Below are 72,089 nucleotides of genomic sequence, written 5' to 3'. Positions count from 1 at the left end.
TGAAACCAGGACAAGGTTGGATATTAGGAAAAACTTCTTCACCGAAAGGGTAGTCAGGCATTGGAACAGGCTGCCCAGGGAAGTGCTTGAGTCTCCATCCCCGGAGGTATTTAAAAGATGGGTAGACGTGGTGCTTGAGGACATGGTTTAGTGGTGGACTTGGCAGTGCTAGGTTAACGGTTGGACTCGATGATCTTAAGGGTCTTTTCCAACCTTAACGATTCTATGATTCTATGATTCTATGATTCTATGATTCTATGATTCTATGATTCTTTTCCAGGCCAAGTTGGGCTGGGCCCTACCGAGCCAGAACATGCCAGGAAGTTCCATGCAGTGCCAGGGAGTTCTGTGCTGGACTGTGCTGAGGTGGGCCATGCCAAGCCGATCCAAGCTGAGGTCACAGCCTGACCATGGGGGGTGCAGACACATACTGGTGTGGGTGCAGTGGCAGGCAGTGCCTGCGGTTCCCCATAAAGGCAGCAGACCAGCACGGTGACACTATGGAGAACTTGTGCCTGATGACTCTGTGTGCTTCTGCTAGGCACCCACGGGCAGGGGCCAACCGATCCTCCATGCTGCGCCTCCTGTGAGAATGAGGTGGTGGGGCTGGGGGGGAGCCAGGGAGAGCAGGGTTTAAACCCACTGCCCCAGGGTGCACACCCTAACAGGGGTCTCAGCATCTCTTGGCAGATCGAGGTGCTGCAGGAAGTGCTGGAGAAGCTCAGGAAAAAGTGGATGCCTGTATTGGGTTTGCATGGCAAGGTTTTGGTAGCAGGGGGGCTACAGGGGTGGCTTCTGTGAGAAGCTGCTAGAAGCTTTCCCTATGTTCGATAGAGCCAATGCCAGATGGCTCCAAGACAAACCCACCACTGGCCAAAGCTGAACCAATATCAGTGATGGTGGTGGTGCCTCTGTGATAACATATTTAAGTGGGAAAAAAACCCCAAAACCTGCGCAACAGCAGCCAGAGACAGGAGTGAGAATATGTGAGAGAAACAGCCCTGAAGACACCAAGGTCAGCGAAGAAGGAGGGGAAGGAGGTGATCCAGGCACCAGAGCAGAGATTCCCCTGCAGCCCATGGTGAAGACCATGGTGAGGCAGGTTGTCCCCCTGTAGCCCATGGAGGTTAATGGTGCAGCAGATATCAACCCTGCAGCCCGTGGAGGATCCCACGCCGGAGCAGGTGGATGCACCCGAAGGAGGCCGTGACCCTGTGGAGAGTCTGCGCTGGAGCAGACTCCTGGCAGGACCTGTGGACGTGTGGAAAGAGGAGCCCATGATGGAGCACGTTTTCTGGCAGGATTTGTGACCCTGTGGGGGACCCATGCTGGAGCAGTCCGTTCCTGAAGGACTGCACCCCGTGGAAAGAACATGTGGAAAGGACCCACACTGGAGTAGTTCGTGAAGAACTGCAGCCCGTGGGAAGGACCCACGTTGGAGAAGTTCATGGAGGACTGTCTCCTGTCGGAGGGACCCCATGCTGGAGCAGGGGAAGAGTGTGAGGAGTCCTTCCCCTGAGGAGGAAGGAGCAGCAGAGACAACGTGTAATGAACTGACTGCAATCCCCATTCCCCATCCCCCTGTGCTGCTTGGGGGGAGGAGGTAGAGAAATCGGGTGTAAAGTTGAGCCCAGGAAGAAGGGAGGGGTGGGGGGAAGCTGTTTTAAGATTTGTTCTAATTTCTCATTATCCTACTCTGATTTGATTTGCAATAAATCAAATTAATTTCCCCAAGTCAAGTCTGTTTTGCCCGTGACGGTAATTGGTAAGTGATCTCCCTGTCCTTATCTCAACCCAAAAGCCATTTGTCATATTTTTTCTCCCCCTCTCCAGCTTAGGAGGAGGAGTGACAGAGCAGCTTGGTAAGCACCTAGCATTCAGCCAGGGTCAACCCACCACAGTCCCACATTAAGAGGTTTGGGCTGGTCTCCACAGTGCGTGTCTCGCTGTGGCCCTAGGAGCATCTCTGCCCAGTGTGGGCCCTGTCGGGGCCGTGGCAGTCCCCGACGCCAGCCCCGAGGTGGTCTCACTGTCTCTTGTTCCCCACAGTGTGACACTGGGGAGCAGTTTACCATGAGTGTGACTGGTACTCCCTGCTCCTGACCCCTGGTAATTGTAACTACGACTTACAATCAAAGAATCGTTTGGATTGGAAGGGACCTTTAAAGGTCATCTAGTCCAACCCCCCTGCTATGAGCAGGGACATCTTCAACTAGATCAGGTTGCTCAAAGCCCCATCCAGCCTGACCTTGAACGTTTCCAAGGATGGGGCATCTGCCACCTCTCTGGGCAACCCATTCCAGTGTTTCACCACCCTCATCGTGAAAAATTTCTTACTCATATCTAGTCTGAATCTACCCTCTTTTAGTTTGCCCCTTGTCCTATCGCTATTGGCGCTGCTAAAGAGTTTGTCCCCATCTTTCTTATAAGCCCCCTTTAAGTATTGAAAGGCCGCAAGAAGGTCTCCCCGCAGCCGTCTCTTCTCCAGGCTGAACAACCCCAGCTCTTTCAGCCTTTCCTCATAGGAAAGGTGTTCCAGCCCTCTGATCATTTTTGTGGCCCTCCTCTGGACCTGCTCCAACAGGTCCATGTCTTTCCTGTGATGAGGACTCCAGAGCTGGATGCAGGACTCCAGGTGGGGTCTCACGAGAGCAGAGGAGAGGGGCAGAATCACCTCCCTTGACCTGCTGGCCACGCTTCCTTTGATGCAGCCCAGGATACAGTTGGCTTTCTGGGCTGTGAGAGCACATTGCTGGCTCATGTCCAGCTTTTCATCTACCAGTACCCCCAAGTCCTTCTCCTCAGGGCTGCACTCAATCCCTTCATCCCCCAGCCTGTATTAAATGCCGGGGATTGCCCTGACCCAGGTGCAGGGCCTTGCACTTGGCCTTGTTGAACCTCATGAGGTTCATACAGGCCCACTTCTCCAGCTTGTCCAGGTCCCTCTGGATGGCATCCCGTCCTTCAGGTGTGTCGACTGCACCACTCAGCTTGGTGTCATCTGCAAACTTGCTGAGGGTGCACTCGATCCCAATGTCTATGTTGTTGAAGATGTTAAACAGTACTGGTTCCAGTACGGACCCCTGAGGGACACCACTCATCAGTGATCTCCATCTGGACATTGAACCATTGACCACTACCCTCTGGATGTGACCATCCAACCAATTCCTTATCCACCGAACAGTCCACCCATCAAAACCATATCTCTCCAATTTAGGGAGAAGGATATTATGGGTGACCGTGTCAAAGGCCTTACAGAAGTCCAGATGGATGACATCCATAGCTCTTCCCTCGTCCACTGATGCAGTCACTCCATCATAGAAGGCCACTAGGTTGGTCAGGCAGGACTTTCCCTTGGTGAAGCCGTGCTGGCTGTCTCGAATCACCTCCCTGTCCTCCATGTGCCTTAGCATAGCTTCTAGGAGGATCTGTTTCATGATCTTCCCAGGCACAGAGGTGAGGCTGCCAGGTCGGTAGTTCCCAGGGTCCTCCTTTTTACCCTTTTTAAAAATGGGTGCAATGCTTCCCTTTTTCCAGTCCCCAGGGACTTCACCTGACTGCCATGACTTTTCAAATATCATGGAGAGTGGCTTTATCAAGTACATCAGCCAGTTCCCTCAGGACTCTGGGATGCATCTCGTCAGGTTCCATAGAGTTATGTACGTTCAGGTTTCTCAGGTGGTCTCAAATCTGATATTCTCTTGCAGTGGGAGGGACTTTGCTCCCCCAGTCCCTGCCTTGCGGTCCATTGACTCGGGAGGTGTGAGGAGAGAGGTTGCCAGTGAAGACTGAGGCAAAAAAGTTGTTGAGTACCTCAGCCTTCTTCTCGTCTGTTGTTACCAGTTTGTCAGTCGTGTTCATCGGGGGGGGTACACTTTCTTTGACCTTCCTTTTCTGGCTGACATACCTATAGGAGCCCTTCTTATTATTTTTTGTGTCCCTTGCCAGGTTCAGCTCCAACTGCACCTTGGCCTTCCTGACCCCATTCCTACACATCCGGGCAACGTCCCTATACTCTTCCCAGGATACCTGTCCCTGCTTCCACTGCCTGTGCATTTCCTTCTTGCCCTTTAGTTTCGACTCATCCATGCTGGTCTCTTGCCTTCCTTTCCTGATTTCCTGTACCTGGGGATCGAGAGCTCTTGCGCTCTATGGAAAGCATCCTTGAAGACCTGACAGCTCTGTTCTGCTCCCTTGTCCCTGAGGGCAGTTTCCCAGGGGTTCCTATTGACTAACTCCTTGAAGAGCTGAAAGTTTGCTTTCCTAAAATTCAGGGTCCTGACTTTACTCTTTGCCTGTCCCATATCCCTCAGGACTGCGTACTCCGCTTAGTGCCATCGTCATTCTGCCAAGGATCCCTAAAAGAACCTGTCTGTCCCCTTAATGTCAGATGACAATTAGGAATGGGGCCTGCATTAATGCACCTTCCTCCTGTCCCTGAACAGCAGCATGGCCAGACAGGGCAAGGCATGAGGGACCTCCTTGCCCTGATGCTACTCCTTGGACAGGTGCTCCCAGCTGCAGAATGTGGCTGGGGCAGGGGTGCTTTGCCTGGAAACCTGCTGACCAGTGTGCCCAGGAGGCATTTGAAGATGGCCAAGTGCAGATGCAGGTAGTATCCATATTGCTGAGCATGCTTTTGGGCAGCAGTTTTGTGCCCCGGCACTCTCTTTGGCAGCTGTGCACAGGTAGGCTCTCACTTGCAGGTCCTACAGTAACACCATGCTGAAGTGCAGAGAACTGATCATGGCAAACTCAGAGGCCCATTTGCCCTGCCACTGCAGGTCTGTGGGGCAGCTCTTCCAGTCAGAAACTCTCTGTGAAGGTGGCACAGGGCTGTTTTTAAGGTGTTTGTTTTTTTTTTTTTTAAATACAAAGTTTAAACTTCAAAGCCTTCTCTCCCTTTCACAGGGAAACTTCAATTCATAGCTGTTGATTTCTACAGAAAAGCATGCTGAAAACAGTCAGAGCTTTACTGTTACTGAGCAGAAATATCCTTAAGGTGTTTGAGTGTGTACTGGGAAAGAGATGGTCTTCATGTTTCAGGATGTGGCAGGACAGGGGGATATTAACCTGCTGGAGATGCCTGGCCAGTCCTTCCTGGGCCCTGATGGACAAGCCTAGATTCATGCACAAGTTCTCTTTCAGCATCTCTCAGCCAAGGATGAGTCAGATGACACATGGGGAATGATCAACAACAGCGGACAATGTGGGAATTAGGGAGTTGTGGAAACCTGGAAAGGCAGCCTGGAAAGTCTGATCTCTAAAAATTCCCACTACATAAATCCACAAGAATGAAGTGCAGTTCCTGCCAATATAAATAAGGTGTTGAGTTAGAGCATCCATCCAACACAGATGTGTTCTCTATCCCCTTCCCCCTGCAGCTGTGCAGATTTGTCCCATGGTGCTCAAGCACCAGAAATAGACACTGCAGTGACAGACACCCCGAGAAAAAGATACCTTTAACTGCATCTCATCATCTTGCAGCAGTGAGAGAAAGCAGGCTGCACCTGGCAATAGCTGGTACTTCACCTCCCCACCACTGCACATTTCCTCTCAGACTGATAAGTTTGGTTCAGAGTCAGTTATTTGAAAGCCAAAGTATCAACATCATTCCTCCCTTCCACCACCTCCCTCCCAGGAAGCTTGCTGGGTTGCAAGCAAACATGGAGGAAAAATGTCTGTTCTCCTTCTTAAACTGGACCCTGATGTAAGCAAAGAGCAGCACAAGGTAGCCCCTTCAGCCTTAGTGATATTTAGTTTGGGGAGAGAAGCAAGGTGAAATTTCTAAGAGAAAGCACAGAATGTAATAAGCTGCAGCAAGCCACTTCTAAGAAATTCAAACCATACAGTGTGTAGCAAAAATTATACTATAAATCCCTTAATCTTGATATTTTTTCCCAGTTTCCAAGATGTTGTCTCAGATAACCCAGACTTTTTTGACATATTAATTACAATGCAAGTCTTGTGTGCCAGCAAATCAAGTGAGATGAAAAGGTGGTGTAGTGGGTTGACCCTGGCCAGCAGCCAAGCACCCACACAGCTGCTTGCTCACTTCCCTCCCCCAGCAGCATGGAGGAGAGAATAGAAAGAGCAAAAGAGAAAACTCGTGGATTGAGATAAAGACAGTTTAATAAGTGAAGGAAAGAGGGGAAAAAAAACAACAAGTGATGCAAAGGCAATCAATCACCACCTCCCACAAGCAGCCTGGTGCCCAGACAGTCTCCGAGCAACAGCCACCATGGAAGACAACCCCCCACACCCCCCTTATTCTTTCTCTGCCCCAGTTTTATTGCTGATCATGACGTTATATGATATGGAATATCCCTTTGCCCAATTTGGGTCAGCTGTCCCAGCTGTGTCCCCTCCCAACCTCTTGCCCACTCCCAGCCTACTCGCTGGGGGGACAGAGTGAGAAACAGAGAAAGCCTTGAGACTACAACAGCCAAAACAGGGCTGTGTTATCAACGCTGTTTTAGTCACAAATCCAAAACACAGCACTATATGGACTGCTATGAAGAAAGTTAACTCCATCCTAGCCAGACCCAGTACAGGTGGAAAAACCTTTGAGTATTTTTTCCCTTTACTGCATGAACTAGTGTGGGCATTGATCCATCCCTGAGTCCTGCCATGCCAAGGGAAGGCTGCCCAGCCCCACACATGCCTCAGAGCCACAGGGGGGAGCAGCGGGCCGGGGATAGGTACAAGCGAGTGCACTCCGAGCTGGGAATGGTGCACTGGCTGTCGGCTGCGGGCTTGGTGGGGGGAAACTTGGGAGCAGTGAGCCTGCAGAGCAGGGTAGCAGGAGTCTGTGTTGGAGTCATGGTGCAGGGGGAACCCAGCAGAAAACATCTCCTTTTACATCTCCTCCTGAATCTTTGGGAAAACCCTCTCAGGAAAGAAGGAGCTGAGGGAAATCTACCCCATCATCCCCAGAGAGCCTTAAGACCATGCCCTGGCACCCAAGTGAGGCTAGGGCAGGCTGACTCCTTCACAAGGTGGGGAACATCCCCCTGCTGCCAGCCAGAGGGCCTGGGATAAGGCTGGGTCCTGCCCACAGGGTGGATGTGAGGAGGAGAGGGAGAGGAATGTGTGAAAAGCACTCTGACCCCCTTTTTTTATCCTGCAGCTGAGAACACACAACTCGGCACATCCCAGAGGGGACTGTATGTGGCAGGGTTTCACCCACACTGCAGGTTTCAGGCCAAGTCTAACCTTGCTCATGGTGCATTGGAGAAAATCCAGCATGAGATACCAGTAGGATTCAGTGGTCTGGTATTAGCCTGGTTGGGGTGGGGTTAGGGGGAAATTGGTTGCTTTACCAGAGCCATCACAGAGAGAAATATATCTGGATTCATTTCAAACTAATGAAGGATGTTCCAGTCACCTAAAATGAATTGCTCACATTTCTATAATGAACTGATGTACATAAATATGTATGTTCTCCACAGGTACACCATGTGTTTCAATGAACTCAGAATGTGTTTTAATCCTTTGATCGTCACTATTAATAAAATCATTGTTCTGACAACAGTGTTGTGGAAGAAGTTTTAATTTCATGCACAGGTATCACAAGGTACTTCTTCAAGCAAAAGAAGTACCTTGAATTGCAAGTCCAAAGACTTGTGCTGTGGCTACTGGGTGATATGTGTGCTGTCAGCACTGTGCAGGGAACACTGCCTTTCCTTGGAAGTGCTGGTCAGTTACTGATCAGGTGCCCAAAGCATGGATTCGAGGGCTTAGGGTTATTCCTGAATTACCGCAACTTCCTGCAGAGCTGTGCGCTTTAGTCAGGCTGTCACCTAGGTCAGGAAAGGGCTAGAAGGTGAGATTCATGTCTTCTGGCTCAGCCTGGGTCCTGTACTGCTCACCAGGAAGGCCGAGGTCAGCCGAGTGCTGCTCTCTGCTCCTGTGGGCCCATGGAGGGACCATGAAAAATACAGCTACTTCGGACCTCAGGTTTTCCCTTGGGAGAGGGTGAGGTTTGTCCCAGATTGTGGGGACAGGAGACACAGTCCAGTGCAAACCACCTTCTGGTGGAGTCTCTTTGCCACTTTGTGCCAAGAGGGTCCACTGAAGTAATTTCTTGCCTTTCCCCAGATGGCATTTCATCCCCGGGGAGCTGTGCCAGAGTCAGCTCTTATTTCTACCAGCAGGGAGATGAGGGTCATAGCTTACTGCCACTCCAAGGGAGATTTGCAGCAAAAGCATCTCTCCAAATAGACTTGATATTTGGTGCTGAAGAGAGCACAAATTTGGGTGAGAAACCCAGAGACTTGTGAGAAAAAAAGAGATTTCTGCAAGGCACCTGTCTTACTACTGAAAAGCTAGAGAACATGACAGAGCACAGGAAAAGTGACTGCAAAAAAAGAGACATGCCTCTGGGGGTGCTTTGGGGCCAGGGAAGAACTCTTCTTAGCCCAGTAATCTTGAAGAAGAAAATAATTAGTGGCTGGAAACATCTACAAACAATGTGAAGGCGGGTGGAACAGCATGGGATCCTGGAGACACAGGCCTGGGGGATGTTGTGCATGGCCAGGGTAGTACCTCACACTGCCTGGGCTGGCTGGAGGTCTCTGTGACTGGTGCTGTGCCTGTGCCTGGTCTGGTGCACCAGAGGGGTGCAGGTGCCCCCTGTGCAGCCCTCTGGCACTGCCAGCTGAGGCCCCTGCTGCACACCCCAATGGCCCCATGCCGTGGCAGCCTGCAGCAATGCGCACAGGCTGCATGTGCCATGTGCTAGGGCTGGGAAGCCTGAGGACAGACCAGGAGATGAGGTGGGACCACAAAATGGGAGCAGAGACCCTTGGGTTGGAGGGGTCTTGGATGGGCCAGGGATGGCCAAAGGGACAGGGCAAAGGACAAGTATGATTAGAGGAGCCAGTGGGTTTTGAGGCCTGGCGGGAGGTCAGGAGAGTGATCCAGGGGGCTGTGCGCACTGTGCATGTTGCAGGGTGGAGGGTGTTAAAGTAGAAGAGGAGCCAGGGTGCAAATGGTGGGAACTCAGTTTGGGGAGGACTTTACAAAGAGAAAGGGCTAGGAAGTGAGCAGGCAGGGACAGAGCTGTAGGATTTTCCAGGCAGAGATGGAGGTTAGCTGCCAGTAGTATAGGTACCACCGATATACAAGCTAAGCAGCCTGTCAGAGTTCAAGGAGCATCTGGACGACGCTCTTAGTCATATGATTTAGTTTTAGGTAGTCCTGCAAGGAGCAGGGAGTTGGACTCAGTGATCCCTATGGGTCCCTTCAACTTCAGATATTCTATCATAGAACCATAGAATCATAGAATTGTTAAGGTTGGGAAAGACCCTTAAGATCATCGAGTCCAACCATTAACATATCACTACCAAGTCCACCACTAAAACATGTGCTCAAGCACCACGTCTACCCTTCTTTTAAATACCTCCAGGGATGGGGACTCAACCACTTCCCTGGGCAGCCTGTTCCAATGCCCAACTACCCTTTCGGTGAAGAAGTTTTTCCTAATATCTAACCGAAACTTCCCCTGGCACAGCTTGAGGCCTTTTCCTCTCGTCCTATCGCTTGTTACTTGGGAGAAGAGACCGACCCCCACCTCGCTACAACCTCCTTTCAGGTAGTTGTAGAGAGCAATAAGGTCTCCCCTCACCCTCCTCTTCTCCAGACTAAACAACCCCAGTTCCCTCAGACGCTCCTCATAAGACTTGTTCTCTAGACCCTTCACCAGCTTCATTGCCCTTCTTTGGACATGCTCCAGCACCTCGATGTATTTCTTGTAGTGAGGGGCCCAAAAATGAACACAGTATTCAAGGTGCGGCCTCACCAGTGCCGAGTACAGGGGCACTATCACCTCCCTGGGCCTGCTGGCCACACTGATACAAGCCAGGATGCCATTGGCCCTTTTGGCCACCTGAGCACGCTGCTGGCTCATGTTCAGGTGGCTGTCAACCAACACCCCCAGGTCCTTTTCCGCCAGGCAGCTCTCCAGCCACTCCTCCCCCAGCCTGTAGCGTTGCCTGGGGTTGTTGTGACCCAAGTGCAGGACCCGGCACTTAGCCTTGTTGAATCTCATACAGTTGGTCTCGGCCCATCGATCCAGCCTGTCCAGGTCCCTCTGCAGGGCCTTCCTGCCCTCCAGCAGATCGACACTCCCACCCAACTTGGTGTCATCTGCAAACTTTTACTGAGGGTGCACTCAATCCCCTCATCCAGAACATTGATAAAGATATTGAACAGGACCAGCCCCAACACTGAGCCCTGGGGAACACCACTCGTGACCGGCCGCCAACTGGAGTTGACTCCATTCACCACCACTCTCCGGGCTTGGCTGTCCAGCCAGTTTTTAACCCAGCGTAGAGTGCACTTATCCAAGCCATGAGCAGCCAGCTTCTCCAGGAGAATGCTGCGGAGGACAGTGTCAAAGGCCTTACTAAGGTCCAAGTAGACAACATCCACAGCCTTCCCTTCATCCACTAAGCGGGTCACCTTTTCATAGAAGGAGACCAGGTTAGTGAAGCAGGACCTGCCTTTCATAAACCCATGCTGGCTGGGCCTGATCCCCCGGTTGTCCCGCACGTGCCGTGTGATGGCACTTAAGATGATCTGCTCCACGACCTTTCCCGGCACCGAGGTCAGGCTGACAGGCCTGTAGTTCCCCAGATCCTCCTTCCGACCCTTCTTGTAGATGGGTGTCACATTTGCTAGCTTCCAGTCATCTGGGGCCTCCCCGGTTGACCAGGCTGCTGTTAAATGATGGAGAGTGGCTTGGCAAGCTCCTCTGCCAGCTCCCTCAGTATCCTCAGGTGGATCCCATCTGGCCCCATGGACTTGTGAGCATCCAGGTGGAGGAGCAGGTCGGTGACTGCCACCTCTTTGACAACCGGGGCTTCATTCTGCATCCTATCTCCATCTCCCAGCTCAGGGGCCTGAAAAACCTGAGAATGACTAGCTTGACTATTAAAGACTGAGGCAAAGAAGGCATTAAGTACCTCTGCCTTCTCCTCATCCTTTGTGGCAATGTTTCCCTCCGCATCCAACAAAGCAGGGAGATTCTCCCTGGCCCTCCTTTTGTCGCTGATATATTTGTAAAAACATTTTTTGTTATCTTTAATGGCGGTGGCCAGTTTAAGTTCTAGCTGGGCCTTCGCCTTTCTGATCTTCTCCCTGCATAACCTGACAACATCCTTGTAGTCCTCCTGAGTCGCCTGCCCCTTCTTCCAAAGGTGGTAAACTCTCCTTTTATTCCTGAGTTCCAGCCAAAGCTCTCTGTTCAGCCAGGCTGGTCTTCTTCACCGCCTGCTCATCCTTTGGCACATAGGGACAGCCTGCTCCTGCGCCTTTAAGATTTCCTTCTTGAAAAACGCCCAGCCTTCCTGGACTCCTTTGCCCTTCAGGACTGCCTCCCAAGGGACTCTGTCAATGAGACTCCTAAACAATCCAAAGTCTGCCCTACTAAAGTAGTGGTTTTGCTGACCCTCCTCCTTACTTCTCCAAGAATTGAAAACTCTATCATTTCATGGTCGCTGAGCCCAAGACAGCCTCCGACCACCACATCACCCACCAGGCCCTCTCTGTTTGTAAACAGCAGGTCCAGCGGGGCACCTCCCCTGGTTGGGTTGCTTACCAGCTGTGTCAGGAAGTTATATCTCCCACACACTCCAGGAACCTCCGAGACTGCTTCCTCTCTGCTGTGTTGTATTACCAGCAGATATCTGGTAAATTGAAGTCTCCCACGAGAACAAGGTCTAGAGATTGTGAGACTTCAGCCAACCGCTTGTAGAATACTTCATCTGTTTCCTCATCCTGGTTGGGTGGTCTATAACAGACTCCCACCAGGATATCTGCCTTATTAGCCTTCCCCCTGATCTTTACCCATAAGCACTCAACCTTATCATTACCGTCGTTGAGCTCGAGACAATCAAAACACTCTCTAACGTACAAGGCTACCCCACCACCTCTCCTTCCTTGCCTATCCCTTCTAAAGAGCTTGTAGCCATCCATTGCAGCACTCCAGTTATGTGAGTCATCCCACCAGGTTTCCATGATGGCAACCACATCATAGTTTTCCTGCCGCGCAATGGCTTCCAGCTCCTCCTGTTTATTGCCCATGCTGCGTGCATTGGTGTAAATGCACTTCAGTTGGGCTATAGATCTCGTCTCCAACACAGGCATGCCACCCCTAGGCTCATGCCCAGCAAGCCTGGTTTTATCTCCTTCCCCCTTCGCATGTAATTTAAAGCTCTCTCAATGAGGCCTGCTAACTCCTGAGCCAGAATCCTTTTGAGGTGAACCCCATCTGTCTCCAGCAGGCCTGGTGCCATGTAAACTGCCCCATGACTGCAAAACCCAAAATTCCACTGCTGGCACCAGCCTCTGAGCCACGTGTTAATGAGATGGGTCTTCCTGTTCCTTTCCGTATGCCTCCTGGCTACTGAAGGGATGGAGGAAAACACTACCTGCGCTCCTGATCCTTCAAGTAATCGCCCCAGTTCTCTAAAGTCCCTTTTGATCGTCTTTGTGCCTCTATCAGCTACCTCATCACTGCCAACCTGAACAACCAATAGTGGATAATAATCAGATGATTTTACCAGCCTAGGGAGCTTCCTGGTAATGTCTCTTATCCTTGCCCCAGGGAGGCAGCAGACTTCCCTATGGCATATCGGGCCCTCTGTTCCCCTCAGAAGGGAGTCGCCTATGACAATTACCCTTCTTTTTTTCTTACCAGCGGCCGTTGTAATGCGTGGGGCTGACTGGTTCCCCCTAGTCAACCCCTTGGATGGATCACTGTCCGTATCTTCATCCTCCTGGCCCTCGAGTTCCAGAGCTTCATACCTATTGTGTAAGGGCACCTGGGGGGGGGGAGGTCGGCCGGGAGAGGATTCGCCTGCTGCGCCGAGCAGGGATCTGCATCCATCCTCCTCCGTTTCTTGGGTCCCCTCCTTCTGCCTGGTGGCACGAGGGTAGGGGAGCCTCTCCTTCTCTTGATGTTTCCGTCTGGTGTGCTCGTCTCAGGGATGGTAGGGAGTGGCTCCACCAGTCTATCTCCCTCTCGCACTCCCTGATACTCCTGAGTTTTGCTACTTCTTTCAGCTCTGCCACCATGCTGAGCAGATCCTCCACCTGCTCGCACATCACGCAGGTGTTGTCTCGGCACCCCTCCATCACCAGAGCAAGGCTCTGGCACTCCCTGCAGCCAGAGACCTGGGTGGCTGCATATTTTAGTGGGAGCTCCATCTGTGTCGCCACATCCCTTCTAGCGATGGCTTTTGTCTGAGTGGAAACCATGGCTAAGCCTCTTCCGGGAGGGCGTAGACCACAAGGAGAGCTCACCAGCTGCCTGCTCACTCTGCCTGCGCGAACTGCCGCGCGAACTGCCACGCCACGCCCTTTCTGCCGCGCCACGTCTTGTTTGCCCATCCTGTTCGCCGCGCTCCTTAGGGGCCCGTTTAAATCTCCTGCGGTTGCCCCAGCAACATCCAAGCCCAGTCTGCCTCGCTCGCGAGAGCAGCCGGTTTTTCTTTGGCGCAAGGGCCCCACCAGGCTCTTTATCCGATTCCCTGGCACAGGAAACCCCCTTTTCCACCCCAGTCTAGCTTTTTTCCCTGCTTCTGATGAAAATCTGGTCTTAAACCTTTTAATTAATGAACATAATTACCCCTGTCTAATACATACAGGGGCAACTTTTTCTACCTTAAATCAGTATATCAGCATATATTTGGGTTTTTCAACAATGGGATGGCCTACAGGGTACCAGGCTTGCTGGCATCTGATGGGGTTCACCTTTCTCAAAGCGGGAAGAGAGTCTTTGCTCAGGAGCTTGCAGGGCTCATTGACAGGGCTTTAAACTAGATTTGAAGGGGGAGGGGGTCGATATCAGGTTTGCCTGTGACAAGGGGTGGGATGGCACACCATGGTTAGAGGCACAGGGTACTAGCGGGGGATGGGATGCTAGCAGGGGCCCTCAGCCTGTTGATCTGAGGCATGCTGGAGACACTGCAGCACAGTCGAAGTCTTACGGGGATGAGCGGGGCGCTCTTGAAGTAATAGGAGCCAACAGGGAAATATCAGAGAAATTCCTCAAGGGAACCATGGGTGTTCCTCCAAGAAGGTAACAAGGACAACAGCCCAGCTGAAGTGCCTCTATACCAATGCACGCAGCATGGGCAACAAACAGGAGGAGCTGGAAGCTACCGTGCTGCTAGAAAGCTATGACCTAGCTGCCATCACTGAAACTTGGTTGGACGAATCCCATGACTGGAGTGCAGCTATCGAAGGCTACAGGCTGTTCAGAAGCGACAGGCGAGGTAGGAGGGGTGGAGGCGTTGCCCTCTACCTCAAGAAATGGATAGAGTGTGAAGAAGTGTCCCTGAAGAATGGCCACGAGCAGGTTGAAAGTTTATGGGTAAGAATTAGAGACCTAGGCAACAAAGGGAACCTCGTGGTTGGGGTCAACTACAGGCCGCCTGATCAAGGGGAGCCTACTGATGAAGCCTTTTTTCTTCAACTACAGGAAGCTTTGCACTCACAGGCTCTTGTCCTGCTGGGGGATTTCAGCCACCCTGACATCTGCTGGGAAAGTAACACGGCAGGCGGTAGGCAATCTAGGAGACTCCTGGAGTGCATGGAGGACAACTTCCTAAGCCAGATAATAGATAGCCCTACCAGAGGGGATGCAGTACCAGACCTGGTGGTCACCAATGCAAGTGAGCTCATTGGTGATGTCAGGATTGGAGGCAGCCTCGGCTGCAGTGATCACACACTGGTAGAGTTCACAGTCCAGAGAGGTAAGGGTCAGGTGAAGAGTATAGTCAGGACCCTGAATTGTAGGAAAGCAAACTTCCAGCTCTTTAGGGAGTTAATCAACAGGACCCCCTGGGAAATGGCCCTCAGGGACAAGGGAGCAGAACAGAGCTGGCAGGTCTTCAAGGATGCTTTCCATAGGGCACAAGAGCTCTCGAACCCCAGGTGCAGGAAATCAGGCAAGGAAGGGAAGAGGCCAGCATGGCTGAGCCATGACCTGTGGGTCAAACTAAAGGGCAAGAAGAGGATGCACAGGCGGTGGAAGAAGGGACTGGTATCTTGGGAAGAGTACAGGGACACTGCCCAGTTGTGTAAGGATGGGATCAGGAAGGCCAAGCCTCGGCTGCTGCTGAACCTAGCGAGGGATGCAAAGTATAATAAGAAGGACTTCTACAGGTATGTCAACCAGAAAAGGAAGGTTAAAGAAAGCATACCCCCTCTGATGAGCAAAAGTGGAGAGCTGGTAACAACAGACGAGGGGAAGGCTGAGGTACTCAACGACTTCTTTGACTCAGTCTTCACTGGCAACCTCTCTCCTCACACCTCCCGAGTCAATGGGCCATTTGATGGGGATCAGGAGGGCAAAGGTCCTCCCACTGTAAGAGAAGGTCAGTTTCGTGACCACCTGAGGAACCTGAACGTACATAAGTCTATGGGTCCTGATGAGATGCATCCCAGAGTCCTGAGGGAATTGGCTGATGTACTTGCTAAAGCCACTCTCCATGATATTTGAAAAGCCATGGCAGTCAGGTGAAGTCCCTGGGGACTGGAAAAAGGGAAGCATTGCACCCATTTTTAAAAAGGGTAGAAAGGACGACCCTGGGAACTACCGACCTGGCAGCCTCACCTCTGTGCCTGGGAAGATCATGGAACAGATCCTCCTAGAAGCTATGCTAAGGCACATGGAGGACAGGGAGGTGATTCGAGACAGCCAGCACGGCTTCACCAAGGGAAAGTCCTGCCTGACCAACCTAGTGGCCTTCTATGATGGAGTGACTGCATCAGTGGACGAGGGAAGAGCTATGGATGTCATCCATCTGGACTTCTGTAAGGCCTTTGACACGGTCACCCATAATATCCTTCTCCCTAAATTGGAGAGATATGGTTTTGATGGGTGGACTGTTCGGTGGATAAGGAATTAGTTGGATGGTCACATCCAGAGGGTAGTGGTCAATGGTTCAATGTCCAGATGGAGATCACTGATGAGTGGTGTCCCTCAGGGGTCCATTCTGGGGCCAGTGCTGTTCAATATCTTCATCAATGACATGGACAGTGGGATCGAGTGCACCCTCAGCAAGTCTGCAGATGACACCAAGCTGAGCGGTGCGGTTGACACGCCTGAGGGATGGGATGCCATCCAGAGGGACCTGGACAAGCTGGAGAGGTGGGCCTGTGTGAACCTCATGAAGTTCAACAAGGCCAAGTGCAAGGCCCTGCACCTGGGTCGGGGCAATCCCTGGTATCAATACAGGCTGGGGGATGAAGGGATTGTGTGCAGCCCTGAGGAGAAGGACTTGGGGGTACTGGTAGATGAAAAGCTGGACATAAGCCAGCAATGTGCTTTTGCAGCCCAGAAAGCCAACCATATCCTGGGCTGCATCAAAAGAAGCATGACCAGCAGGTCAAGGGAGGTGATTCTGCCCCTCTCCTCTGCTCTCGTGAGACCCCACCTGGAGTCCTGCATCCAGCTCTGGGGTCCTCATCACAGGAACCTGTTGGATTGTACAGGACCTGTTGGAGCAGGTCCAGAGGAGGGCCACAAAAATGATCAGAGGGCTGGAACACCTTTCCTATGAGGAAAGGCTGAAAGAGCTGGGGTTGTTCAGCCTGGAGAAGAGACGGCTGCGGGGAGACCTTCTTGCGGCCTTTCAATACTTAAAGGGGGCTTATAAGAAAGATGGGGACAAACTCTTTAGCAGCGCCAATAGCGATAGGACAAGGGGCAAACTAAAAGAGGGTAGATTCAGACTAGATATGAGTAAGAAATTTTTCACGATGAGGGTGGTGAAACACTGGAACGGGTTGCCCAGAGAGGTGGCAGATGCCCCATCCTTGGAAACATTCAAGGCCAGGCTGGATGGGGCTCTGAGCAACCTGATCTAGTTGTAGATGTCCCTGCCAATTGCAGGGGGGATGGACTAGATGATCTTTAAAGGTCCCTTCCATCCCAAAGCATTCTATGATTCTAAGATTCTATATCTGTTCATCTGGACTCTCAATATCTTTTTGCATTTACTTGGGGAAAGATACAACTAACATAGACAAGGCTCCCTCGGGGCTATTTTAGTAAAAGATTTGCAGGATGGTGTGTTTAAAAAATGGATCTGGTTCTGATACAATATTTTGATGATTTATTAGTAGCCAAGGAATCTTGTGTAGTTGACACCCGTACCTTACTGTTTGCCTTAGCTGAGAAGGGCCATCGGGCTTCTCCACATAAGTTACAATTTTTTTTATAAGAGAAGCGTAAAATATCTGGGTTACATTCTCCAGCAAGAGGAGTGGTGTTTACCTGAGAACCATACTAAGGCCATTCAAAATCTTCCCCGACCAATTACTAAAAAATAAATGCGAGCCTTTTTAGGAGCTGTAGGATTCTGCCAACCCTGGATAGCTGCTTTGGAGGAAATGGCAAAACCACTGATGCGGATTACTGCTCAAGATGCTGGAGAACCCATTCACTGGACAACAGACAAGGTAAAGACATTCAGGCTTTTGAAGCAAGCTGCACCTGCTCTGGGATTGTCAGACTACGGTAAACCATTTGCCTTGTTTGTACATGAAGGGAAAGGAATAGCCTTGGGGATGTTAACTCAAAGCCTTGGGAGATGACAACGTCCAATTGCACATTATTCAGCTCAGCCAGATCCAGTAGCTCAAGGATCCGTTGCCTGCATCTGTGCGATAGCTGCTGCAGCGCTGCTAGTAAAAAAAAAATCTAGTGCTCGGACACCCTCTGATGGTACAAGTACCACATGAAGTTGAAATGCTGCTGTCACAGCACGTTACACAGGCGATGTCGCCACAGCGAATACATCACTATGAGCTGATTCTCTTAACGATGGAAAGCATAACAATTAAGCGATGTAATACACTGAACCCTGCTACTCTATTCCCGTTAGCTGGGGAAGGAACTCCATATCACGATTATGTAGTAACAACCCGTGAAGCTGAAAAGACTCAAGGAGATTTAACAGATGTGCCATTTCTAGATCCCAATCTAGAACTATTTGTAAACTATAGAATCATAGAATGGTTTGGATTGGTAGGGACCTTTAAAGGTCATCTAGTCCAACCCCCCTGCTATGAGCAGGGACATCTTCAACTAGATCAGGTTGCTCAAAGCCCCATCCAGCCTGACCTTGAACGTTTCCAAGGATGGGGCATCTACAGCCTCTCTGGGCAACCTGTTCCAGTATCTCACCACCCTCATAGTAAAAAATTTCTTCCTTATATCCAGTCTGAATCTACCCTCCTTTAGTTTAAAAGCATTACGCCTTGTCCTGATTGCTCTGAGTCATCTAATCTGGGTCTGAACCTTACTGGTTTACCTAAACAACCAAATCCAGCACATGCTAACCCTTTTACAGGAAATAATTTATATGATTCAGATATATTTGAAGATTATACTACCCTGTTTACACAACTACCAGGGCAATGTTGGATAGGTGGAGAAAGGGCATTCAAGTATTTACCCTCAACCTGAGCTGAAAAGTATATTCTAAGTGCATTAATACCATCTGCACAGGTTAGAACCAGTATCTCTTCTGCCTCTGTAGCTCATAACTACTGGTATATATGGAAAAAAAGTGTTACAACCCTCTGATAGAATGTGGCACTAAGTTCCACCTGTTTGTAAGAGCTTTTATCCCATGGTTAGGGGTTGCAAAACTAGAAAGAGCTATGGTAAATGTGTCAAAAGAATTAGAAAAAGCCATTAATGAAACTGCAGATAGTATTATAGCCCTACAGGAAGAAATCAAATTATTATCACAAATGGTACTACAGAACTGATTAACCTTAGACTACCTGTTAGTAGCACAGGACAGAGTATGTACATTATTGAACAATAACTGCTGGGCTTATGTAAATCAAGACCAGAAAAATGAACCTGATATAAACAAGATAAAGACTCATTTAAAAATATTACATGAAGAAAGACAGGAATGTCCCCTAAATCTATTTGTATAGTTAACCTCATGTCTCCCAGACCTAAGTATAAGACTGTGAACTAAAAGGATTTTAGTTTTGTATTCGCTATCTTATTTTGCTTTGTAATTATATATGTGTGTTTACAGTGTTGTATTACCTTATGCTCTCAACTTGCTATTAAAATAATGAATAGCGTGGTGTGACCCAGATGGTCAAAAGAAAAGGAAGGACTGTTAGGAAAAATCTCATTCCCAAACTATTGTACCAATTAGTCTTTATAGTATGAAATTGTATGAACTTTCTTAAAATATATATAGTTTACATTGTATACTCCACAGTCATGGTTAAGTAAGCATAACTAAAGGACCCCAGCTCATTGCAAGGAGGAGGATGACAGCCCCCACCCTGAAGAATAAAGGGTACCCCTGGACTACCCAGATCACGCCAGCATCCCAGCCCCTCTGACACCTCTTTGAAACCCTCCTGTTATCTGTCATCATAAATAAGTAACTGTAGCAAGACCAACTCCAGGGACATCTAGGTCAAGAAAGAAGCAGATAGATGATGATGCCATAGTTGCTTTGCAAAACAGTAGTGTGTGTTAAGTAGCGATTGGTCAAATAATGTTGCACCTGAACACTTGAAAGGTATAAGAACCATGTGTAAAACCACATTTGGGGTGCCCCAATTTGAATGGGACCCCTCATGCACATGAATAAAGAATTACTCTTGTAATTCTATACTTTGCGTCCTAGCCTCTCTCCTCGGTCGGCACAAGCCAGTTGTGAAATTTTTGTGACAGCATGTTGTATAACTCTTTATAGGCTTTAGCATGAATAATACCTGTTTCATCCTCATACCTAATTTTGAGATGAACATCTAGCCAACATATGTTTATAACCAGTAATTCTTTGGTGACACTTTTACAAAACTGATTTGACCCCAGACATGATGAATACTTTACTAGTAGTACATGAAAATGAAGTTCCTCTCTTAATTTCTCCTTCAGGGGAGCTCTTTCAAGAAATGAAAGATCCTTTCAAAGCAGCTTGTAGAGCAGAAGAGATGGAATATTTATATGGAATAGGCAAAATATAAGAAAATACTTGTTTAATTCCATTGCTTTCTTTCGCAACCACCAAAAATAAATTTAAAACACAGAATTATGTTATTTTGTGATAATTTTATTTAGAAACATTTTTTAAAGTGACATCAAGTATCCTTCTGTGTTAAATGATAATTTAAAGTTTGCTGTTAAAAGAAAACAGCACACAAATACAAGGTCCAAACCACATTACCTGTATCTAAAGCAGAAGTAGATGATGTATGTTAACCTGCTATCATCAAACCAAACACAGATTTTTGGGCAATGGCTTTTCAGAACCTTAAACTATATTCAGAATCACATGATTAAGCTGTAAGTTGGGTTTTTTTGGGTTTTTTTGCATTTAATAGATATCACCAGATAGGTACAAACATAATGTAAGCCTCTAAAAAAAGGGGGAAACTTGGAGGAAAAGTTCATTTGATTTGTGGGGTTTGCTGTTTTTTTCTCCTTTCAATTTTGGCATGCTCATGTTGAAAAATGTGGCTGCGTTTAAACTCTAACTCAGGTGTTACCTTTTCCGATATATACATTACATCTCAAAATCTACAGGTCAAAAAGCACAACCTCAAACTTTCAGACTAGTGTGTTACTTCCTGACTTCGTTCTTTGGGTGAATTATTGCACAATTACCTAGAAGAGCAATAAAAATCAACAGTTCTGAATACACACAAACAATTTTTTATACATACTGCTCAACTCCCCATTGTGCCCATGCAGCATATGAGTGTGAGAAAGCTTGAGAAGTGGCTAATGGGAAACTAATCATGGCTTTCTGGCTCACAGCCATGCAAACATCAATGCAATTTAAAGCTGCAGCAGGAGTATAATAATTTAGTCACAGGTAAATTAAAAGCAGCAGAGGCAACTGAAAAAAAAAAAAAAAAGCATTTTAAGGTCAGAATTGAGAAGGGCTGGTGAGCTGATGAAACAGACCTTCAGGCAGGCCACAAGAAATAATATCAGATAGAAAACTAACTTCCAAACTACTATTTCAGAAAAATTAAACTGAATGAAAATCAGAGGGAGCATAGTTTCTTAACACCATTTCCTAATAAAACATCTTCTCAGATAGGGAAGATGATTCTAGCTACCACAGTGTGTTACCATAAAATTAGCAGATTTACAAATGCTGATAGTGCATTTCTGAAATGAAACAAAGGATGGAAACATCCCTCAAACAAAGTAGACTTATTACATTTTTTAAATGAAGTAAGCACTTCAGTAAAACTGCTTTTTTCCAGTCCCTTATAAATATTTTAAGAAAACTAAACTTTCAGCAGTGTCATACCAAACAAATATAACCATTTTGTTAAAAGGCAAATCCTTCCTACACTTAGTTTACTTTTTGGTTGTATGGAAGTACATAGCTATTCTACTGTGACACCATATGGTAATCCAAATAAAAAGAAATTCAGCTTTATGAAGAACTTTACAAATACATGAATGTGATTTCAAGATATTCAGGAAAATACCAACAGGACTTTAGGATTGTGACTTTCTAGCAAGGTCCTGCATAACCTCATTTATTTCATTTCTGCAAATTGGATTTACATTTTAATCTTTGACGTAACATTTAAAAATCACAATTCCTGCACCAGATAATGATTAGAGTCTTTAGTAAAAGTGAAGTTCATTAAAACTTCTTCTGAACAAATCATTTGGCACAACAGCCATGTGACTGTCTCCTTTGACAATACACTCACTTCCACAAAAAATGCTGAGACCAATTTTATTTGTACATATAAAAATGAAGTACAACCTAGACTTGTCTGTGACTCCAGGGGAAGACCAGCTCATAAATTAGCCAAGCATATAAGCTGCTTACAGTTCTTAAATGTCTTTTCTCCTAAATATTTTTGTTCCAACTAAACAGTACTTTTCATCAGGAGAACTAGCTAATCACTAGAATTCCTCCACTCTAGTTGTTGAAAAGAAAATAACTGGAGAAGCTAAACTATGACTTGCTAAAGAGATTGAATGCATTGTGGGAGTCTTCAGCCTTATATTTGTCTGGAGGCAATGGATTTCAGGATTCTTTGGAAGAGGAAATATGGCTGAAGATCTAAAGTCTAAGTGAGATGCCTCCAAAAAGCTATCAAGGTAACAAATGCAGTTGCCTCAGAAATCATAGCAAAACCAATGTCTGCTAAGTAAGGAAGAGTCAGATGGAATACTGTACCCTTTACCAGTGCATCCGCTTCACATTGCAAGGAAACATTAGCTTCCACTTTCTCCCTCTAGGCTAGAAGATTCAACCAAGCATAGCTTCTCACAGAGAATAAATAAAATTGGCTCCAGCCTAGCTGTGCCCCTGAATTACAGGTATAGGTAAGAATGAAAAAAAAAATAAAATAAAATTCGATTTTCACTTTACATTAATGAGTGCGACAGTCAAATATGTCAAAATAATATGGTGGTGAAATACTTCCATAACAGTATTTAAATGAAACAAGTTAGCTAAACCTTTACTCTGCTCGAGGTTCCAATAGCTATTTCTAAGCCTAATGTTCTAAGACAATGTTTCTCTTCAGGTGGAATATCCTGACAACTTCCTTCACCTCCTTTCATCCAGCCCATATAAAGTAATGGGCACCAAGCTGATGACTATACCCAGGAGCAGGCTCTTGGAATTAAGATAAACAATTTAATGAAAGCACTAGCTCATTGCTCAGTAGTAGCCAAAAAATGCAAAATAAATGTTAGGAATAATTGGGAAAGGAACAGAAAAGAGAATGGTGAATATTATTATGGATCTAAATTCATTATTAGTTGACATATTGAATACTGCAGGAAATTCTGTCTCCTTCATCTCAAAAAAAGATATATTAGACCTGGAAAATGGTTAGAGAAGGTAAACAAGGATGACCAAAGGTATGGAACACCTTCTGTATGAGCAACAGCTATCTAGAATGCTGCAGTTTGCAAAGGGGAATAAGAGGTAGGTATATGAGAGGGCTACACAATCATATGAAGAAGCTGGGAGTTGACTGACTAGAAAGCAGCTTTGTAGAAAGAACCTGGTGGTCTGCTTGATTTCCTGTACATCAGGATGGACCATTCCTGTGCTTGGAGGAGGTCATCCTTGAAGATCCTCCACCTTCCCTGGCAGCCACTCACAGGTCCCACCTAAGAGTTCCTCTGACAGACCAAAGACTGCTCTCCTGAAGTCCAGGGTCTTTATTCTGCTGCTTGCTGTCTTGATTCTGACTGGAAGACCACTGTACATCAAGGAGTTAGTGATCCACATAACAGTTAACCTGAGTAGGCCCAGACCTGTGTTGCGCTGCACATATCCCTTGGCCACAGGATAAACTTAACCACTCATTGTACCAGAGGTGCCTGCAGGCAGCTTTCACTTAGTACCGCTGATTACACCACCTGTGAGGCCTTGTCTTTAGCTATAAGTACAGCAAGAAGTTCTCATGCGAACATCTGTTCTGCATCGGGGCGGGGGGGGAGAGAAGAGAGAGAGAAAAGAAGAGGGCAGGGGGAGGGGGAGAGACAGAGACCGTGCAGGGTTCTTTCTGGAGCTCAGTAAGAAAGACCTGACAACAAATGGCTTAATAAAATAGTGGTTTTAAGATAGAATGAAAAGAGGAATATAGATAGTGAATAAATCTTATGTACCTTTAGATGCTGGGAATCCTGCTTTTGTGCAGCATCGGATGGACCTCAGATGGATTTTCCCCTGGCATGCTGTGCAGAGCCTGTCCATGAAGAGGTTTCCCCTCCCTCCCATGACATGGTGCCTTTTATTTTGTGTAACAGAATCATATATCTTCTCCTGACAGGTTGGTGTGTTATCTCTGTCATAACACCCATCAGCACGCAGCACAGGCCGGCATGGGGCATTCCAGCAGATTCCCTTACAGCGGCTACTCATGTTAACACACAGGCTGCTCAAGTCTTAAGTACAAGGCCCAATAGAGCAGACATGGCCTGTTCAAAATCTCTTACTCCTTGAATACAATGTCTTCCACAAGGCTGCCAATACAACATCCTTGCTGTTTGACGGTAGAAATGATGAATAGAGTTGTTACCTTGTAAGAAAAATCCTATAATAGCTCAAATGACCAAAATGGGGGAACCTTTCTATGGACGGGGTTTGCATGTCATGCTGCGCACTGATCAGAGGCCCATTCAATACTGCAGAACTCAGGGTTCCCAGCATCTGAAGGGATGTAAGATTATTTATACTATCTGCTCCTTCTGTATAGTGTTAGCTCTAATAAATAGTATTGTAAATTCTATTTACAGATTCTGAGTGCCTTTCTTACTGGGATCATAATGGACCAGCACCTCCTGGTGCAAAACATTTGGCTCAATCAGCAGGTCCCAGTGAGAAATGCCTTTCCTCATGAACATTTCTCCAGAAGAGACAGACTGGGTGCCTGGCTGGCCCCGCATGCAGCCGTGGGGGGCATTTGTAAGACATTTGGCCCAGGTGGCTTTCCCAGTAAATTGGGAAAATGAGGAGGAATTGTCTGAGTGTCCCACCCCAGCTGAAGTATTATCTTGTCTCAAGAAACATAGGGTAGGGAAAGGAAAAGGCAAGGAAAATTTGTGCTGTCTTTGGTTGTTACTAACATGCTTGAAATGGACACAGGGATGTGTAGAGCTGAAGCAAGCAGCCCCACATGAGCTGCAGGTGCAGCAGCACACAGGAGCCCTTGGGCAGCAAACCCGAGGTGGAAGAACTGTCTCAAGAAGTTTTTCTACCCTTGCAGCCAGGAGGATACCCACCTTTTACAGCTCGGGGGTGGGGTCCGAGGGTACCCCAATATATCATAGGTCATTATTTGTTATCAGGCAAGACTTTTAACACTGATGGGGGAAAATATCCCTTTGGAATTCCATCAGCTTGGGTCCGGGCATATGCAGTGGGGAGGTTTGCATCTTCCCCGTTCTGCTGGGGTCTTCCTCCAAGTCTGTAGCCTTGGAGCAGTACCGGCTGCCCGGGGCCACACTGGCACCTCTCAGACTATTATATAGTTGGTAGAAGCAGGGGTTCTCTGGCAGACACATTCACCTTTTAATAGCCCTATTTGGCCTGTAAAGGAACCAGTTAGGTCCTGGTGTGGGACGGTAGGTTACCAGCTTTTGAACATGGCTGCCTCCCAGGGCTGTGGTCGCTCCTGATAGTGTCACCCTGCCAGAGCAGCCAGAGGCCAGGGTGAATGCCCTGCTTGCTGTTACCAACTTGGTGAATGCCTCCTTCAGCATCCTTAAAGCTGGGAAGTCACAAGGCCAGTCTGCCTTTTCCTGGGAAGGCCAGCAGCGTGTGTTTCTGTGCTGCCTCAGGGATACCAGCACAGCCCCATGCCTTGTCAGGGGATTGTGGCTCAGGACTTGGAGTAATGCAGCCTGTCCCCAAAAATGAGAGCTGTCCCATTATGTTGGCAACACCCTGCTGACTGCACCTACTGAGCAGGATGTTGGGGGGGCACGGGGAAGTGTCTTGGACACTATGAGAGAGCATAGCTGGGAAGTTAATCTGCAGAGAGCACAACAATCCAGCACTGTAAAATGGGAACAGTATATTCCCATGCAGGTAAGGCCAGGTCCCCACAAAATCAGTGCCTGGCAGGAAAAAATAGTCCAAATAGGATTGACAGATGCAACTCAACCTGGAGCTGTTAACCCCTGCCCGGGCTCAGGAAGCCCCACCATATGAGCTTCTGAGCAGTGACAGTGTTCTTGGATCACAGATGGATCAGCCAAATATGTTAAGGGAGAGAGCTGGTGGAAGGCTGCCATGTTTAATCCAGCTAAGCAAGGCAGGGACGGATAGCAGTCAATATGCAGAAATAATGGCTGTATTAATGATACTAGAGGAGACCCCCCACTCCCAAGTTGTATATAAAAATAATTCCTTTGTTTTATCTCACACAGAACCACTATGTGGAACCTCACACTACTGCTTTTGCTCGCTGCTTGCTATGTATCAAGAATGAAAATCAGAGTCTGCACGGCATGCTGCATGTAGATTGGAGGGTCATTCAATGCTACACCACTCGGGGTTCCTGAGTAAGGAACATAAGATTATCTATCTATACTATTCTCTCTTTCTTTATAGTGTTAGCTCTAATAAATAGCATTGTGAATGAAACCTTACAGAGTCTGAGTGCCTTTCTTAATGGGATCATAACGGACCAGCACCTCCTGATGCAAAACACTTGCCTTCCTCATCTCCATCGGGATCTTATACTCTGCCATCCATTTGCACTGCAGCCAAGGCTGCCGTCAGCAATCACATCCCCAACCAGTCCACACTCTTTATGAGTAACAGATCCAGTAGAGCACCTTCCCTAGTTGGCCTGTCCACCACTTGTGTCAAAAAATTCTTGCCAATGAATTCCCGAAATATCCATGGCACAAAACCATTTCTAAATCCAGGAACTGTGACTAACAAATTATATGCATCATTAACACATTAGAAAATGACCTCGTTGTCAGGGCAGTTTTATCATATAGCACATTGGTGTATAAAATGGATATATAAATATACACATACCCCTCTTAGCAAAACTATGTCTCATTTACTAACCACTATCAAAGGAGTCCTCACCTTTACAGCACTGATGCAGAAAAATCAACTGTTTCAAGAGATTTCTTAATGCTTCCTCACATGGCTCTACATACCATGCTGTCAAGTCCCCTTTTCTCCTATCCAAGATAGGAGCAGGTAGGTCATGTCATTAACACTAAGGCCAAGATGGAAGACCGCTTTTTCAAAACTATAATTGCATTTTGTGGATAGTCACTGTGTTTACAGTGCCTCCAATCCCCAGACTGGTCCATTAGGTCAGCAAACTCCATGCTGTCAAAAACAAAGCATGGGTACAAGCCTTGAAACTAGACCAAAACAGTAGGCATAAAAAACTAGTTAGTATATTTAATTCTTAAGCAAAAGCAAATGACCTATGGAATTCCTTGTGAGGACATGACTGACTGATTATAGAAAATAAGACCAAAATGATCTTGGTTTGGAAATACTTCCGCTTGCCAAGGTAAATTTGCTCCTCCAGAATCAGCTAAATTGAATGAAAATATATTAACATATATCTCTGAACAGCATTATATACATAAGTTTTTGGTAAAGTAAGTGTATGTTACTTAAAATATCCAGCATTTGCTATCAGGAACACTAAATGTATTGCCATGAATCTAGATATATTAGGATATTCTGCTTGAAAAAGAAAATTAATAACCCCACATAAGCAACTAATATCCATACCAAACATTTTAATGGTAAATAAATTCAGAAGCATTTAGAGATGCAACTGTACTTCCCTACACTAACTTCTAAACTCATCTTACTGCAAACACATTTGAATTAAGAACACTTTCAATGCACAGTTTTATCTCAATTTTTCTATTGTAATTTTGTCAGGAGTTCCAAAATAGGGAAAGAGACTAAGTACTGTTAAGTAACTTTAAGATGTATAGCACGTGTATTTTCACACTCTGATTATACAAACATACTGAAGATCTTTGACCCATCCTTACAGTCTTCAAAGTAGCTTCATTTATGTGTGTCCTTGACTCATGCTGTACCTTCCACCTTATAGGTCTCCAATTTCAGCTACCTTTCCACTCTAAAATCATGGAAAGGTATCACATCAAAAGACTCCAAAGAAGAACAGAAGACCAGGAGGGAAAGTACAGGAAGGCCAAGCTGAATGAGCTCCTGATAAATAATTTCTACCTACAACAGCAAACTTGCTGAGGGTACACTCTGGCCTCTCATCTAGATCATTAATGAAGATTTTGAACAGGCCTTGACCCAGTATTGACCACTGGGGTACCCTGCTAGTTACTGGCCTCCAACTAGACTTTGTTCCCCTGAACATCACCCTCTGGGCTGGACTGTCCAGCCAGTTTTAAACCCACCCCACTGTCTGCTCATCCAGCCCATACTTCAACAGCTTATCTATGAGAATCTTATGGGAGACAGTGCCAAAAGCCTTCCTGAAGTCAAGGTAGACAATATCCACTGCTCTCCCCTCATCTTTTCATCACAGAAAGTTATCAGGTTGGTCAAACATGACTTCCCCTTGGTGAAGCCATGCTGACTACTCCTGATGACCTTCTTCTCCTTCGTATGCCTGGAAATGGTTCCCAAGACTGGCTGCTTCATCACCTTCCCAGGGATCAAGGTGAGGCTGACCAGCCTGTGTTTCCCTGGATCTTCCTTCTTACCCTTCTTTAAGATAGGGTGAGACATTTGCTTTCCTCCAGTCCCCAGGCACTCTCCCAGACACCACAATTGATCAAAGATTATCAAGAACAGCCTTGCAATGACATCTGCCAGCTCCCTAAGTACTCGTGGGTGGATCCCATCAGGGCCCACTGACTTTATGTATGTCCAGTTTGCTTAAGTATTCCCTGACCTGATCCTCTTAGACTCATAGAATAATAGAATCGTTTAGGTTGGAAAAGGCCCTTAAGATCATCAAGTCCAGCTGCTAACCTAGCACTGCCAAGTCCACCGCTAAACCATGTCCCTAAGCACCACATCTACACGTCCTTTAAATACCTCCAGGGATGGGGACTCAACCACTTCCCTGCACACCCTGTTCCAATGCTTGACTACCCTTTTGGTGAAGAAATTTTTCCTAATATCCAACCTAAGTCTCCCCTGGCACAACTTGAGTCCGTTTCCTCTCGTCCTATTGCTTTTTACTTGAGAAAAGAGACCGATCCCCCACCTTGCTACAACCTCCTTTCAGGTAGTTGTAGAGAGCGAAAAGGTCTCCCCTCAGCCTCCTCTTCTCCAGACTAAACAACCCCAGCTCCCTCAGACGCTCCTCATAAGACTTGTGCTCTAGACCCTTCACCAGCTTCATTGCCCTTCTTTGGACACGCTCCAGCACCTCGATGTCCTTCTTGTAGTGAGGGGCCCAAAAATGAACACAGTACTCGAGGTGTTGCCTCAGCAGTGCTAAGTACAAAGGGACAATCTCTTCCCTAGTCCTGCTGGCCACACTATTTCTGATGCAAGCTAGGATGCTATTGGCCTTCTTGGCCACCTGGGCACACTGCTGGCTCATATTCAGCTGGCTGTCGATCAAAACCCACAGGTCCTATTCCGCTGGGCAGCTCTCCAGCCTCTCCTCCCCAAGCCTGTAGCATTGCATGGGGGTTGTTCTGACCCAAGTGCAGGACCCGGCAATTAGCCTTGTTGAACCTCATAAAATTGGCCTTGGCCCATCGATCCAGCCTGTCCAGATCCCTCTGTAGGGCCTTCCTACCCTCCAGCAGATCAACACTCCCGCCCAACTTAGTGTCATCTGCAAACTTACTGAGGGTGCACTCGATCCCCTCGTCCAGATCATTGCTGCCATGAGCAGCCAGTTTCTCCAGGAGAATGCTGTGGGAAATGGTGTCAAAGGCTTTACGAAAGTCCAGGTAAACAACATCCACAGCCTTTCCCTCATCCACTAAGAGCGTCACATTGTTATAGAAGGAGATCAGGTTAGTCAAGCAGGACCTGCCTTTCTTAAACCCATGCTGACTGGGCCTGATCACCTGGGTGTCCTGTACGTGCCGTGTGATGGCACTCAAGATGATCTGCTCCGTAACCTTCCCTGGTACCGAGGTAAGGCTGACAGGCCTGTAATTCCTCGGATCCTCCTTCCAGCCCTTCTTGTAGATGGGCGTCACATTTGCCCATTTGAGAGACGAGGAGAAAGATTAAGAGAAAGGGAGAGAGGAAGTGAGTGAGGGAGAGCAAGTTAGGGAGGGAGGGTGAAGGAGAGAAAGCAAGGAGATGATTGAGAGAGAATGGAAGGGGGGAGAGAGAGAGAAGTGAGAGGGAGAAAGGAGATTAGAAGAGACAAAGGAAGAGGGGGGGAGTGGGGGTTAGAGAGAGCAAAGAAAGAGAGAATGTGAGAGGGAGCGAGAGAGGAAGAGAGAGGGGTTGGTAGAGATGGGGGGAGAGTGAAAGAAAGGGAAAGAAAAGGAAAGGGGAGAGAGAAAGGAGACAGATGGAGACAGAAAAATGAAGACAGGGAGATAACGGGGGGAGAAGAAGAGAGAGGGAAGAGAGATGGAGATACAAAGAAGGAGAGAGAAAAGAGGATATGAGAGAGAGAGAGATGGCACTCGTGAGAGAGAGAACAGGAGAGAGAAAGAGACAAAGGGACAGTAAGAGAGAGAGAAGGGAGGGAGGGAGAGAAAGATGGAGGGCGGCCTATGGGGGGGGGAGAAGAAGAGAGAGAGAAGGGGGGAGAGTGAGAGGAAGGGGGGAGCTTAAAGGGAGGGAGAAAGAAAGGGGGGGGGGGGAGAGGGAGAGAAAGGTAGAGGGAGAAAAATATAAATAGAGAGACCATGAGAGGAAAGAGAGAGCAAAATACAGAGCTGAATAGAAAGTAAGAGAAAGGCAGGGAGAAAGAGAAAGAAAGAGAAGTAAGAGAGTGAGAAAGATTAATAGATAGATACAGAAAGAGTGAGGAGAAGGAGATCCAAAGAGAGAGAGAGTGAGGAAGAGAGCAGGGAGAGGGGAACGAGGGAGGGAGAAATGGTAAGAGACAAGTAGAGAGAGAGAAAGGGTAGAGAGAACAAGGGAGGCAAGAGAAAGGAACTGGAGCTCCGTGCCCAGCCAGAAGGTTATGATATCATAGGAGCAACTGAGACATGGTGGGACAACTCACATGACTGGGGAATCGCGATGGACGGTTATAGGCTGTTTCGCAAAGACAGGCAGGGAAAAAGAGGTGGAGGAGTCGCACTCTATATTAAGGAAAACCTCGAATGTATCAAAGTCAACTGTGGTGATTGTGAGTGCTCTATTGAATGCCTCTGGGTTAAAATCAGAGGGGTCATCTCCAAGCAGGACCTTACAGTGGGCATCTGCTACCGGCCTCCAAACCACGATGATAAAGCCAATGAAGCAATATTTGGGACACTAAGGCAAGCTTCTGGTCAACAGAACCTGGTTCTCATGGGTGACTTCAACTACCCAGACATTTGCTGGAAGAACAATACAGCAGCTCGCATGTCATCCATCAAGTTCCTGGAATGCGTAGAGGACTGCTTCCTCTTACAAATGTTAGATGAGCCAACCAGGAAGGAGGCACTGCTGGACCTGCTATTCACAAACCAAGAAAACCTGCTTTGTAATATCTCGGTGTCGTGGTTTAACCCCAGCCAGCAACTAAGCACCACGCAGCCGCTCGCTCACTCCCCACCGGTGGGATGGGGGAGAGAATCAGAAGGGTAAAAGGGAGAAAACTCGTGGGTTGAGATAAGAAGAGTTTAATAATTGAAGTAAAATAAATTAGAACAGTTAAATAGGCAAAGCAAAAACCCTGCACGCAAGCAAAGCAAAGCAAGGAATTCATTCACTACTTCCCATAGGCAAGCAGGTGTTCAGCCATCCTCAGGAAAGCAGGGCTCCATCACGCGTAACCATTACTTGGGGAGACAAACGCCATCACTCCAAACGTCCCCCCTTCCTTCTTCTTCCCCCAGCTTTATATGCTGAGCATGATGTCATATGGTATGGAATAGCCCTTTGGCCAGTCTGGGTCAGCACCCCACCCCCACCCCCCCCCCGCTGTGCCCCCTCCCAGCTTCTTGTGCACCGGCAGAGCAGGGGAAGCTGAAAAGTCCTTGACCAGTGTGAGCACCACTTAGCACCTATTTAGCAACAGCTTAGCACTACTTAGCAAGAACCAAAGCATCAGTGTATCATCGACATTGTTCTCATCCTAAACCCAAAACACAGCCCCATACCGGCTACCAAGATGAAAATTAACTCTATCCCAGCTGAAACCAGGACACTCGGTCAGTAACAACCTTGGCTGCAGTGATCACAGTATATGTGGCTGAGCATGCTGAAGGTTAGCACCAAGACAAGGGTTCTAGATTTTAGAAGAGCAAACTTCTGCTCGCTCAGAGCTCAGTTGGGAGGGATTCTGTGGGAAGCTTCCATGGAGGATAAGGGAGCCAGTGAGTGCTGGGAGTTCTTCAAGAATGCTCTCTTGGAAGCACAAAACCAGTTTATCCCCTAATAAAAGAAAGGGAAGGAAGCGGAGCAAGAGGCCCCCTTGGCTCAACCACGAGCTCCTGGGTCTGCTTAAAGCCAAAAGAGATGCGTACCAGAGATGGAGAAGTGGAAGATTGTCCACTGAGAACTACAAGGGCATTGCCAGAGTGTGCAGAGATGCAGTTAGAAAGGCAAAAGCTCAGCTTGAATTGGAACTGGCCAGAGATGTCAAAAATAACAAGAAAGGGTTCTTCAGGTATGTAAGTTGCAAGCAGAAACAGAAGGAAAACATAGGCCCACTGTTAAACAGTAGAGGTGAATCAGTCACCAACAATGCTGAAAAGGCAGAGGTTCTCAACACCTTCTTCACCTCGGTCTTTACCAACACTGTTGGATCCCAGGCGTTGGGAACGAAAATCCAGGAGGATCCAAACGTAGACCCACCATCAGTGAAGAAGGAGTTAGTATGTGAATTATTACAGGAGCTTGACCCCTACAAAACAATGGGCCCTGACGCCATCCACCCGAGGGTGTTGAGAGAGCTGGCTGATGTCATTGCGGGGCCACTCTCCATAATCTTCGAGAAGTCGTGGAGATCGGGGGATGTCCCAGAGGACTGGAGGAAGGCAAATGTTACCCCTATCTACAAGAAGGGCTCAAGGGAGGATCCGGGTAGTTATAGGCCCATCAGTCTTTCTTCAATCCCTGGGAAAGTTATGGAACGGATCCTCCTGGGGGCCATCACGAGTCAAATGAAGCACATGATTGGGAAAAGCCAACACGGCTTCACCAAGGGCAGATCGTGCCTGACAAATCTGGTGGCCTTCTATGATAAAGTGACCTGCTCGGTTGACGTGGGGCGAGCGGTGGACGTTGTCTACCTGGACTTCTCCAAGGCTTTCGATATGGTTCCCCACGGCCTCCTCCTGGAGAAATTGATGCGTTATGGCCTAGACAAGTGGTCTGTGCAGTGGGTGAGGAATTGGCTGGCGGGCCGCACCCAAAGGGTGGTGGTAAATAGCTCTTTTTCAAACTGGCAACCCGTCACAAGTGGGGTCCCCCAGGGATTGATATTAGGCCCAACACTATTCAATATCTTCATAAGTGATCTGGATAACGGGATCAAGTGTAGCCTGATGAAGTTTGCAGATGACACCAAACTGAGTGGGGAAGTAGACACTCTGGAAGGGAGAGCCACCCTGCAGGAAGATCTGGATAGGCTGGAAGAGTGGGCTAACATGAACCTTATGAAGTTTAACAAGGACAAGTGTAAGGTCTTGCACCCGGGAAAACACAATCCAGGAGTGCAGCTCAGACTGGGATCCACCTGGCTAGAGAGCAGCTCTGTGGAAAGGGACCTGGGGGTCCTGGTGGACAGGAAGCTCAATATGAGTGAACAGTGTGCTGCTGCGGCCAAGAAGGCCAATAGGATGCTGGGTTGCATCAAAAAGGGCATCACCAGCAGAGATAAAGAAGTCGTTAGCCCACTCTACTCGGCGCTTGTCAGGCCACGCCTGGAACACTGTGTACAGTCCTGGTCCCCATTATACAAAAAAGATGTGGACAGGCTGGAGGGGGTCCAGAGAAGGGCCACCAAGATGATCAAGGGTCTGGGAAGCCTGCCGTATGAGGACAGGCTGAGAGAGCTGGGCTTGTTCAGCCTTGAGAAAAGGAGGCTTAGAGGTGATTTCATCACCATGTACCAGTACTTAAAGGGGAGCTACAAAGAAGATGGACACTCCCTTTTTACAAGGAGTCACATGGTGAGGACAAGGGGTAATGGGTACAAGTTACTCCCAGGGAGATTCCGATTGGACACGAGAGGTAAATTTTTCACAATGAGAACAGTCAACCATTGGAATAATCTCCCCAGGGAAGTGGTTGACTCCGCTACGCTGAACACGTTTAAGACTCAGCTGGACATGGTGCTGGACACGTTTAAGACTCAGCTGGACAGGGAGGCAGAGGAGGGAGGGGGAAGAGAGAGAGAGAGAGAAAGAGAAAGGGAAAGAGCGTGAGAGAACCAACCATGACCTATCCTGAGGTAAAGAACACAGTGCAGATGAAGTATTTATTTTTACAGCTGAGATTACCCCGCAACTCTGTCTGGACTGACATCAGCATGCTTATCTTGCAGTAAAACGAAAATGTAGGAGTTACTAACTACCTTTCAATAAAAATGCAGATAAAAAGCCCAAGACCATTCTGTTTACACTCCACATTTTCAATCAAAAAGCTTAAAAAAAAAAAAAAAAAAAAGAAAACCTGTTAGATATGGAGTTCAGTCCCTTGAATGTTCTCTACATCTTTAAAAATCCATTTTTGTTTGCTAAAAATCCAGAGAATAAACTGAATCTCACACTGTGATTCCCTGGCATAAAATTGAATGAGGCTTCCAACTAGGACTCTAATTTAGAGAACCTGAATCCATCCAAAGTTGTGGACTGGCCAAGATCTTTAGTGAAATGTACTGGTTTTGGTTGGGATGGGGTTAACTTTCTTCATATCAGCCCCTATGGTGCTGTGTTTTAGATTGGTGACCAAAACAGTGTTGATAACACACCAGTGTTTTGGCTATTGCTGAACAGTGTTTGCACAGCATCAAGGCTTTCTCTTTTTCTCACTCTGCCCCTGTAGCAAGTAGTCTAGGGATGGGCAAGAAATTGGGAGGGGACACGGCCTGGACATGAATAAAACTGGGGCAGAGAAAGAAGAAGGGGGTGTGGGTGTGTCTTCATCTTCCAAGGTGGCTGTCGCTTGGAGACTGGCTGGGCATCAGTCTGCTTGCGGCAGATGGTGAGTGACTGCCTTTGCATTGCTTAGGTTTTTTTCTTCTTTTCTTTGCTTATTAAACTGTCTTTATCTTGACCCATGAATTTTCTTGCTTTTACTCTTCCTATTCTCTCCCCCATTCTGCTGGGGGGGAAGGCGGTGAGGCGAGAAGACAGCTGTGTGGGTGCTTAGCTGCTGGCCAGGGTCAGTCCACCATACTAAAATAACATTGTGCTCTACTTTGCTACATTAAAATTAAATGCCGATCTCAAGAACAGCACACTGGCACTGTTACTAACCCCTAGAGCTTCTCAAAGCTGTTGCTTTAGTTCTGCATTTGACAGTTCAGAAGTAGACTCTGTAAGATTGATAAGAGATACTAAAATATGAGGTACTAAAATATTTACAAAAGAAAACATGGGAATTTGCTTTACCCTGAAAACAGGTGTGGAAGTAAAATAGTTAACACTTCCCTATTTAAGAAATATTTGCAGCATGACCTAATGGCCTCATTGAGTCAACATGATTTAATTAACAAAGAAGTGAATTATTTGTAAAAAAGAGGCACCATCTAGAGCTTCCTTATCTGACTGTTTGGAGCCTCCCTATATGAAGTAATCCACATGTTACCACTCTTCGTTGGGATTTATTATAGTCTTGCTTATCTGACACGGTTTGGTGAAGAGTCATATAACCTAAAGGTATATAAACTCTGTAACTGCCCCAGTTGGGCAGAGTTTATATCAGCAGAGGTTGTTACTTTGCTGCTTTGTGTTCTCTCCTATAGAAATAAACTGCTTCTGTTTTGACCTGATCAAAATTGTATTCTGGTTATTCTATAACACAGGGAACATGCAGAGATTAATTTTCAGTTTTGTGGGGTTTTTTTTTCTTCTTCTGGAGCTAATAAGCAGATATAATGAATACATAAATACTAACCAAACATATTGTCTCACATTTAAAGAAGCCAAGTTAGAAAACAAGATCAGTTATAAAGAGATCTAAAATAAGCAGAATTTTCAATTTAGAATTTCCTTTTTAAAATAAAAAAACCCCAAAATTTCCATTATCCATTCTATTAAATGCGGTGTAACCAAAACTAGCACTCAGTTGCCATGGCGAGCATCTCTGGTGCCAGCACAATCCGCAGCGGAGTGCTCTAGCACAGTGTACAGGGGTTTCCTGAACCAGGGAACCCTCAGGGGAGTGGAGAGACCCACTAGGAGGCTGCAGCTCTTGCAAGAGTGGCTGACAAGACCAGAGTGGGGCAAGGAGCAACTGTGGCCAAGCCCCCACACCTATAAAAGAAACCCCTAGGGAGCGCTAGCGACCAGGGCGTGGTGTGGCAGCGAGGGTGTGGTGCAGCAGTTCTCATGGAAGGGCACGCAGGAAGGGTGCTGTAACTCTGCTGGATCGACTAGGGAGCAATGGTATCCACTCGGTAGAAGGCTATGTCCTCTCTAAACTCTGCACCTGCCACGACTGACAGAGTTTCCCAGACAGAGCTCTGATGGGAACATGCTGCTACCCAGGTGTCAGGCTGCAGGGTGTGCCCTACTCTTATGCCAATATAGGATGGCAGTAGTGAGTACACCTGTGGGAGGTGTGCCCAGGTATAGGGACTCCTCACCTTAGTGACAGAGCTCCAGGAGGAGGTGAATAGGTTGAGGAGTATCAGGGAGTCCGAGAGGGACATCGACTACTGGAACCGCACCCTACCATCCCTGGGACAAACCTGTCAGGCAGACAGGACACATGATATGGAGGATTCCCTATCCTCTCTCCACCCGGCAGAACGCAATGACTTAAGGGATAGAGGGGAATGGTGACAAGTTCCTGCCCAGCGCAGCAGGTGCATCAACTCTGTGACTACCCCACCTTCCCAGGTGCCCTTGCATAATAGGTATGAGGCTCTGCAAGTGGAACCAAACAATGATGAGGACGATAGTCCATCTAGGTTGTAGGTGTTGCCAAGGTTAAGTCGGCCTACGCCTATGCTATTTTCAGAGATAAGGACATAGAGAAGTACTGATGAACATGGCAATGGAAATGTCCCTTTCAAATTAAGGGTCCATCATAGAAGACATCAGTAAAGACATACTGATAACAAAGCTATCAAGAAAAAAAAAAAAAGGCTCATGGCATTCAATTACATCAACACATACATAGCAGTAATATATTGGTATTAGCCAGTTTTGAAATTATAATAGGCATAAAACCCCTACATAGTCAGCAAAGTATATTTTGTCCCTTTTATTCCTGTTCCAAAGCAGTAAGTCAAAAATGTTTTTGCACAGCTGTCACAGGCAGAACAGATTCAACTTGGGGAACTGAACTTAATTTATTGCCAATTAACATAAACATTTAATCACTAATTTGGGTATTGAGAAACAAAGACAAACATTAGGGAAAACACCTTTCTTCCCCCTTTCTCAGGCTCAACTTCACTCTGGACAGCTCCCTCCACACACACACACACACACACACACACACACACCCACCCACCCACACCCACACACCCCCTCCCCTTCCTATCACTGCAGCTTACGCTCAAGTCCCTTCAGTGAGGTGAAGGGTGGTGCAGAAGGTTGCGGTCAGGGCATAGCAGTTTCTTTCTGCTGCTCCTTGGTTTCCCTCCCCCCTTGTTTCTTCCGCTGCTCCTTCTTCCTTCTTATGTTTCCTCTGCTCTGCTATGGGTTATCCAGGGGCCACAGTCCCCTCAGGGGCATACTTGCCCTGGCCTCGTGTCCTGTCCCATTCCCCCCCCCCCCCGGTGTTTACCACCCTTTCTTAAGTAAGTTTTAAAAAGAAACAATTTCTTTTTAAAACCAATTACAATGCAAGTATCAATGAAACTACTGCTATCTTTAGATGCAGTTCTACAGAAATAAAAGAAAGTCAGGCTTATTGACAATTTTTCTTTAAACCAATTCAGAGGATTCCCCTCCCCTCACCATCAAGCTAAATATCACATCCTCATGGCTGGAAACCAATCTGTCATTAACACCCACATCTTCAGTGCCACTTTCACTGAAGGGATACGTGTATCTTCACTCTGGTGAAGTTATCGTCAAATTCCAGCCCAGAGATTTTTTGCAGTTCATAACCATTAGGATATCAGTTCATAATCAGTAATCTTCACAAGTGCTGTTATGTGACAAGATTTGAAAATATCTGTGTCATTTGTGGGTTGGCTGTGGGGATCCCACTAATGATATAAACCAGTTATAAACGTAAGCACCAGCCATGTGCTCAGACCATGTAATATTGCAAACTCTTAAACATTTAATCTATTTAAGCACATAGCTATATTTTATATAGCAATATTACAGAGAATAATACATGGAGTTCATTGCAAGCTCTCACTCAATATTTGACTTGGTGGAATAATATACGATTTGTCCTCTTTTGGCTTTGATCGATACCTTGAAAATGACTTCTATTCCTATTTTTTTCATATATATGTTTTCTGTAATAGAATAATTTTCAGAAGTTGTTTCAAGACTTAGACCAAACTCTTACTCACTGATCAACTGGAAATAATCTTGAAAACAAAGACTTCTTTCCAGTTTGTTCCTTGTTTTCTGGGTGAGGTTTTTCTGTTTTGATCAAGGATCAAACAAGTACCATCAATAACAAGTTTTAGATATACAAGCCTGAAGTCTTTTGGTCCTAGCACTGCACAGAAGTTATCAGTTTTGACAACTTACCATGCTAACTTCTGTTGTAACTATTTGATTAAGAACCTTCATCATATTTGTAAGTGCAACAGGCTTGAAACGGTTGAATTTCATTTAAAGACAAAACAAAAAAACCCTCACACAATTAGTTTCTGACTTCTGATTTACTCCCGTCAAGTTTTTATGAGATAAAAGATCTTACCTAACATTAGATATATACAGCTCTTCTAGAATTTCTTTTGGGAATAGTAACCTCTGGTTGCTATCTCCCCTGAAGTTATCCAAGATTATAAATATAAGTGGACATCTACTTGTACGTACACATCTCCTAAATTGAAAAATAAGCGAGTATAACAAGAATCAAACTCCAGTTTGCTGCCAGTGGCTAAGGCTAATCATTAAAAATTTATTTAGAACGCACCTGAGAATTTCATGTAGACTGCTAGGGTCTCTATAGAATTGGTTGGGTATGTCCTATTCAAAACAAATTAATTGCTGTAATTCAAATGTAAATATTCTCTCCCACAGACTGATTGTTATGACATATTACATTGCTACACATTTCTTCTTAGTTAGCTTGCTTTCAACCAAATTTGAATGGGGCTAACATTGAAGATAAGCAGAAAAATAATTTTTAAAACATGGTATTTCTTTCTTCTATTAGGGAAATCGATTACCTACAAGAAGTATTTTCTTTCCATCCGCATTTCCTAAGAAACAGGTTTGGGTGATTACATCACCTGCTAGCCAGAGTTTTACTCAAATAGGAAGAGGAATAGAAGAGAAACACTCAAGGTAGGAGCCCTACTAAGGAAGAATGCAGGATATACTACTTGAGATATGAGAGGATCTACACAGGAAAGTGACTTTATGAACAGAAGTCACATGAAACTACACTTCCTAAGTTCTACAGTATAACTGCATTACTTAACTATAATTTCAATCTATTATTTTTCTTGAAATTTTACGGACAACTTGATTACCTTAGTTTATAAGATTCCTCTGTCAGGGAAAAAAAAAAAAAAAAAAAAAAGAAAAAAAAGAGAGAAAAGCACAGAAAGGAAATGCTAGTGAAACACATCCCTGAAAAAGTGAAAATAAAGTCTTCTCTTGGGCCTCCTGTTATGGCTTATGAACCCCCAGAGTTCACATCTCAGTCCTAAAAAAAAACCCGAAAAAACAGTGAACATTAAACTTCAAATACTTTGATTATTGTTGTACTCCTTCTCGGATATCTTCTAGTCTCTTGCACCCTCGAGCATCAAGAACAGTGGAATTTTTTCCCTCTTCCTGCCTCCTTAAAAATATACATATATATTTCTAAAAAGTTATTCATACAGAAATATAGGTATGATTTTTTTTCAACACTGCTTTGATCTACTTTTGTATACTCTATTACTTATTTCTGTACATGAACTACTGTCCAGTTCTGCCTAACTACCTTCTATAGTTTAACTATGGATAGAATTTGGGTTTAGTCTTCTGTGCAGAATCAGAAAGTAATACAGAACTCATCTGCAGTAAAGCAGACAAGCTTTTAGCAATATCAATCCACTAGCTGGATCTAGTTCACATGTCAATAATATAACAGGAATTTACTGTTTTCAAAACAAGATTTACGAAGTTTTCACTTATTTCAATAAGAATAAGCTGCTTATGATTTTCTGAGGACTCCCAAAGCATCTGAAGTTTGTTATAATTGCTTCCTCTTAATAGAAAGTCTTGAAAGAGAGCTGCTTGGGCCTGACTTGAAAACTTATGAGAATTTGAATCTGAAAGAAAATAACAATTTAAAAATGTATTCTATATTACACCAAGTAGTATATAAATACCCACAAAACCTAATATCCATTCTTGCTATTTTTGACAACAGGCATTGAACACAAGCAGCCAAGCCCTTTGGCAAATACATTACAAATGTAAGACAATTTTTAAGGGATAGAATACAATTGAGGACTGTCCTGGTTTCGACTGGGATAGAGGTAATTTTCTTCCTAGTAGCTGGTATAGTGCTGTGTTTCGGATTTAGTATGAGAATAATGTTGATAACACACTGATGTTTTAGTTGTTGCTAAGCAGTGTTTATACTAGTCAAGGACTTTTTCAGCTTCCCATACTCTGTCATCAAGGAGGTGCTCAAGAAGCTGGGAGGGAGCACAGCCAGAACAGCTGACCCAAACTGGCCAAAGGGATATTCCATACCATATGATGTCATGCTCAGCATATAAGCTGGGGGGAGTTGGCCAGGGGGCAGTGGTCGCTGCTCGGGGACTGGCTGGGTGTTGGTCAGCAGGTGGTGAGCAATTGCATCACTTGTTTTTCCTGGGTTTTGTTCCTCTCCCTCTCTTTTGTTTTTCTTTTCATTACAATATTATTATTATTATCATTATTTTGTTTTATTTTATTTCAATTATTAAACTGTTCTTATCTCAACCCACAAGTTTTCTCACTTTTACCCTTCTGATTCTCTTCCCCCTCCCACTGGGGAGGGAGTGAACGAGCAGCTGTGTGGTGCTTAGTTGCTGGCTGGGGTTAAACCACGACAAAAGCCAGCCAAAGACACATTTATCCTGGATATCATTTGAATCTGTTACATAAAAATGAATAAATATTACATCGCTCTCTATAGCGATGTGAGCTGCATAGTATTTTGGAGTACACACACGAAACAACCATGGTGGGTTGACCTTGGCTGGATGCCAGGTGCCCACCAAGCCCACCTCAACTGGACAGGGGAGAGAAAATACGACGAAAAGCTCTTGGGTCGAGAGTAAGGACAGGGAGATCACTTACCAATTGCCGATTGTCACAGGCAAAACAGACTCGACTCAGGGAAATTAATTTAATATATTGCCAATCAAAATCAGAGCAGGACAATGAGAAATAAGAACAAATCTAAAAGCACCTTCCTCCGACCACTCCCTTCTTCCTGGGCTCAACTTCACTCCCAACTTTTCTACCTCCCCTCCTCCCCTTCCCCCCCCGAGCAGCACAGTTTTAAGTCTTCTTTTGTAAAGTCTAAAGATATTGGATTGGTCCATTCTTGCATCTGAGAGCCATGATCTTTTATTAATATTTGTATAATTGCAGTCTTTCCACAACCAGAGGGACCAGTTAACAGTAAAACAGAGCCACCCTGTAAAACAAACAAACAAAAAATATATGAGAAATAAAGACTTGAAGTTCACCGAAGTGTTTGGTTGAATTTCTTCTATAGTTTCTACAGCAGTGATTTTCTTTCCCAATCAAAACTGATTTAGATAATTTGTGTTATTAATTCACCTGCTTTCTATCACTCAGATAGAAAGAGCTAGACCAGGATTCTGAAAGCCTTGCTCCCAGTTTTTTAATGCATTTACTTAGTTAATTGTCCATTATGTGGACTACCAACATAATATGCATTGGACTGGAGAACTGGGTCTGAAAAACACTGGTCAAGACTGGTAAGTGATGCAGTTGTACAACAATCCCCTCTTATTCAAAAAGCTAAAAACATCCTATTACATCAATTCAGTATGACTGGAAATTTGCCAAGCCACTTAAAATTAATCTGTGGTAGGTAAAATGCAGTTGTTATAAGCACACACTGAACAGGTATGAATTGATTGGACGCTAGAAAGTATTACTGCTGAGCAAAGAACAAAATCCATCTCTGCTTCTTCTTAGCAGTATAAGCCCTAAAGAAATGCAAAAGCTCTAATCTATGTTCTTAAAAGATTTCTTCTACTGCAATATAAACAGTAATTACCTATAAGTTACAGCTTTTTTCCTGAAATTAAAATAAAATTGAATCCATCTTAATGTATACTATATTTCTAGCTGCTAATTTTAGCAAGATTACCAGCTTTGGTTGCCTCCGAAACATGTGTGTTTTTAACCAGGTTTCAACCTGTGCTAGCGAGGTCCTTCAGCCTGCTCCATGATGCACCGAGTACACTGAAGCACATTTGAAATGTCTTTATGCTAATGCACGCAACATGAGGAATAAACAAGAGGAGCTAGAAGCTTTGGCTCAGTCCCAGAGCTATGACATCAGTGGCATAAGCGAAACCTGGTGGCATGAGTCCTGTGACTGGTATGTCGTGATGGACAGTTACAGGCTTTTCAGGAGGGATAGGCAGGGCAGGCAAGGCAGGGGGGTGGCACTGCATGTAAGGGAGAGGTTGGGTTGTATGGCGCTTACAGTTGGTGACGACACAGTTGAGAGCCTCTGGGTAAGGATGAAGGGGAAAGCAAATAAAGCGGATGTCGTTGTGGGAGTCTACTATCGACCACCCAGCCAGGACGACGACGACACCGATGAATTATTCTACAAGGAATTAAAGGATATCTCTAGATCAGCTGCCCTTGTCCTTATGGGTGATTTTAACTTCCCAGACGTCAACTGGGAACATCATACAGCAGACACAAACAGGCCCAGGAAATTCCTGAAGCACATCGAAGATAACTTCTTGGTGCAGGTATGTCATGGTTTAACCCCAGCCAGCAACTAAGCACCACACAGCCACTCGCTTCCTCTCCCCTCCCCGATGGGATGGGGGAGAGAATCGGAAGAATAAAAGTAAGAAAACTCGTAGGTTGAGATAAGAACAGTTTAATAATTGAAATAACGTAAAATAGTAGTAGCAATAATAATACACAAAGCAAGTGATGCACGATGCAATTGCTCACCACCCGCCAACTGATGCCCAGCCAGTCCCCAAGCAGCGATCGATTGCCCCCCGGCCAACTCCCCCAGTTTATATACTGAGCATGATGTCATATGGTATGGAATAGCCCTTTGGCCAGTCTGGGTCAGCTGTCCTGGCTGCGCCCCCTCTTGTGCTTCTTGTGCACCTGGCAGAGCATGGGAAGCTGACAAGTCCTTGACTAGTGTAAGCACTACTTAGCAACAACTGAAACATCAGTGTGTTATCAACATTATTCTCATCCTAAATCCAAAACACAGCACTATATCAGCTACTAGGAAGAAAATTAACTCTATCCCAGCCGAAACCAGGACAAGGTACTAAGTGAGCTGACTAGGAAAGGTGCCCTCCTGGATTTTTTATTTGTAAACAGAGAGGGACTCGTGGGTGAAGTGGTGATTGGTGGCTGCCTTGGTCACAGTGACCACGAAGCAGTTGAGTTTCAAATCATTGGCGACAGGAGAAAAACTGCCAGCAAAACTTTGACCCTGGATATGGGAGAACAGGCTTTAGGCAGCTGAAGGAGCTAGTTAGTAAGGTCCCCTGGGAATCTGCTTTTGAAGGTATTGGGGTCCATGAATGCTGGTCACTTTTTAAGAGCCATCTCTTAAGAGTGCAGGAGCAGGCAATTCCAAAGTGTCGGAAGTCAAGCAAGCGGGGCAGAAGGCCAGCTTCGCTGAACAGGGATCTTCTTCTAGAACTTAGGCAGAAAAGGAAAGTGTACGGACATTGGAAGCAAGGACAGGCAACACGGGAGGACTACAGAGATGCTGTTTGCCACTGTAGCGAGAAAATTTGTGCAGCCAAAGCTCGATTAGAGTTCAAGCTGGCCAGCACTGTGAAGGACAACAAAAAGGGCTTTTTAAAATATGTTAACAGCAAAAGGAGGATCAGAGAGAACATTGGTCCGTTACTTGATGAGGGTGGTCACCTCACAAATAAGGACATAGACAAAGTGGAGACGTTTAATGCCTTCTTCGCCTCTGTCTTTAACACCGATGATGGGCTCTGGGACCCCTGGAGCCCTGTTTTGGAAGACCATGACTGGGGGGATGATAAACTCCCAGCCGACTCTGAACTTGTTTGAGACTTGCTGCTCCAGCTGGATGCACATAAGGCTATGGGGCCCATTGGGATTCATCCCAGGGTACTGAAAGAGCTGGCCAATGTCATCACAGGACCTCTCTCCATTATTTTTCAGCGGTCTTGGGAGCCTAGAGAGGTCCCAGTCAACTGGAAGCTGGCAAATGTTGTCCCAGTTTCAAGAAGGGTAAGAAGGAAGACCCTGGTAATTACAGGCCTGTCAGTCTCACTTCAGTGCCTGGTAAAATTATGGAGAAGGTCATTCTGGGAGTTATTGAAAAACACTTGAGAGACAATGCAATCACTGCTCATAGCCAGCACGGGTTCACAAGGGGAAAGTCCTGCTTAACCAACTTAATTTCCTTTTATGACAAGGTCACCCATCTAGTTGACCAAGGGAAGCCAGTAGATGTGGGGTTTTTTTGGCTTTTAGCAAAGCTTTTAATACTGTCTCTCACAGTATCCTTCTGGACAAAATGTCCAGCACACAGCTAGACAAGTCCATAATACGTTGGGAGAGCAATTGGCTGACAGGTCAGGATCAAAGAGTAAACGAGGTTACATCAGGCTGGTGGCCAGTCACCAGTGCGGTTCCCCAGGGCTCAGTTTTAGGGCCAGTGCTCTTTAATGTTTTTATAAATGATCTGGATGCAGGAATTGAATGTACATTAAGTAAGTTTGACGACGATACTAAACTAGGAGGAGCTGTGGACTCCCTTGAGGGTAGAGAGGCCTTACAGAGAGATCTGGATAGACTAGAGAGCTGGGCAATCACCAACTGTATGAAACTTAACAAGAGCAAGTGCCGGATTCTGCACCTGGGATGGGGTAATCCTGGGTATACGTACAAATTGGGGGACAAGAGGCCCCGCAGAAAGAGATCTGGGGGTTTGGGTTGATGGCAAGTTGAATATGAGTGAACAGCATGCCCTGGCAGCCAAAAGGGCCAACCGTGTCCTGGGGTGCATCAAGCACAGCATAGCTAGCCAGTCGAGGGAGGTGATTGTCCCACTCTACTCTGCACTGGTGCGGCCCCGCCTCAAGTACTGCGTGCAGTTTTGGGCGCCTCAATATAAGAAGAACATCAAACTATTAGAGTATGTCCAGAGGAGGGCGACTAAGATGGTGAAAGGTCTCAAGGGCAAGACTTAAGAGGAGCGGATGAGGTCACTTGGCTTGTTCAGCTTGGAGAAGAGAAGGCTGAGGGGTGACCTCATCGCAGTCTACAACTTCCTCAAGGGGGGCAGCAGAGGGGGAGGTGCTGATCTCCTCTCTCTGGTGACCAGTGATAGGACACGAGGAAATGGAATGAAGCTGCGTCAGGGGAAGTTCAGATTGGACATTAGGAAAAGGTTCTTCACTGAGAGGGTGGTCGGTCACTGGAACAGGCTCCCCAGGGAAGTGGTCACGGCACCAAGCCTGTCAGAGTTCAAGGAGCGCCTGGATGATGCTCTTAGTCATATGGTTTAGTTTTAGGTAGTCCTGTGAGGAGCAGGGAGTTGGACTCGATGATCCTTATGGGTCCCTTCCAACTTGAGATATTCTATGATTCTTCGGGTTTTTTTCTTATGCACAGCAAGGTCATTCTAAAAGAAGATGAAAATCTATGAAATGCATATACACATCCCTTGGTTTCTAAAACTGTAACAATGAGATTCAAGAACAGAACATATGCTAAAATGTTGACAGACATATATGGGGTATATTCCGGTTACATATATTTATGGTATTTCAGGAGTAAGTGCAACAGTGAAGGATAATCATTGTAGCCCATTTCCTCAAACAACCAACTTTCTATTGTCTGCAGTAAGGAAATAATGAATGATTTATCATTCCTAAAGTAAAAACTGACCAGCTTGTAAGACTGTCATAAGTACGGTTTATAGCTATTGGTGGAGCTGGTACTTTTAGGCCGTACTGACTAATACCACAGAGATTTTTGGAGCTTCTTGAAATTTCACACAGCTTGCTCGCATTCTAGCCTTGTAATTCAGCTCCTCTCCAGAGGGGAATTATTAAAAAATGAAATATAAAATACAAGTTGCTATACTAACTTGCTCAGATCACCAAGCACCCAACTATAAGAGACACAACATATGTGTTGATACCTTTGAAACATAATGTGAAAAAGCTGTTCCATGAGCAGAACCAGTGAAGCCAGGTTTACTGCAGCTTTGAGTTCTTTCTCCTTCAAGCCCTAGGGTACCACAATAACCTCAATCCACAATGCGGTGCCTAAGATGCAGCAAGCGAGCAAAAGATAGCATGCACTGCAATTAGTCCAATACTCTGTATGTACTAATAGTCCAGGCAAGTGCTGTCAAATAACATGCAAGATAATTTCCATCATCTTTCCCATAATGAGTGCAGTAACTTAGTTCTCTCTATTTAGCTGTGGATTTTCATAGTACTTATAGCTGTCAGATTTGGCTGAAATTTGACAATGGGTTCAAAAGTTTAGGAGTGGAGGAACAGGAAGCAAGATCTCAGTAACTTTATTTCCTCATGAAGCCTGGTACAAATGCATCTCCTATAAATAAATAGCTCATTAAAAACTTTACAGACCACGGATAAATCAAACTAATATTGCACTGGCCTAATAAGATAGGATATATTTAGAAACCAAGCAAGATGGATTATAAACAGAACAACATGCTTCAGTGGAACGTTTCTACTACATTAACACTTAGAATAGCTCTCATACCTGAGTTTTGGGTTTATATTTATCTACCCATGGCTCACCTTGAGATTGGCTTTGATTTTGTCTGGACTGGTTGCAAGACAGATCTACTGAAGATGACTTTGCCCTTTTTGTGGGCAGAACTTTGGTTTTGCTACTTCCTGACACAGAAAACAAGTCTTTATTCTGGTGCTGGTTTCTTCCAGTGCTGCTTTCTAGTGACTTCACCAGGAATTGTGCTACAAGAAATATTTGTGTTTCCAAAGAAGTCATCAAATGAATGTACCAACCAATCTGTTACCTGGCAAAATACAAACATGTTGCTGTTAATGTAGCACTCTCTTCCCCTCTTTAATTGGGTACAGATGTCTCTGGAAAAAATTGAGATTTGTATCAAGTGTGCATCAAGAACATCTTGTAGATGTACAAAATTTCATTAACATTAAAAGGCTATTTAAATTGCTATATTAATAGTTAGCAAGAAGTGCTGACACTTATGCTTTTTGAATCTGTGAATTACAAGCATCTGTGTTAAAAAAAAGTTACATCTTAAGTCTTGTGATCAAGTATTTTGCAGCAAGTTTGGCAAACCAAAACAAGTCAAAAACTCTACTAAAACATATTCAAACTAAATAAGGAAAATTAAAACTGAGATAAGAATGAAAAAAAAACAAAACCAAAAATTTGAGCTTATTTATATAGCAAGTTCACATTGTCTCTGTATTGTTTTTCAGTATACTGCCTCACACACACACCCCCCCTTCAGAATGCAGACATTCATATTTTAAAAGTTGGAAACTGGTGATGGGGAAAAGATTTAGGCAGCACAGTAAAAAAATCATATAGTAGTATTTGTTTGCTATGTGAGGAACCATGGACTGATCTAGAATCAGAGACTAAAATGTTGACAGACATATATATCAAATGTCTGTCTGACCATGACAAGTAATGAAACTGCTAAGTGCCAATATTTATTTTTGGATTTTAGAAAGAATCTGCTAAGACAGGTGTACAAACTTAAACTGCAGAGCCACTTTTCAGACTATCTATGATCCCTAAATAATATTGCATTAGTCCTCTGTTTGCCCTTAACAACCACGTGATAAGCTTTTAGAATAGGAACCATAACAGGTTATATTCTGAAATGGACTTCTATGAAAATGGGAGTAACTCTGCAGCTACAGAATACACATTTATGTCATCTTCAAAAAGGTCTATGAATATTCTGTGGTTTACACATCTTCTTATAAATTAATACAAAAAATAGTTCACAGACAACAGATATTATCTGATAACAATAGGCATCATCAACTGGAAAAGATGATTTGTGTCTGCACAGTTAGTTTATTCAGACAGAAACTATTTTTAGTTTAACTTGCATATTTAGCAACACATCCAATGCCACTATGTGAGGGTTATTTCTTTTACAAATATTTTATCGGTAAGTAAAACCAAAATAAACATCTTCTATACAGAAAAGTGCAACTAAAGAATTGCCAACACAGAGACCAAGGAGTAACTATCGTGCCTAAAAGTGCTTCTAATTAGAAGCATCAGAACTGTTCTCTGAAAATATGAGACTTTAAAAAAAAAACCTCCATTAGGACAGATTTTTGGCTGCAGGCCTCCTCAATTAGCTAAGCAGAGCCTCACACTGAAGTGCACGTCAAGGGCGGGAGTGTTACAGTCCCATCAGGGACTGCAGCCTGCCCATTACCCACAATGCAGAAGAGAACCCTTCCTTCCCTACAGAGGTACTCGGTTCCTCGAGTCATGGAGGACCAAAAAGCCCCAAGTCCCTTATCCAATTTTTTATCTCATACCTACTCAGTGTGAATTTGAGTCCGAGAGGATTTACCGGTGTTTACCGGCGATGCCCCAGGAAGCCCTCATGCAGGCAGCCCCCATCCAAGCAGCACAAGCCCTAAGTCTCCCTGAGCAGCCTACCTCTGCCAACGCCACCTGCCTTTTCAAGGAGCTTCCGGACATCCTCAGCCCTTGGGGGGGGAGCGCATCCACCATACGGCATTGCCCTGCAAAGGACAGCAGGCAGGCAACGCTGGCGCCGAGATGGCCTCTCCTAGCCAGCAGCAGCCTCTCGCCTCCCCTCCCCACAAGCACCCGGGCAAGCTGAACGGCAACAACTCCCCACCATGCGAGATGCACCCCAAAAACCAAACTCAAGCCCCTCCCGTCTAGGCCACTGAGCTATCAAGAGATCCTTCCCCTCCAGCAGCTCTTAGGTGTCCACGACGCGCCTGCGCGCCCCCACGACCAATGCTGATGACGCCATTGGCGTGCGGCAGAGAGTTTAGTGCACGTCTCCTAGGTGACAGGTACTGGCCACTGTTGCTGGGGAGGGGGAGTACTGAGGTGACTCAACATCCTGATCTCTGGTGCATAGTGGTGGGGGTTGCTAGCGTGTGGGGTTACAGGGACTAAATTGCGTTCTCCGGGTTACTGAGGTGCCATGGCCTGGACCAAGCCGGAGGGAGGGGGAGTGTGTGGGCCATATCAGTAGCGGTGGGCTGGGCATTGAGCTGGCTCGGAGTGGAAGAACGCCGGAGGTGTAAGACCCCCTTGGCCACTTCCAGGCTTCAGAAGGATGCTGGGGCTGGGAAGAAGTGAGGCTGCTGGGAGTGCGTGCAGGGCGCACTGTGAGCAGCGGGAGCCACTGGGGCACAGCGGGACCTTGGGATGGCGCGGCACCCGCCCGCTCTCCCACCAAAGGGGCCTCCGTGTTGGCCTTCGGGACTCAGGCCTGAGCTCTTTTCCCAGTCTGGGTTTGGTTTGAAGCTTGAGGGTTCCTGTGAACGCAGCGCCGGGCTGCTGTACGTGAAAACTTGGGGGCTTCTCCTTCTTTGTAGAAAAGTAGGGGTTTTTAAATAATGCACGTTTTACTTTCCATTGTCTTGGTTAGAATAATGCTTCTGCATCAAGTAAGGGGGTTTCTTCATTAGTCTGCTAACATTGTTCATATTTGCTTTTCCTTGTCGTGATGCTTTTTATTCCTTTTTCTTGTGTGAACTTACTAATATTGACTGATAACAGCTTCCTTTTGACTCGTTTTTTTTTTTTTGCTAGAAAGTTATTTGAAAGGGACTTGCATACTGTTCTATTACTATTTTATCTAGGTTTTTTTCTTTAGGTACTCCGGGTGTTGGGAAAACCACACTCAGCAAAGAGCTTGCATCAAGAGCAGGGCTGACCTATATTAGCGTGGGTGATTTGGCAAAAGATGGACTAATTTGTTAATATGGCCTACCTTCAAAGCACTTAAAATATTTTCCTTTGTATAACTATGTACTTCTAGTGCATGTGTTATATAATAATGAAAATGCAATGAATCTGCTTTAATAGAAATATTTGGGGTGTGATGGGTTAACAGAATATATATGTACAGTAACTTACTTTAAGTAATAAATAACAAACTTATCTTTTTATGAATTTTTAAAGAATTCTTTGCTCTGTACAGTATCTTTAGTTTACCTCCTCTCAAAATAAACATAACAATATAAACGTTCTTAATAACTGCTGTTATTTCACAAACTTGCACAAATTATTTTTGTTTCAGGAGAACTGTATGAAGATTTTGATGAGGAATATGAATGTGCAATTTAGGATGAAAACAGGGTAAGTCCAACTTCAAAATCTAGCATTTTTGTATTTTGACTTTCTGTAACTACAAGTAAATTTGCCTGTCTCTGTTTTTCTGCAGGTAAGTGATGAACTAGAAGACAAAATGAGTGAAGGTGGAGTTATTGTTGATTATCATGGCTGTGATTTTTTTTTTTTCGAGAACAGTGGTTTCACATAGTATTTGTACATTGTACAGAAAATTCATTGCTGTATGACAGACTTGGAGAGATGGTTGTGGTGAGTTTGGGAAGGCAAGTAGGAGAGGAACTTGCAGTCAAGGGGGCAATACTAAATTTAAAAGAGAGCAATTGGAGCCTTAGCCCAAAGGCACACAACATCAACAGAGTAAGAAAATACAAGGGTCACGCTACAAAAGGGTTGACGTAGGCACATGACAAACTGGTTGTTGGTCCACCAATGGGTTGGTCTCTTAACTGATATAGAGGTGTCCCCCACTGAATCATTTGCAATCCCACAGTCAACCATGACATTTTGTCCTTTTGGTATGGAAGTATATCATCTCAAAGAGGGATCCCATATTGGGGAACTGGGGTTTTCCTCTTACCAGTATTAAAGCAGTGAGGTTCCATGAGCCAGGGTTTCCCATTTGTTCTGTAAATGTAGCGAACCAAGAGTCATAGGGAATTGGGATTTCTTTATCAGAGTAGCAGGACGCCAAAGGCGGCAATCTACAAGAAAAGAACAAAATGCATCCCACCTAGGCTACAAGCCAAGCGGCAGGTTATTTATTTGAATTCCTCCTTTCAGAATTCCTCTGTACAAATTTGGTCCTAGTACTCCTGCAATTAGAGCTGTGGTGATGGTGGTGTTAGAGGGAGTATGTGCTCCCACTGTAGTCTCTACAAGAGCTGTGAGGATGTGACTGACCAGTAAACCCCTACATGGAAGAAGGCTCAGAGGAGATATAGGCAAGTGCAATGTGCCCATGAAACTCAGGAAATAACACAGGGTGTAACTGACCACAACTGTTGCAAAGAAAGCGGACTTTGTCTCAACACAAAGGGGACTGGAGGGTGGCCTTTGTTTTAGATAAACAGCTATCAACAGTTGATTGGATCAACTGACTACATCACAGTTGAGTGGATCAACTGTTGCTGTAAACCTTTCTCCCCGAGATCATTAAAAGAGTGTGAATGTCTCCCTGAGTTAGCCAGACTGGCATGGGGGGAGAGAGAATACGTGGCTCAGCCCAACATAGAGTATAAAAACTTGACAACTAGCAAAAGAATTTCAGAGAGCAATGGGCTTCATCTTCTAGAATTTAGGTGGAAAAGGAAAGTGTATGGATGTTGGAAGCAAGGACAGGCGACATGGGATGATGTTGCAAATGGGTGAATGAGTCATTCAGATCGCTTAAGGAATCACCAACAAAGGTATCAGTAAAAGTGGTTTTAATATGATGTTGTAAAAGTGCGACTTAACAAAGTTCGATGGCAAGGTTCACTCTATTAATTACTGCATGGAAGAATCATACAAAGGAAAATTGAGTTACGCTCGAGTTAGAATGATTCACAGAGAGACCGGAGATGCAAAGAATAAGGGACACCCTCCCATTGCGTCACGAGGTTCAGAAAGGACCCCCTTGCTTTCTAAACTCCTTCTCAGAGAGGAGTCTAGGTACGAATTTATCCAATCCTAGTCCCAGACTTAGTCAATGGTTTATGTCTAAGGGATTGTACGTGCAAAATTCATATAATGTTTCATTAGCATCAATTCAGCATGCAATCAAAATTACCAAGACAAAATCAAAGTTACCATACTACAAAATTATGCGCGATATTGTTATTCAGGTGTCAACCGCATGATCAGTGTCCCAAGCTCATATGCATCGATGCTCACTGTGTCACTCTGCTCCTTTGTGGGTTTTCAGAGAACAGATTGGAACTAGAGGAGTTCACGGCCTGGCTACAGCTCGGGCCTTTACCTTTTCCAGAGCCTCCACCAAACTACTGCCAGTTTGGTCAAGGGGCTGAGCGCATCCATCACACTCCACCCCATGACTACAGTCAATCCACTTTATCAGCTCATAGAATGGTAGTACAGTTACCTCTTGCCTCTATGTTATAAATATGTGGCGTGTTGTAGATCAGTGGTAAGAGCCCAATTATTTTAAAGCGTTCTAATTAATGTTAGTTATATACCATGTTACATACAAAATCAGTTGATTGTATATGTTTTACATGCTGGATTGATGTAATTTGTTTCATTTTTTGCCAAACTCTGATATACAGAATGATTATAAGCAATAAACACAATAAGGTCAAAATCAACAAAACTGCAATTGCATGTAGCATCTAATTCAAAATTCCACTTGCTGTTGGGGACCATCCAAAAAGAGTTTCCCACCAGTGATGTTTTCCATCTTTCTTCACTCTTTCCAGGACATTATGTCTCCTCTGCATCGTGATGGACAGTAATTAGGGTTTTTTTGTCCGTTGTTCCGAATTCATTTTAGCAATTGACTCAGGTCATTGTGTTCCAGCAGTTTTCTCACAAATGTGAGATTCATTCCAATGGGGGTAGGCAATAAATCTTGATACGATGTATAGTTAGATTGTAACAATTGGTGAGTTGTGAGAGGAGCTGAATAACTGAAGTCATATCCTATGAATCTTAGAATCATAGAGTGCTTTGGGATGGAAGGGACCTTTAAAGGTCATCTAGTCCATCCCCCCTGCAATTGGCAGGGACATCTACAACTAGATCAGGTTGCTCAGAGCCCCATCCAGCCTGGCCTTGAATGTTTCCAAGGATGGGGCACCTACCACCTCTCTGGGCAACCCGTTCCAGTGTTTCACTACCCTCATTGTAAAAAATTTCTTCCTTATGTATAGTCTGAATCTACCCTCTTTTAGTTTAAAACCATTACCCCTTGTCCTATCGCTATTGGCCCTGCTAAAGAGTCTGTCCCCATCTTTCTTATAAGCCCCCTTTAAGTATTGAAAGGCTGCAAGAAGGTCTCCCTGCAGCCTTCTCTTCTCCAGGCTGAACAACCCCAGCTCTTTCAGCCTTTCCTCATAAGAGGGGTGTTCCATCCCTCTGATTATTTTTGTGGCCCTCCTCTGGACCCGCTCCAACAGGTCCATGTCCTTCCTGTGCTGAGGACTCCAGAGCTGGATGCAGGACTCCAGGTGAGGTCTCACGAGAGCAGAGAGGCAGAATCACCTCCCTCAACCTGCTGGCCACGCTTCCTTTGATGCAGCCCAGGATATGGTTGGCTTTCTGGGCTGCAAAAGCACATTGCTGGCTCATGTCCAGCTTTTCATCTACCAGTACCCCCAAGTCCTTCTCCTCAGGGCTGCACACAATCCCTTCATCCCCCAGCCTGTATTGATACCAGGGATTGCCCCAACCCAGGTGCAGGGCCTTGCACTTGGCCTTGTTGAACCTCATGAGGTTCACACAGGCCCATTTCTCCAGCCTGTCCAGGTCCCTCTGGGTGGCATCCCGTCCCTCAGGTGTGTCAACTGCACCACTCAGCTTGGTGTCATCTGCAAACTTGCTGAGGGTGCACTTGATCCTGCTACGTCATTGATGAAGATATTAAACAGCATTGTCCCCAGTACGGACCCCTGAGGGACACCACTCATCACTGATCTCCATCCGGACATTGAGCCATTGACCACTACCCTCTGGATGTGACCATCCAGCCAATTCCTTATCCACCGAACAGTCCACCCATCAAAACCATATCTTTTCAATTTAGAGAGGAGGATGTTGTGGGGGACCGTGTCAAAGGCCTTACAGAAGTCCAGATAGATGACATGCATAGCTCTTCCCTCGTCCACTGATGCAGTCACTCCATCATAGAAGGCCACTAGGTTGGTCAGGCAGGACTTTCCCTTGGTGAAGCCGTGCTGGCTGTCTCGAATCACCTCCCTGTCCTCCATGTGCCTTAGCATAGCTCCTAGGAGGATCTGTTCCATGATCTTCCCAGGCACAGAGGTGAGGCTGCCAGGTCGGTAGTTCCCAGGGTCCTCCTTTTTACCCTTTTTAAAAATGGGTGCAATGCTTCCCTTTTTCCAGTCCCCAGGGACTTCACCTGACTGCCATGACTTTTCAAATATCATGGAGAGTGGCTTTAGCAAGTACATCAGCCAATTCCCTCAGGACTCTGGGATGCATCTCATCAGGACCCATAGACTTATGTACGTTCAGGTTCCTCAGGTGGTCACGAACCTGACCTTCTCTTACAGTGGGAGGACCTTTGCCCTCCTGATCCCCATCAAATGGCCCATTGACTCGGGAGGTGTGAGGAGAGAGGTTGCCAGTGAAGACTGAGTCAAAGAAGTCGTTGAGTACCTCAGCCTTCCCCTCGTCTGTTGTTACCAGCTCTCCACTTTTGCTCATCAGAGGGGGTATGCTTTCTTTAACCTTCCTTTTCTGGTTGACATACCTGTAGAAGTCCTTCTTATTATACTTTGCATCCCTCGCTAGGTTCAGCTGCAGCCGAGCCTTGGCCTTCCTGATCCCATCCTTACACAACTGGGCAGTGTCCCTGTACTCTTCCCAAGATACCAGTCCCTTCTTCCACCGCCTGTGCATCCTCTTCTTGCCCTTTAGTTTGACCCACAGGTCATGGCTCAGCCATGCTGGCCTCTTCCCTTCCTTGCCTGATTTCCTGCACCTGGGGTTCGAGAGCTCTTGTGCCCTATGGAAAGCATCCTTGAAGACCTGCCAGCTCTGTTCTGCTCCCTTGTCCCTGAGGGCCATTTCCCAGGGGGTCCTGTTGATTAACTCCCTAAAGAGCTGGAAGTTTGCTTTCCTACAATTCAGGGTTCTGACTATACTCTTCACCTGACCCTTACCTCTCTGGACTGTGAACTCTACCAGTGTGTGATCACTGCAGCCGAGGCTGCCTCCAATCCTGACATCACCAATGAGCTCACTTGCATTGGTGACCACCAGGTCTGGTACTGCATCCCCTCTGGTAGGGCTATCTATTATCTGGCTTAGGAAGTTGTCCTCCATGCACTCCAGGAGTCTCCTAGATTGCCTACCGCCTGCCGTGTTACTTTCCCAGCAGATGTCAGGGTGGCTGAAATCCCCCAGCAGGGCAAGAGCCTGTGAGTGCGAAGCTTCCTATAGTTGAAGAAAAAAGGCTTCATCAGTAGGCTCCCCTTGATCAGGCGGCCTGTAGTAGACCCCAACCACGAGGTTCCCTTTGTTGCCTCGGTCTCTAATTCTTACCCATAAGCTTTCAACCTGCTCGTGGCTATTCTTCAGGGACACTTCTTCACACTCTATCCATTTCTTGAGGTAGAGGGCAACGCCTCCACCCCTCCTACCTCGCCTGTCGCTTCTGAACAGCCTGTAGCCTTCGATAGCTGCACTCCAGTCGTGGGATTCGTCCCACCAAGTTTCAGTGATGGCAGCTAGGTCATAGCTTTCTAGCAGCATGGTAGCTTCCAGCTTCTCCTGTTTGTTGCCCATGCTGCGTGCATTGGTATAGAGGCACTTCAGCTAGGCTGTTGTCCTTGTTACCTTCTTGGAGGAACACCCATGGTTCCCTTGAGGAATTTCTCTGATATTTCCCTGTTGGCTCCTATTACTTCAAGAGCGCCCCGCTCATCCCCGTAAGACTTCGACTGTGCTGCAGTGTCTCCAGCATGCCTCAGATCAACAGGCTGAGGGCCCCGCTAGCATCCCATCCCCCGCTAGTACCCTGTGCCATCCCACCCCTTGTCACAGGCAAACCTGATATCGACCCCCTCCCCCTTCAAATCTAGTTTAAAGCCCTGTCAATGAGCCCTGCAAGCTCCTGAGCAAAGACCCTCTCCCCCCTTTGAGAGAGGTGAATCCCATCGGATTCCAGCAAGCCTAGTGCCATGTAGGCTATCCCATTGTTGAAAAACCCAAAATTGTGACATTGACACCAGCCATGGAGCCATGTATTAATGGACTGGATCTGTCTGTTCCTTTCAATGTTCCTGCCTGCAACTGGAAGGAAGGAGGAAAAAATAACCTGTGCTCCAGATTTGCTCACCAACCGTTCCAAGGCCCTGAAGTCTCTTTTGATAGCTTTTGGACTACCCGTTGCAGCTTCCTCTCCACCTACATGGAAGATCAATAATGGGTAGTAGTCGGAGGGCCATACCAGGTTGGGAAGTTTCCTGGTGACGTCCTTAACCCGGGCCCCAGGGGTTATGACCCGGGCCCCTATGATTTTGGTAAAATTACATATACAGGTATTTGAGTGATTTTATGTATCTATAGTGGCATTGTCTACAAATATAGAATCACAAAGGGTTCTCATACAAACACATCTGTTTCCAGTGTATACAAGTACAGTTTCAGGGTTTTCATCAGGATGTATTTCAAACTGACATTTTTTTCGGTGTCAAGACAAATGTCTTGGGCCTTAATGCTATTTCACAAATAAACCCCTGTTGTTCCCACACAACACATGCATCAACATCAATAGCTTGCCATTTGTTCCCATTTTGTTGGGCCCATTCTCTGTGTTCTAATGGATAGAGGACAGTTCCATTGTGATTTAACCTCAACGCAATGATTGGGTATATGGTGTATACCAAAGCATTGTGTATTGTCAAAACAAAAGCTGTGGCTTTACTATCGTTAGGGTTACAGATAAAACTGACTAGATACCACCAGGATTGGAGTTTCCTTTCGAATTCAGTTGCATTATCCCAAATTACCTTTCGGATTTCAGTGGGTAAGGTGCCTTCTTCACCTTCTTTTATAATTGCTGACACAGCAGATTGTACCCACAGTTGAGCTTGACTACAACTAGGGTTGTGCCTAGTGTGTTCACAGTTAATTGATGGTCTTTCTCACTGATTCTTTCCCAATGGGGTAATATATCAGATAAGAGCCACTGATTAGTTCCCAATGCTGATAGAGAAGATTGTAATGGTTGGTCTAATTTGTATAAATTACTTGTTGCTGAGCTTATTTGTTTGCTAAAGCTTCAGCGTCTATGCTGTTTTGTACTCCTAAGCCTGTTCCTAAGACACCGATCACATCTCTCCTTGATTGTTTTGGAGAGGTGAGAGTTCGTCCATGCAGCCATGCTAACCCTCCTGTATAAGATGTATCCAGGAATGGTGAGCAGGTTGGTTTAGTTGTAGAAATATTAACCTGCATTGACAGTTCTACTCGTTTGAGAGACTATGATGGGTTAAATAACACTCGCTGTTGCCCTATGTTTTTAATTATGTAGGGACCAGTGTTATAAATGTGAGGAGACAGTGTGATAGGAGGTTGAGTTGGTGAATATAATTGTTTGATATCAAGTTTGAATTGAAAACCTAAGCTGGAGTGAGAGTTGAGATCTGTCCAAAGGCATATTATGTGTGCTGGATGTGGTATAGTGAAAGTATACCAGCATTTGTGTTTGAAAGGACAGGCGTGTATGTGTTGTTTTCCCTAGACATACTTTACAACTATGTGTAAAGCTGCTGTCATGTATTTAGTGTGATTTTCAATTCAGCATCCTACCAAAAATGCTGTCTCCTTCAGTTCCGTTTAAAGACAGAATTTGTTGATTTTCACTTTCATCTTCAATGCTCCATTCTTGTTTACGAAAGATGATGTTATTGTGTATCCAAAAATAAATATTGGCACTTAGCAGTTTCATTACTTGTCATGGTCAGACAGACATTTGATATATATGTCTGTCAACATTTTAGTCTCTGATTCTAGATCAGTCCATGGTTCCTCACATAGCAAACAAATACTACTATATGATTTTTTTACTGTGCTGCCTAAATCTTTTCCCCATCACCAGTTTCCAACTTTTAAAATATGAATGTCTGCATTCTGAAGGGGGGGTGTGTGTGTGAGGCAGTATACTGAAAAACAATACAGAGACAATGTGAACTTGCTATATAAATAAGCTCAAATTTTTGGTTTTGTTTTTTTTTCATTCTTATCTCAGTTTTAATTTTCCTTATTTAGTTTGAATATGTTTTAGTAGAGTTTTTGACTTGTTTTGGTTTGCCAAACTTGCTGCAAAATACTTGATCACAAGACTTAAGATGTAACTTTTTTTTAACACAGATGCTTGTAATTCACAGATTCAAAAAGCATAAGTGTCAGCACTTCTTGCTAACTATTAATATAGCAATTTAAATAGCCTTTTAATGTTAATGAAATTTTGTACATCTACAAGATGTTCTTGATGCACACTTGATACAAATCTCAATTTTTTCCAGAGACATCTGTACCCAATTAAAGAGGGGAAGAGAGTGCTACATTAACAGCAACATGTTTGTATTTTGCCAGGTAACAGATTGGTTGGTACATTCATTTGATGACTTCTTTGGAAACACAAATATTTCTTGTAGCACAATTCCTGGTGAAGTCACTAGAAAGCAGCACTGGAAGAAACCAGCACCAGAATAAAGACTTGTTTTCTGTGTCAGGAAGTAGCAAAACCAAAGTTCTGCCCACAAAAAGGGCAAAGTCATCTTCAGTAGATCTGTCTTGCAACCAGTCCAGACAAAATCAAAGCCAATCTCAAGGTGAGCCATGGGTAGATAAATATAAACCCAAAACTCAGGTATGAGAGCTATTCTAAGTGTTAATGTAGTAGAAACGTTCCACTGAAGCATGTTGTTCTGTTTATAATCCATCTTGCTTGGTTTCTAAATATATCCTATCTTATTAGGCCAGTGCAATATTAGTTTGATTTATCCGTGGTCTGTAAAGTTTTTAATGAGCTATTTATTTATAGGAGATGCATTTGTACCAGGCTTCATGAGGAAATAAAGTTACTGAGATCTTGCTTCCTGTTCCTCCACTCCTAAACTTTTGAACCCATTGTCAAATTTCAGCCAAATCTGACAGCTATAAGTACTATGAAAATCCACAGCTAAATAGAGAGAACTAAGTTACTGCACTCATTATGGGAAAGATGATGGAAATTATCTTGCATGTTATTTGACAGCACTTGCCTGGACTATTAGTACATACAGAGTATTGGACTAATTGCAGTGCATGCTATCTTTTGCTCGCTTGCTGCATCTTAGGCACCGCATTGTGGATTGAGGTTATTGTGGTACCCTAGGGCTTGAAGGAGAAAGAACTCAAAGCTGCAGTAAACCTGGCTTCACTGGTTCTGCTCATGGAACAGCTTTTTCACATTATGTTTCAAAGGTATCAACACATATGTTGTGTCTCTTATAGTTGGGTGCTTGGTGATCTGAGCAAGTTAGTATAGCAACTTGTATTTTATATTTCATTTTTTAATAATTCCCCTCTGGAGAGGAGCTGAATTACAAGGCTAGAATGCGAGCAAGCTGTGTGAAATTTCAAGAAGCTCCAAAAATCTCTGTGGTATTAGTCAGTACGGCCTAAAAGTACCAGCTCCACCAATAGCTATAAACCGTACTTATGACAGTCTTACAAGCTGGTCAGTTTTTACTTTAGGAATGATAAATCATTCATTATTTCCTTACTGCAGACAATAGAAAGTTGGTTGTTTGAGGAAATGGGCTACAATGATTATCCTTCACTGTTGCACTTACTCCTGAAATACCATAAATATATGTAACCGGAATATACCCCATATATGTCTGTCAACATTTTAGCATATGTTCTGTTCTTGAATCTCATTGTTACAGTTTTAGAAACCAAGGGATGTGTATATGCATTTCATAGATTTTCATCTTCTTTTAGAATGACCTTGCTGTGCATAAGAAAAAAACCCGAAGAATCATAGAATATCTCAAGTTGGAAGGGACCCATAAGGATCATCGAGTCCAACTCCCTGCTCCTCACAGGACTACCTAAAACTAAACCATATGACTAAGAGCATCATCCAGGCGCTCCTTGAACTCTGACAGGCTTGGTGCCGTGACCACTTCCCTGGGGAGCCTGTTCCAGTGACCGACCACCCTCTCAGTGAAGAACCTTTTCCTAATGTCCAATCTGAACTTCCCCTGACGCAGCTTCATTCCATTTCCTCGTGTCCTATCACTGGTCACCAGAGAGAGGAGATCAGCACCTCCCCCTCTGCTGCCCCCCTTGAGGAAGTTGTAGACTGCGATGAGGTCACCCCTCAGCCTTCTCTTCTCCAAGCTGAACAAGCCAAGTGACCTCATCCGCTCCTCTTAAGTCTTGCCCTTGAGACCTTTCACCATCTTAGTCGCCCTCCTCTGGACATACTCTAATAGTTTGATGTTCTTCTTATATTGAGGCGCCCAAAACTGCACGCAGTACTTGAGGCGGGGCCGCACCAGTGCAGAGTAGAGTGGGACAATCACCTCCCTCGACTGGCTAGCTATGCTGTGCTTGATGCACCCCAGGACACGGTTGGCCCTTTTGGCTGCCAGGGCATGCTGTTCACTCATATTCAACTTGCCATCAACCCAAACCCCCAGATCTCTTTCTGCGGGGCCTCTTGTCCCCCAATTTGTACGTATACCCAGGATTACCCCATCCCAGGTGCAGAATCCGGCACTTGCTCTTGTTAAGTTTCATACAGTTGGTGATTGCCCAGCTCTCTAGTCTATCCAGATCTCTCTGTAAGGCCTCTCTACCCTCAAGGGAGTCCACAGCTCCTCCTAGTTTAGTATCGTCGTCAAACTTACTTAATGTACATTCAATTCCTGCATCCAGATCATTTATAAAAACATTAAAGAGCACTGGCCCTAAAACTGAGCCCTGGGGAACCGCACTGGTGACTGGCCACCAGCCTGATGTAACCTCGTTTACTCTTTGATCCTGACCTGTCAGCCAATTGCTCTCCCAACGTATTATGGACTTGTCTAGCTGTGTGCTGGACATTTTGTCCAGAAGGATACTGTGAGAGACAGTATTAAAAGCTTTGCTAAAAGCCAAAAAAACCCCACATCTACTGGCTTCCCTTGGTCAACTAGATGGGTGACCTTGTCATAAAAGGAAATTAAGTTGGTTAAGCAGGACTTTCCCCTTGTGAACCCGTGCTGGCTATGAGCAGTGATTGCATTGTCTCTCAAGTGTTTTTCAATAACTCCCAGAATGACCTTCTCCATAATTTTACCAGGCACTGAAGTGAGACTGACAGGCCTGTAATTACCAGGGTCTTCCTTCTTACCCTTCTTGAAACTGGGACAACATTTGCCAGCTTCCAGTTGACTGGGACCTCTCTAGGCTCCCAAGACCGCTGAAAAATAATGGAGAGAGGTCCTGTGATGACATTGGCCAGCTCTTTCAGTACCCTGGGATGAATCCCAATGGGCCCCATAGCCTTATGTGCATCCAGCTGGAGCAGCAAGTCTCAAACAAGTTCAGAGTCGGATGGGAGTTTATCATCCCCCCAGTCATGGTCTTCCAAAACAGGGCTCCAGGGGTCCCAGAGCCCATCATCGGTGTTAAAGACAGAGGCGAAGAAGGCATTAAACGTCTCCACTTTGTCTATGTCCTTATTTGTGAGGTGACCACCCTCATCAAGTAACGGACCAATGTTCTCTCTGATCCTCCTTTTGCTGTTAACATATTTTAAAAAGCCCTTTTTGTTGTCCTTCACAGTGCTGGCCAGCTTGAACTCTAATCGAGCTTTGGCTGCACAAATTTTCTCGCTACAGTGGCAAACAGCATCTCTGTAGTCCTCCCGTGTTGCCTGTCCTTGCTTCCAATGTCCGTACACTTTCCTTTTCTGCCTAAGTTCTAGAAGAAGATCCCTGTTCAGCGAAGCTGGCCTTCTGCCCCGCTTGCTTGACTTCCGACACTTTGGAATTGCCTGCTCCTGCACTCTTAAGAGATGGCTCTTAAAAAGTGACCAGCATTCATGGACCCCAATACCTTCAAAAGCAGATTCCCAGGGGACCTTACTAACTAGCTCCTTCAGCTGCCTAAAGCCTGTTCTCCCATATCCAGGGTCAAAGTTTTGCTGGCAGTTTTTCTCCTGTCGCCAATGATTTGAAACTCAACTGCTTCGTGGTCACTGTGACCAAGGCAGCCACCAATCACCACTTCACCCACGAGTCCCTCTCTGTTTACAAATAAAAAATCCAGGAGGGCACCTTTCCTAGTCAGCTCACTTAGTACCTTGTCCTGGTTTCGGCTGGGATAGAGTTAATTTTCTTCCTAGTAGCTGATATAGTGCTGTGTTTTGGATTTAGGATGAGAATAATGTTGATAACACACTGATGTTTCAGTTGTTGCTAAGTAGTGCTTACACTAGTCAAGGACTTGTCAGCTTCCCATGCTCTGCCAGGTGCACAAGAAGCACAAGAGGGGGCGCAGCCAGGACAGCTGACCCAGACTGGCCAAAGGGCTATTCCATACCATATGACATCATGCTCAGTATATAAACTGGGGGAGTTGGCCGGGGGGCAATCGATCGCTGCTTGGGGACTGGCTGGGCATCAGTTGGCGGGTGGTGAGCAATTGCATCGTGCATCACTTGCTTTGTGTATTATTATTGCTACTACTATTTTACGTTATTTCAATTATTAAACTGTTCTTATCTCAACCTACGAGTTTTCTTACTTTTATTCTTCCGATTCTCTCCCCCATCCCATCGGGGAGGGGAGAGGAAGCGAGTGGCTGTGTGGTGCTTAGTTGCTGGCTGGGGTTAAACCATGACATACCTGCACCAAGAAGTTATCTTCGATGTGCTTCAGGAATTTCCTGGGCCTGTTTGTGTCTGCTGTATGATGTTCCCAGTTGACGTCTGGGAAGTTAAAATCACCCATAAGGACAAGGGCAGCTGATCTAGAGATATCCTTTAATTCCTTGTAGAATAATTCATCGGTGTCGTCGTCGTCCTGGCTGGGTGGTCGATAGTAGACTCCCACAACGACATCCGCTTTATTTGCTTTCCCCTTCATCCTTACCCAGAGGCTCTCAACTGTGTCGTCACCAACTGTAAGCGCCATACAACCCAACCTCTCCCTTACATGCAGTGCCACCCCCCTGCCTTGCCTGCCCTGCCTATCCCTCCTGAAAAGCCTGTAACTGTCCATCACGACATACCAGTCACAGGACTCATGCCACCAGGTTTCGCTTATGCCACTGATGTCATAGCTCTGGGACTGAGCCAAAGCTTCTAGCTCCTCTTGTTTATTCCTCATGTTGCGTGCATTAGCATAAAGACATTTCAAATGTGCTTCAGTGTACTCGGTGCATCATGGAGCAGGCTGAAGGACCTCGCTAGCACAGGTTGAAACCTGGTTAAAAACACACATGTTTCGGAGGCAACCAAAGCTGGTAATCTTGCTAAAATTAGCAGCTAGAAATATAGTATACATTAAGATGGATTCAATTTTATTTTAATTTCAGGAAAAAAGCTGTAACTTATAGGTAATTACTGTTTATATTGCAGTAGAAGAAATCTTTAAAGAACATAGATTAGAGCTTTTGCATTTCTTTAGGGCTTATACTGCTAAGAAGAAGCAGAGATGGATTTTGTTCTTTGCTCAGCAGTAATACTTTCTAGCGTCCAATCAATTCATACCTGTTCAGTGTGTGCTTATAACAACTGCATTTTACCTACCACAGATTAATTTTAAGTGGCTTGGCAAATTTCCAGTCATACTGAATTGATGTAATAGGATGTTTTTAGCTTTTTGAATAAGAGGGGATTGTTGTACAACTGCATCACTTACCAGTCTTGACCAGTGTTTTTCAGACCCAGTTCTCCAGTCCAATGCATATTATGTTGGTAGTCCACATAATGGACAATTAACTAAGTAAATGCATTAAAAAACTGGGAGCAAGGCTTTCAGAATCCTGGTCTAGCTCTTTCTATCTGAGTGATAGAAAGCAGGTGAATTAATAACACAAATTATCTAAATCAGTTTTGATTGGGAAAGAAAATCACTGCTGTAGAAACTATAGAAGAAATTCAACCAAACACTTCGGTGAACTTCAAGTCTTTATTTCTCATATATTTTTTGTTTGTTTGTTTTACAGGGTGGCTCTGTTTTACTGTTAACTGGTCCCTCTGGTTGTGGAAAGACTGCAATTATACAAATATTAATAAAAGATCATGGCTCTCAGATGCAAGAATGGACCAATCCAATATCTTTAGACTTTACAAAAGAAGACTTAAAACTGTGCTGCTCGGGGGGGGAAGGGGAGGAGGGGAGGTAGAAAAGTTGGGAGTGAAGTTGAGCCCAGGAAGAAGGGAGTGGTCGGAGGAAGGTGCTTTTAGATTTGTTCTTATTTCTCATTGTCCTGCTCTGATTTTGATTGGCAATATATTAAATTAATTTCCCTGAGTCGAGTCTGTTTTGCCTGTGACAATCGGCAATTGGTAAGTGATCTCCCTGTCCTTACTCTCGACCCAAGAGCTTTTCGTCGTATTTTCTCTCCCCTGTCCAGTTGAGGTGGGCTTGGTGGGCACCTGGCATCCAGCCAAGGTCAACCCACCATGGTTGTTTCGTGTGTGTACTCCAAAATACTATGCAGCTCACATCGCTATAGAGAGCGATGTAATATTTATTCATTTTTATGTAACAGATTCAAATGATATCCAGGATAAATGTGTCTTTGGCTGGCTTTTGTCGTGGTTTAACCCCAGCCAGCAACTAAGCACCACACAGCTGCTCGTTCACTCCCTCCCCAGTGGGAGGGGGAAGAGAATCAGAAGGGTAAAAGTGAGAAAACTTGTGGGTTGAGATAAGAACAGTTTAATAATTGAAATAAAATAAAACAAAATAATGATAATAATAATAATATTGTAATGAAAAGAAAAACAAAAGAGAGGGAGAGGAACAAAACCCAGGAAAAACAAGTGATGCAATTGCTCACCACCTGCTGACCAACACCCAGCCAGTCCCCGAGCAGCGACCACTGCCCCCTGGCCAACTCCCCCCAGCTTATATGCTGAGCATGACATCATATGGTATGGAATATCCCTTTGGCCAGTTTGGGTCAGCTGTTCTGGCTGTGCTCCCTCCCAGCTTCTTGAGCACCTCCTTGATGACAGAGTATGGGAAGCTGAAAAAGTCCTTGACTAGTATAAACACTGCTTAGCAACAACTAAAACATCAGTGTGTTATCAACATTATTCTCATACTAAATCCGAAACACAGCACTATACCAGCTACTAGGAAGAAAATTACCTCTATCCCAGTCGAAACCAGGACAGTCCTCAATTGTATTCTATCCCTTAAAAATTGTCTTACATTTGTAATGTATTTGCCAAAGGGCTTGGCTGCTTGTGTTCAATGCCTGTTGTCAAAAATAGCAAGAATGGATATTAGGTTTTGTGGGTATTTATATACTACTTGGTGTAATATAGAATACATTTTTAAATTGTTATTTTCTTTCAGATTCAAATTCTCATAAGTTTTCAAGTCAGGCCCAAGCAGCTCTCTTTCAAGACTTTCTATTAAGAGGAAGCAATTATAACAAACTTCAGATGCTTTGGGAGTCCTCAGAAAATCATAAGCAGCTTATTCTTATTGAAATAAGTGAAAACTTCGTAAATCTTGTTTTGAAAACAGTAAATTCCTGTTATATTATTGACATGTGAACTAGATCCAGCTAGTGGATTGATATTGCTAAAAGCTTGTCTGCTTTACTGCAGATGAGTTCTGTATTACTTTCTGATTCTGCACAGAAGACTAAACCCAAATTCTATCCATAGTTAAACTATAGAAGGTAGTTAGGCAGAACTGGACAGTAGTTCATGTACAGAAATAAGTAATAGAGTATACAAAAGTAGATCAAAGCAGTGTTGAAAAAAAATCATACCTATATTTCTGTATGAATAACTTTTTAGAAATATATATGTATATTTTTAAGGAGGCAGGAAGAGGGAAAAAATTCCACTGTTCTTGATGCTCGAGGGTGCAAGAGACTAGAAGATATCCGAGAAGGAGTACAACAATAATCAAAGTATTTGAAGTTTAATGTTCACTGTTTTTTCGGGTTTTTTTTTAGGACTGAGATGTGAACTCTGGGGGTTCATAAGCCATAACAGGAGGCCCAAGAGAAGACTTTATTTTCACTTTTTCAGGGATGTGTTTCACTAGCATTTCCTTTCTGTGCTTTTCTCTCTTTTTTTTCTTTTTTTTTTTTTTTTTTTTTCCCTGACAGAGGAATCTTATAAACTAAGGTAATCAAGTTGTCCGTAAAATTTCAAGAAAAATAATAGATTGAAATTATAGTTAAGTAATGCAGTTATACTGTAGAACTTAGAAAGTGTAGTTTCATGTGACTTCTGTTCATAAAGTCACTTTCCTGTGTAGATCCTCTCATATCTCAAGTAGTATATCCTGCATTCTTCCTTAGTAGGGCTCCTACCTTGAGTGTTTCTCTTCTATTCCTCTTCCTATTTGAGTAAAACTCTGGCTAGCAGGTGATGTAATCACCCAAACCTGTTTCTTAGGAAATGCGGATGGAAAGAAAATACTTCTTGTAGGTAATCGATTTCCCTAATAGAAGAAAGAAATACCATGTTTTAAAAATTATTTTTCTGCTTATCTTCAATGTTAGCCCCATTCAAATTTGGTTGAAAGCAAGCTAACTAAGAAGAAATGTGTAGCAATGTAATATGTCATAACAATCAGTCTGTGGGAGAGAATATTTACATTTGAATTACAGCAATTAATTTGTTTTGAATAGGACATACCCAACCAATTCTATAGAGACCCTAGCAGTCTACATGAAATTCTCAGGTGCGTTCTAAATAAATTTTTAATGATTAGCCTTAGCCACTGGCAGCAAACTGGAGTTTGATTCTTGTTATACTCGCTTATTTTTCAATTTAGGAGATGTGTACGTACAAGTAGATGTCCACTTATATTTATAATCTTGGATAACTTCAGGGGAGATAGCAACCAGAGGTTACTATTCCCAAAAGAAATTCTAGAAGAGCTGTATATATCTAATGTTAGGTAAGATCTTTTATCTCATAAAAACTTGACGGGAGTAAATCAGAAGTCAGAAACTAATTGTGTGAGGGTTTTTTTGTTTTGTCTTTAAATGAAATTCAACCGTTTCAAGCCTGTTGCACTTACAAATATGATGAAGGTTCTTAATCAAATAGTTACAACAGAAGTTAGCATGGTAAGTTGTCAAAACTGATAACTTCTGTGCAGTGCTAGGACCAAAAGACTTCAGGCTTGTATATCTAAAACTTGTTATTGATGGTACTTGTTTGATCCTTGATCAAAACAGAAAAACCTCACCCAGAAAACAAGGAACAAACTGGAAAGAAGTCTTTGTTTTCAAGATTATTTCCAGTTGATCAGTGAGTAAGAGTTTGGTCTAAGTCTTGAAACAACTTCTGAAAATTATTCTATTACAGAAAACATATATATGAAAAAAAAATAGGAATAGAAGTCATTTTCAAGGTATCGATCAAAGCCAAAAGAGGACAAATCGTATATTATTCCACCAAGTCAAATATTGAGTGAGAGCTTGCAATGAACTCCATGTATTATTCTCTGTAATATTGCTATATAAAATATAGCTATGTGCTTAAATAGATTAAATGTTTAAGAGTTTGCAATATTACATGGTCTGAGCACATGGCTGGTGCTTACGTTTATAACTGGTTTATATCATTAGTGGGATCCCCACAGCCAACCCACAAATGACACAGATATTTTCAAATCTTGTCACATAACAGCACTTGTGAAGATTACTGATTATGAACTGATATCCTAATGGTTATGAACTGCAAAAAATCTCTGGGCTGGAATTTGACGATAACTTCACCAGAGTGAAGATACACGTATCCCTTCAGTGAAAGTGGCACTGAAGATGTGGGTGTTAATGACAGATTGGTTTCCAGCCATGAGGATGTGATATTTAGCTTGATGGTGAGGGGAGGGGAATCCTCTGAATTGGTTTAAAGAAAAATTGTCAATAAGCCTGACTTTCTTTTATTTCTGTAGAACTGCATCTAAAGATAGCAGTAGTTTCATTGATACTTGCATTGCAATTGGTTTTAAAAAGAAATTGTTTCTTTTTAAAACTTACTTAAGAAAGGGTGGTAAACACCGGGGGGGGGGGGGGGGGGGGAATGGGACAGGACACGAGGCCAGGGCAAGTATGCCCCTGAGGGGACTGTGGCCCCTGGATAACCCATAGCAGAGCAGAGGAAACATAAGAAGGAAGAAGGAGCAGCGGAAGAAACAAGGGGGGAGGGAAACCAAGGAGCAGCAGAAAGAAACTGCTATGCCCTGACCGCAACCTTCTGCACCACCCTTCACCTCACTGAAGGGACTTGAGCGTAAGCTGCAGTGATAGGAAGGGGAGGGGGTGTGTGGGTGTGGGTGGGTGGGTGTGTGTGTGTGTGTGTGTGTGTGTGGAGGGAGCTGTCCAGAGTGAAGTTGAGCCTGAGAAAGGGGGAAGAAAGGTGTTTTCCCTAATGTTTGTCTTTGTTTCTCAATACCCAAATTAGTGATTAAATGTTTATGTTAATTGGCAATAAATTAAGTTCAGTTCCCCAAGTTGAATCTGTTCTGCCTGTGACAGCTGTGCAAAAACATTTTTGACTTACTGCTTTGGAACAGGAATAAAAGGGACAAAATATACTTTGCTGACTATGTAGGGGTTTTATGCCTATTATAATTTCAAAACTGGCTAATACCAATATATTACTGCTATGTATGTGTTGATGTAATTGAATGCCATGAGCCTTTTTTTTTTTTTCTTGATAGCTTTGTTATCAGTATGTCTTTACTGATGTCTTCTATGATGGACCCTTAATTTGAAAGGGACATTTCCATTGCCATGTTCATCAGTACTTCTCTATGTCCTTATCTCTGAAAATAGCAACACCTACAACCTAGATGGACTATCGTCCTCATCATTGTTTGGTTCCACTTGCAGAGCCTCATACCTATTATGCAAGGGCACCTGGGAAGGTGGGGTAGTCACAGAGTTGATGCACCTGCTGCGCTGGGCAGGAACTTGTCACCATTCCCCTCTATCCCTTAAGTCATTGCGTTCTGCCGGGTGGAGAGAGGATAGGGAATCCTCCATATCATGTGTCCTGTCTGCCTGACAGGTTTGTCCCAGGGATGGTAGGGTGCGGTTCCAGTAGTCGATGTCCCTCTCGGACTCCCTGATACTCCTCAACCTATTCACCTCCTCCTGGAGCTCTGTCACTAAGGTGAGGAGTCCCTATACCTGGGCACACCTCCCACAGGTGTACTCACTACTGCCATCCTATATTGGCATAAGAGTAGGGCACACCCTGCAGCCTGACACCTGGGTAGCAGCATGTTCCCATCAGAGCTCTGTCTGGGAAACTCTGTCAGTCGTGGCAGGTGCAGAGTTTAGAGAGGACATAGCCTTCTACCGAGTGGATACCATTGCTCCCTAGTCGATCCAGCAGAGTTACAGCACCCTTCCTGCGTGCCCTTCCATGAGAACTGCTGCACCACACCCTCGCTGCCACACCACGCCCTGGTCGCTAGCGCTCCCTAGGGGTTTCTTTTATAGGTGTGGGGGCTTGGCCACAGTTGCTCCTTGCCCCACTCTGGTCTTGTCAGCCACTCTTGCAAGAGCTGCAGCCTCCTAGTGGGTCTCTCCACTCCCCTGAGGGTTCCCTGGTTCAGGAAACCCCCCTGTACACTGTGCTAGAGCACTCCGCTGCGGATTGTGCTGGCACCAGAGATGCTCGCCATGGCAACTGAGTGCTAGTTTTGGTTACACCGCATTTAATAGAATGGATAATGGAAATTTTGGGGTTTTTTTATTTTAAAAAGGAAATTCTAAATTGAAAATTCTGCTTATTTTAGATCTCTTTATAACTGATCTTGTTTTCTAACTTGGCTTCTTTAAATGTGAGACAATATGTTTGGTTAGTATTTATGTATTCATTATATCTGCTTATTAGCTCCAGAAGAAGAAAAAAAAACCCCACAAAACTGAAAATTAATCTCTGCATGTTCCCTGTGTTATAGAATAACCAGAATACAATTTTGATCAGGTCAAAACAGAAGCAGTTTATTTCTATAGGAGAGAACACAAAGCAGCAAAGTAACAACCTCTGCTGATATAAACTCTGCCCAACTGGGGCAGTTACAGAGTTTATATACCTTTAGGTTATATGACTCTTCACCAAACCGTGTCAGATAAGCAAGACTATAATAAATCCCAACGAAGAGTGGTAACATGTGGATTACTTCATATAGGGAGGCTCCAAACAGTCAGATAAGGAAGCTCTAGATGGTGCCTCTTTTTTACAAATAATTCACTTCTTTGTTAATTAAATCATGTTGACTCAATGAGGCCATTAGGTCATGCTGCAAATATTTCTTAAATAGGGAAGTGTTAACTATTTTACTTCCACACCTGTTTTCAGGGTAAAGCAAATTCCCATGTTTTCTTTTGTAAATATTTTAGTACCTCATATTTTAGTATCTCTTATCAATCTTACAGAGTCTACTTCTGAACTGTCAAATGCAGAACTAAAGCAACAGCTTTGAGAAGCTCTAGGGGTTAGTAACAGTGCCAGTGTGCTGTTCTTGAGATCGGCATTTAATTTTAATGTAGCAAAGTAGAGCACAATGTTATTTTAGTATGGTGGACTGACCCTGGCCAGCAGCTAAGCACCCACACAGCTGTTTTCTCGCTCCCCCGCCTTCCCCCCCAGCAGAATGGGGGAGAGAATAGGAAGAGTAAAAGCAAGAAAATTCATGGGTCAAGATAAAGACAGTTTAATAAGCAAAGAAAAGAAGAAAAAAACCTAAGCAATGCAAAGGCAGTCACTCACCATCTGCCGCAAGCAGACTGATGCCCAGCCAGTCTCCAAGCGACAGCCACCTTGGAAGATGAAGACACACCCACACCCCCTTCTTCTTTCTCTGCCCCAGTTTTATTCATGTCCAGGCCGTGTCCCCTCCCAATTTCTTGCCCATCCCTAGACTACTTGCTACAGGGGCAGAGTGAGAAAAAGAGAAAGCCTTGATGCTGTGCAAACACTGTTCAGCAATAGCCAAAACACTGGTGTGTTATCAACACTGTTTTGGTCACCAATCTAAAACACAGCACCATAGGGGCTGATATGAAGAAAGTTAACCCCATCCCAACCAAAACCAGTACATTTCACTAAAGATCTTGGCCAGTCCACAACTTTGGATGGATTCAGGTTCTCTAAATTAGAGTCCTAGTTGGAAGCCTCATTCAATTTTATGCCAGGGAATCACAGTGTGAGATTCAGTTTATTCTCTGGATTTTTAGCAAACAAAAATGGATTTTTAAAGATGTAGAGAACATTCAAGGGACTGAACTCCATATCTAACAGGTTTTCTTTTTTTTTTTTTTTTTTTTTTTTAAGCTTTTTGATTGAAAATGTGGAGTGTAAACAGAATGGTCTTGGGCTTTTTATCTGCATTTTTATTGAAAGGTAGTTAGTAACTCCTACATTTTCGTTTTACTGCAAGATAAGCATGCTGATGTCAGTCCAGACAGAGTTGCGGGGTAATCTCAGCTGTAAAAATAAACACTTCATCTGCACTGTGTTCTTTACCTCAGGATAGGTCATGGTTGGTTCTCTCACGCTCTTTCCCTTTCTCTTTCTCTCTCTCTCTCTCTTCCCCCTCCCTCCTCTGCCTCCCTGTCCAGCTGAGTCTTAAAC

At 44.9% G+C, this 72,089-nt stretch overlaps 2 long non-coding RNA genes and 1 pseudogene across 5 annotated transcripts; 1 reads left to right on the top strand and 2 right to left on the bottom strand.

The window, feature by feature from the left end:
• Positions 1-43,145: 43,145 nt before the first annotated feature.
• LOC148054202 (uncharacterized) lies at positions 43,146-49,017 on the bottom strand. 4 transcript variants are annotated; one of them, XR_015707638.1, is made up of 4 exons: positions 48,881-49,017; positions 46,996-47,234; positions 46,362-46,488; positions 43,146-45,839 (listed from the first exon to the last, which is right to left on the bottom strand). It is a non-coding gene; the product is annotated as an uncharacterized LOC148054202 (long non-coding RNA). The 4 variants fall into 4 exon arrangements; XR_015707640.1 differs by having other exon boundaries at positions 46,996-47,304; positions 48,881-49,008; XR_015707639.1 differs by having other exon boundaries at positions 48,757-48,885.
• A 214-nt stretch (positions 49,018-49,231) lies between these two features.
• On the top strand, positions 49,232-62,929 carry LOC148054200 (uncharacterized). The gene is made up of 5 exons (XR_015707636.1): positions 49,232-49,269; positions 50,508-50,566; positions 58,841-59,079; positions 59,587-59,713; positions 60,236-62,929. It is a non-coding gene; the product is annotated as an uncharacterized LOC148054200 (long non-coding RNA).
• LOC148054201 (uncharacterized) lies at positions 56,796-58,203 on the bottom strand (annotated as a pseudogene).
• Positions 62,930-72,089: the final 9,160 nt, after the last annotated feature.

This window comes from Nipponia nippon, unplaced genomic scaffold, assembly GCF_047370975.1.
Source record: "Nipponia nippon isolate SJK-2023a ecotype South Korea unplaced genomic scaffold, ASM4737097v1 scaffold_33, whole genome shotgun sequence".
NCBI classification, from domain to species: Eukaryota; Metazoa; Chordata; class Aves; order Pelecaniformes; family Threskiornithidae; genus Nipponia; species Nipponia nippon.
This window is presented reverse-complemented; position numbering and strand designations above follow the sequence as displayed.